We start from the raw sequence: 72,089 nt of genomic DNA on the forward strand, positions 1-72,089 counted from the left end.
AGGTAGTTACAACTTTTGGGCAATGTTAGTAATTGAGCCCTAAGTTGCAAGTACAGACAGGAATGATTAGGTTTGTGAACCTGTTTTGTAGTGGGAGTCCTCGAGCTAGCAGAAGTTGAGTAGTCAGTTGAGAGATAAGCAGGTTGGTTTCATCGATAATGATTCAGTATGAGTGGTCTCTCAGGGATTCAGACCATATCGAGACAGCAGATTTCAGACATAACAGATGTGATCTTGTTGCGAGGAATTCATTTATCTGGGGATTATAGAACCCTGCCAGGGTTGGTCACAGTTACCCAAGAAAGGCTAGGGTGTGCCTAGGATGGTGACCATGTTGCTAGAGCGGTTTAGCGTGAAAGGAATAGTAAGGAGCGATTTCGAGGGCGAAATCTAATTTAAGTAGGGGAGAGTTGTAAAGCCCTGTTTCTAGCTAGCTAATACAAATTAAGGGTTATAAAATAATCCGGATAATGAATTCATTCAAGGATAATTTCTGGGATGAGATAGTTGAGTTATTGCATAAAACGCATTTGCGGGTGAAGTGGACGAATTAGATTAAATTAAATGAGAGTTTTAAGTGAATTATCGATTAAGCTCATTGGGAAGGTTAATAATAATAATAATTATTGGAATGTATTAGTGCAAGGGCCAAACAGTAATTTCCAGGAATTAAATTCGTAAGACAATCAAACTTAGGGTTTTAATCATCAAGCTTCACAAACCCCAGGGACCAAACTTATCAACTTCAGCATCATGTTTCACTCTTCCTGATTCGTCAATGGCATGCTGTTGCTTTCCCTATCGTGGTCCTGCAATTGCCGATGCCAGTGAAGGGAGTTGGTCCCATTCCTTTACACATTCCATTTGCCATTTAAATCAATTGTGACTCTCCAATATGATGGGAGCCCTTGTCTTCAATCTGTAATTCCAAAGATAGTGAGAGAAAGAGAATTATAGCACAGAGAGGGATGTAGAGTGTGGGTGTATGAGCTCCGATTGTCTCTCGAACCCCGGTGTTGTTCGTCATCTCTTCCGACGAGTGTAGACGGGGTCCTTCGGCAATAGAATGGTGAGGGATGAGAAGTCTTTAAGGGTAATTCCCTTGTCATCGCCCAAGCGAGAGATCTGATCAATGGAAGGAGGAACATCAAGGGAGTGCTTGATCTAGGTGAGCTCGATTTCAGGGATGCCTAAGACGTCAGGCTCGCAGTGGCATACTCTCTTGAGCCACTTGTGAGTATTGAACCAGAATGAGGACGAGAGCGAAAGGTGTAGACTCTTGTTTTCTTCTTTCAGTAGCTTAATATCAGGTGTAAGTGGGTTTAGATCCTGTTGATTCATCCTTTCAATCTTGGTTTGCCCTCCATCTCCATGGCTACACCCGAGAGGCGCTTCAGATGGAGAGAATTGGGATTTGTGGATGGCATCTGTCAATCAAGGAAAGGGAGACGTCGGGATGAGGTGAGTTCAAGCATTGGTGAAGGAACTGTTTCAATTCCATTGGAGCGTGGGAGGAGTTAGTGGCGTAGTGCTAGGTTCGACATACGAGCCATTGGCTAGCAGATTGGGGTCGTCGCCGCCGGAATTGGATGTTTCGCTGAAGCTGGTTGTGTCGGCTCTCCGAAGACGCAAATGGCGAACAAGCTCAAGCAGGGAGATGGAGTACTGTGACCTAATCGGCATGATATTTTAAAGGTATTGGGCTTTATTCCGTTGGGCTAATATTATATGGGTTCAATTAGTATATTGTGGGCTGAATGGCATTGGGTTAAGTTCAAGATAAATATTATATAAGGTAAAGCCTTGTTAATTAGTAATTGGGCTTAAAATTAATTAATTAATTTATGGGCGTTTGTTGTATCTAATGGGCTGCAAATACGGGTGAGAATATAGTTCGGTTTCATCGATTAAAAGGAAATTAATTTAATAAGAATTAGATGTACTAATAAAGTTGTATGGATTTAGATGCCCAAATTTATTATATCGTATGATTTATTCAATAGAGAGATGGACTTAATGGATTAAGTCCTTAATGGGTTAAGTAGGAAACTTAACCCTAATTGTCATTTTATGTGAAACCCTAATGCCATAGATAGGCCACAGTTGGGCCTTGGTCCATTATTAGACTCTTGGGCCTTTGGATTAGGCCTTGGGCTGGGATCAAGCTAAGCCAGGGGTAAAATAGTCATTTTACCCTCAATATAGTTACCAGTATTTGATTGAGTGTGTTTATGGGATTTGTAGCCGGGAGAGACCGGAGCAGCAACATCAGACAGTTCCCGAGTAGATTTTCAGCAGCCAGCTTTCGAGGTGAGTTTCCTTCCAGTAGGAACGGGTCTACGGCCACAATGCCGGCCCGTTTAGTTAGCAGTAGTTCCGGACTTTAGTCCGATGCAGTAGTTCAGTATGTTTGGTGTCTTTGTGATACAGACAGGGTATGAGTTATGTGTTCCGGACTATGGTCCGATGCAGTATGCGGTATATGTGTTTAGATTATATGCTATGATTATGTTATGCTATGTTCAGTTAGTTTTGGACCTCGGTCCGATGCAGTAGTTAGAGTGCTTGATGTCTTTGTGATTCAAGCATGTTTTGTGTTATGTGTTCCGGATTCTGTTCCGATGTAGTATGCAGTATATGTATTCATGCTAGTTGATATGTTTATGCTATGTTATGATCAGTCAGTTCCAGACTTCGGTCCGATGCAGGGGACAAGGTCCCAATCAGTTCCGGACTTCGGTCCGATGCAGTTAGTTCCGGACTTCGGTCCGATGCAGAGGGCAAGGCCCTGGTTAGTTCCGGACTCCGGTCCGATGCAGTTTCCGGACTTCGGTCCGATGCAGAGGGCAAGGCCCTGGTTGGTTCCGGACTCCGGTCCGATGCAGTTTCCGGACTTCGGTTCGATGCAGAGGGCAAGGCCCTGGTTAGTTTCCGGACTTCGGTCTGATGCAGTGGGCAAGGCCCAGTAGATGCTTTATATGTTATTGTATGGTATGTGGTAGTTTGGGGGAGCTCACTAAGCTTCGTGCTTACGGTTTTCAGTTTTGGTTTCAGGTGCTCAGTTTTTAAAAGAGGAGCTCGGGAAGATTGCAGTGCACACACCATTTGTTTAGCCTGGGATGTTTATACTCTGATATATTTGACAATTGTTAAGATATTTTGAGATACATTCTTTATGATTCTTATATGACGATTGATGAACAGGGTTTTATTACTATTTTAAAACGAAATTTTCAGACTGTATTTTGGGATGTTACAAACTCTCTCTAGGGCCATGAACCCCTCCCTATAAGTATACTTTCCCCTTCATTTTTCATTCATTTCTTCAAACTTCCAGCCAAGAACTCAAGTTCTCTCTCAAGTATCAGCCTACAAGAACCCCTATATGTTCTCTCAAAAGGTTAGTAACACATCTATTCTTGTCTATGCTTGAAACCCCCTTTGATTTCACCTTAGATTCGTCACTTTCATTACCATATTCATGAGCTTGAAGTGTTTACGTTCGTGAACCCTTCATGGGCCGTGAACCCTTCATAAGTTCATGCATGGCCGTGAACACATCATGTGTTCTATGGCCGTGAACCCCCTTTAGTCGTGAACCCTTCATGGTTTGGCCATGAACTCCCATAAATCAATCACATGTAATTGTAACACTTCATTTCAAGTGTTTCCTAGTCCAAGGGTTGTTTATCCTAGCATGTTAGCTTTTATATACACTAATATCATGCTTATATGTATCATTGTATGATGTTTAGGATCTGTTTATGCTACAGGACTTAATTCGTGTGTATAACACTCTTATTCAGGTCTTCAAACAAACCATCCACATGAGATGAGTTCATACCCCTACAACCAAACTTTTAACTATTTTAAATGCTTTTTAGGGGGAATACAAGTTGAACATCATTGAAATTGTGTTAGTATAAACATTTAAATACTTGCTAAACATCTTGTTTCAGACCGTTTTCAAACACATTATCAAACTACTTTTAAAACATTGTTAGACTTCTTTTTAAAACCCTTTTCAAACTACTTTTAAACTCTTTTCAACTCTTTTACTTTCAAAATCATATTCCTTTATGTATTAGAGTATAAATATGATTTAATGGACTTAGGACTATTGTTAATAACCTTGACTTATGTTCCTTGTTTGGTTGTGGGCTTAGGGTAGCATATACTAGTCCGACTGTTGATAAACTCATAATTATGCCTACTAAATACATATAAGATTATTAAATCTTACCTTTAAAGTTATACATAACTCAATCATTCAAGTTGAGGAATTGTGTATTTTCTTCAAATCAGATACAAAACAAAGCATACTAGTAAACTATAAAAGGTATAGTTTAGAGAACTTATACATATACGTATACACATACAAGTACAAGAAGAATACTATACATAAACATTTACAAAAGTAACATATACATTTACAAAAAGGGACATATACATTTACAAAAGGAACATATACAATTTCAAAAGGAACATTTATAATATAACAAGAACAAGATAACAATAATGTGAGATCCTACTTCATGGCACATCAATACACTTGTTGTGTCACGTTTTTGTAACCAAAAGTATCCTAGAGGGAGAGCAGGCATTGTGTGTATAGATATATATGGGACAGGCACTCCTACACCCCGACTTTTAGCTACACTCCCAGCCGACAAGGCTAAAGGGTGACAAAATGTCACATCGTTTCGACGTCGGATGATCGTCGTGTTTACAGCAGTCAATCAGCATGGTTACAGCCTTATCACATTTTACCTTATTTTAACTAATTGGTCTTAAGGTAGTCAGTACTTCAGTAGGGTATTTTAAACAAAAATTACTGTACATCTCCATTTTTCCCATTACTTTTGGTTAGTGATATTCGCACATCGAGTAATGCAAACTATTTCTAGTAAAGATAGCCAACATATGGAAAAACATACTTTTATACAAATATGAAATATAAACATATTGTCTATACTAATTCAAGTACAAACTCAGTTATTAAATTTTTACACAAGAACAAACACACAAGTAGAAGGGTCTTGGTAAAAGACTACTTTCCATTTTAATAGAAAATATAGAGTTCTCCAGAAAGTATACAAACATTTATATCAAAACACTTGCTAACATTTTCATAAAGCAAAACAACCATAACTAAATTCTTATGAAATCACCAACTTAAATGTTGATCCTCTCTTTCAAAATAACTTGTATTCTCATGGAATCCAGTAGACAGGTACACAATCGGAGCTTTTGAGGACACCGTTTAGTGTCGTGCCACATCTTTTTTCTTTTACTAGACCTACTTTAAATGTTGAATAGCTAAATGTTGAACTTATATAAAAACTTATACATTACAAATGCAATGGTTGTTGTACTTTGATTTCTATAATGCATGTGTTGTGATACTTGACATGACGTCCTCCGCCCCCGGATGTTTCCGCCAATTCGGTTTCGGGGATGTACAAGTTTCGATTCCTTTTTGGAATTCAACGGTTCACTATTCCTCTTGAGGTTATGGCACCACCATCGAATACCTGTAGGTTTCCTTCTGCACTTTTATACTCATCGGAGGACATTACCTATATTTGGGGAAAAAGCCATATGAAAAAGTTTGTCTTGCTATGACGGAGGCGTTGATTTTATCAAAGGCGACGAACAAATATCGGAGAGAAGGTGATCGGTGGCGAAGAAGCGAGAATCAGTAAACTTTTAGAATAGAGGCAAAGACTAAAGTTGTCAATATTCAAAACTCCTATGGCAAAGGCAAATACCTAAAGTAAACAAAAGTCACTATTCCCCAAGGTTTTAAATAACGTAAGGCGTGGCTTGGCGGCAAGGTAAAGTTAAGCCACGACAAGCCTTGGCGAGCTATGACGTTTTTCATGACGTGACTATATTATATACATTAAAAGATATAAATCATATAAACATTGAATTTTATCAAATATATGATATTTTTAGAAGTGATATATTAATATCTAATAGAAAAAAGTTAAATAAAACTCATTTATTTTAGGCCCGATAAAAAAAAAAAACAAAAAAACCTGCGCCTTGAAAAAACTCGCAACATAACCCGATAAGGCGCACCTTGACACCTTATTTGGGCGACATGTTTCACAAACCTGCATTGGACGTTTTCGTTACGGCTACACCACGCCTCGCACCATGGCATGCTTTGAAGCGCTCCATGACGCGTTTTTTAGAACCATGCTATTCCGTAAGATTATGAGAAATATATATATATATATATATATATATATATATATATATATATATATATATATATATATATATATATATTAATTTAGAAAAATATTTTATAACTTTGTTTTTCTATTCTTCTAAATTTAATTATTAAATTTCTTCTTATTTTTTTTATAATTTTATTTTTTCTAAATTTGTTTTTATAAACTTATTTTAATTTAACAAAATTAATTTACTCTTATATTTTAGTTTTAGGTATATTTAAAAAAAAATGCTTTCACAAATTAATTGTCATAAATTCGTCTACCAAATTGTTTTACATATTTGTTTTTAGCATATGGTTGTAAAAACAGAAAAAGCGCCTTTTACAGATTGAATTTACAAAACGGATATAAATTCTTATATATAATTAAAGATATTAATTCTAATGTAAATTATATGTTTTCACTTTTTGTATACACGAATTTTCAAAAGGCTTAAACTACCTCTACTCAGAACTTAGAAATTTTGACAAGCCCGATGCGGTGGCCGGCGCGCGGATGAGAATAGGTATTGGAAGAAACTTAAACGAAATTACCATCAAAACGCTCTGTATTTAAAGAAACACACAATTGTTCTTCGACAGAAACAATAACGATGGTCATCAGAAGATTGTTTGCAGTAGAAGTTTGATGCATTTAATTGCTTAGTAAGTTCATAATCTCCATTTTCTTCTATTATTTTCATTATCATATCCTTATCTGGTGTATACTCGATGTTCAAACAAGTGAAAACAATTGCGAGGGTTTTTTATCTTTTTTCATTTTTTACGGATGAAAATGAGATTGTGTGCCTGGGTTTTTTGTAATATGATATGTTTGGTACATTGTTTTTTTTTTTAATGATCATCATTATTCTACCCATGTTGTGACGAATCAAGAGAGTTTATGTTTCTCTTTAGGAATACTTGGATAGTGTTGAGAATGTATGTATTCTACTATTTTGACTGTAGATACAACTTGTTTTTGGAAAGGGCCGGATGATGAATTATTCCCGTATCTTTATAAGATTGAAACTGTTTTCCATATCTATAGTACTCTAATTAAAAAAACTTCTCTGGTCATTTGTTGATTCTTTTTCTCTTGAGGATATTGTATTATGTATATAATGCTGAATATGTGTTCCATCAGATATAGTTTGGAGTGAGCTTGAGCTCTGTTATAAGAAGTATTTGAAGAAATACTGGCTTTCAAGTGACAAGGATTTGGAAGGTATTATGGTAAGTGAAGCAGTCCCTCCATCTCTTGTTGAGATTCAGCCGATTCTTCGTGTTGCCAATGAAATTCAGTTGAAGAATCCAAGGGTTGCCTATCTTTGTAAGTCCCCAGTTTGTATTAACAGCGTGAAGTTTACACACACACATGTTTTTTGAAACTATTGAGATGCACATGCTCCTTGATAGTAGTGAGCCTCGAACAGCATCCAAGTAGTTTTCTTTTACATTATAACATGGATACATTTATTTCTAAATTAGATTCTAATAAAGATTCTATGGATGAAGTCTCAAAGAGACAAGGCTTATACAATAATGTAATTTCTGTAGAGAAAATGCCTAAGTTTCTTACACCCTAGCTAGCTGATTATTCTTTGGTAACCAGTGCAAATCTACCAAAAGTGGAATTCATAGTTTCTCAAATGTATATCTCACAACATAAAAGAGTGGATCAAGAGACCTTTTTGTATGCATACTACTCGAGCATACCTTTGAGTATACTTTTTCAGAAGGGCATGTGACTATTAATATTCTTAGCTGTTTCAGTGTGGATGAAGAAACCTTTTTGTATGCATGATCAGGTCGGTTGCATGCCTTTGGGGAAGCACACAAACTAGATCCCGCATCACGTGGTTATGGTGTTCGTCAATTCAAGAATGCTCTGCTTCATCGTCTAGATAGGGTAAACATTCTTTTTTTGTTTCATATCTTATCAGTTAATGAGCATTGTAAAACAAAGAAACACTCTAATGGTGGCAAAATGTTTTTTTAAGACAACAATGAGAATTAAGAGGTCATGGAGTTCTTAAAATGCAAACCAACAAAAATTCCCTTGGCCACTAACAAATGTGGTAACTCCATTTACAATTACATTCACAGGATACTTGGACACCGGAATTCGAAATATATAACTGACAAGTTAGAGTGATAACGAAAAAAAGGGAATCAACTAATAAATGCAAGTTTAGCAACTGTGGAAAACATAGTATGGGTGATCTCTTGCATACCAGAGCTTAGCCCTTTTCTACCAACTGAATTTTCAATTACTTTCATTTACTCTCGGCATATGATGAGGTTTGCTTGTAGTTTAATCCTCTTTCTGCTAATCCAAAGCTGCTTCTAGTGGCATGAACTAAAGCTAAGTACTCATTCATAAGCATCAACTTGTACAACTTCCAGTCATAAGTAAACAAACGGACAACGAATTAACTAATTTATGCAAGTTTAGGAGGTAAATGTATTGTAAGTAGCCTATTGGCACTAGAGCTTATCTGCTTTCAACCAACTTGACTTTCAACTATGCCAAATATTTGTAGAAACTTTATACACCCTACCTAACAGAAAGTATAATAACCCTCTTGTTAAAACTTTCAACCATCGTTTTTGTATATGTTTTTGAAAATGTATCTGCTTTCATTTTATTGAATAACTATTACATACGCTCTCTGTCCATATATTTTTGAAAATTTTAATCAAGGCACTCCAAGAATATCAAAACATATAAAAGTCTTTATTTTCATCATCAATGCATGTTAGACTCTTAATTTATGGAATGTTAATCTCGTTCCACTTCTAGTTTCCTTTCTAAGATTGAGCAAGTACATCAATGGCCATCTTTATTTCAGTGCCAGTGTATCATTTTTTACTTCAATCCTAAGGCTATGAACTCCATCTGTGTATTCTACTCAGGAAGACGCAGCAACGTTAGGAGGACAAAGAAACCGTGATTCTCATGAAATGCAGGCCTTCTATGTGCATTATTATGCAAACTACATTCAGGGCTTTCAAAATGCTGATACTGCTGATGTGTAATTAATCGTGTTCTTGAGTTTTTGTCTTGTTTTTATTTTTATGTATCTTGATTTCAGAAATTTTCTTCTAATGTTAGTACGCGTCTTACAAAAGCTTGTCAGACAGCTTCTGTTCTTTTTGAGGTTTTGAAGGTTTTCTGTTCCTTTGAATCTGTGGAGGTGGCAGAAGAGGTAAAGGCTGAATACTTCTCTTTATCCAAGAAAACCTTTAATTATTTTTTTTATATGGTGATGCAATTTTGGTGAAATAGTACTTTATATGAGTGCATAGATATTGAAAGCACATGAAGAGGTTGTAGAGAAGGCAGAAATGTATTCTCGTAATGTACTTCCACTTGACCCTGAAAGTTCAGATCAAGCACTACAAAGACATCCACAGGTTAGTTCAAGAAATCGTCTATATATGTTGTCTGATTGCTTCACTATTAATTAGTCCAGATCATATCCCAGATGAAGCAGCAAGACCACCTCAAAATTCCTCTCCACGCCATAAAAAATTGTACCCAAGACTTCGACGAAAGAAATTTCATTGGGAAGGGTGGATATGGAAGTGTCTACACAGGAGTCCTCACATGGGCAGATCATGTAAACCAACTAGTTGCTGTAAAACGGCTAGATGCCGCTGGGTTTCAAGGTAGAAAGGAGTTCCACACTGAGCTCGCAATGCTTTCACAGTATCAACATGAAAATATTGTAAGCCTTCTAGGGTTTTGCGATGATAACAACGAGATGATCCTCATCTATGAATACGCGAGCCATGGTAGCCTCGACACGTATTTACGTAACACTCCTGTTTCGGGTGGACCATCATGGCCTCAACTCCTCAATATATGCATTGGTGTTGCTTCGGCGATCAATTATCTTCATAATCATGTGGCAGAAAAACACAGAATAATCCACCGTGATATAAAAAGCGCGAATATTTTGGTAGATGAGAATTGGAATGCAAAACTTGCGGACTTTGGGTTGGCTAGGATAGGACTAGCAAATCAACAAAACACTTTTGTGATAACTAATCTTGCCGGGACACATGGGTATTGTGATCCACAATACGAACGAACAGGGTTTTTAACAAAAGAGTCAGATGTCTTTTCGTTTGGTGTGGTTTTGTTTGAAGTTTTATGCCGAAGGTTGGCATGTGTTTACGATTACCATGATGAGCGGCGATTCCTCTATCATTTGGCTCGAACGTGCTACAAAAATGGAGAGCTACACAAGATTATTGATCATAGAATAAGGAAAGATATCAAACCAACAACGTTGCTCAAGTATTCGGCTATAGCCTATCAATGCTTGCAAGAAAATCGAGAAGACCGACCTACAATTACTGAGGTTGTGTACCAGCTGAAGGAGGCTTTGAAAATTCAAGTAAGTTTGAATATTTTTTGTCAATTCCGTCGATATTGACATGTTTTTAACTAGAGGGGTAAAAATAAGATGGTTTACATCAAAATTAACCTGATCATTTGTTTTCATTCTTGTCACCAGGTAGAAGATGAGATCGTCCCATATGGATTAGCAGATGATATGCTCCAACATGGTTTAGAAGATGAGATCCTCCAAGATGGATTACACTCAGGTGGCGACAAAGAGCAAATTATACAAGGGAGACTTGAACGATTAAAAGCTAAGTTGAAATATATATTTCGTTGCTTGTTAAAGAAACAATGATAAGACAAGTATTATATATTTTGGGACAAATTATAAAGTTATATAAATAACGTTATCATTGAATATGAAGCTAACATGAATTACTATTTAAAATTATTGATAGACAGAAAGTAGATAAATTGTAATTAGTGTTTATAAGGACTCTTGTAATACTTTCCATGGTATAATCCATTAACTCTTACGACTCATCAATTATGAAATCAAACAATAATTTGTTTCACTATCTAACTATATTGTTTTTTGGTAATATTCTTGTTGGAGATAGTTTGTGAAAGTATTTCACTATTCTTTAAATTATTGTTCAGCTTTTGCTTATAATTCTCACTATCCCTATTGCGTCTGAGAATCTCATCCTCTTATCTTCATTTTATGAGAGCTTTGAAACACCTTAAAGGTTCCAGAACTGTCACACCCCCTAACCAGACGGCGGAAACGTCCGAGGGTTTGTGCGTGACTTCATCTTGTAATATCATCACAATATATATAATTAAAGCAAGAAAACATCATCATCATACATATCATAATACAACCAACATTGTTTACATCAAGTATAGTATTATAAGTTACATGCCAAAATATTCAATGTATGATAATAACAAAATTCAACAAATTCCACATGTTCTTGTAGACCTTTCTGCTTAACGATTTCCTGAGAATACAAGTTATTTTGAAAACGTCAACATATATAATGTTGGTGAGCTCATAATCATGTTCGAATGAAAAGTTTTGTATTGTTAGTAAAACACCATAAAATCCGATATTTTCTGAAAAAAAAAAATATTTTGAACGTGATGTGTCAAAACCAAGTATTAATGCATGTGTGTTTTCTGCTTTTGGAATGTATATAAAGATGTCGTCCCGTTAAAATCCTGTATTTTATGTTGTAAGTAAAAGGTATTGTTTAACTGCGTATTTCCCCAGAAAATCCTATATTTTCTATTTATAAAAGTGTTGTGGTCTCAACCCTAAGACCGAATATCAGTGTATGCATGTTTTCGTATCAACAGTATAGGTGTTCCATAAAATTATGTTGGAGAGGATCTCTAAGTGAGTCGTTTTAACCATACTTGATTATGACGAATTAGCATGTCGTGGCGATTTCAGGCGTCGGCTTCATAAAGGTAAGGTTTGTCACCTTAGACTGGCCTAGTCGAACTGTAGCGAACAGCTCAGGTGTGGGGTGTCACCCCGTATATATCTATACACAAACTCTCTCTCTCCCTCCAAGAGACTCTGGTTATAACTACACGCTACGATCGTACACTCTAGATGTGTCGACCAACATGTCTCACTACATCATTAACTGTGTTTACGCGAATATGGTATCATGTTATGCATAATCACTACAAATAAAATGACATATAGTGGCACACATTTTTAATGGCATATGGTTAATGTGCCACTATATCATGGTTTTTAGTGGCACTTATCATATGCCACTAAAAATTAATACATTTAATGGCACTTAATCTTTTGTGTCACTAAATTTCATAGTTATTAGTGGCATAATGACTTGATATACCACTAAAACTTTTTTTTATTAAAAATACCGTATAAATAATTTTATAATAACTAAAAAATTTAATTATAATATCAACAATTTATTTTATATTTACATATTTATGGAAATTTATTATGTTAATACTTTTAAATTTTGATTTTGTTGTATTAATTTTGAAAAAGAAAATTTTTACTTGGATTAATTTATAATGTTTCCATTAATTTCTCTATTTTCTTGTTTAAAAAAAATTCTAATATAACAATTTCATGCTGACTAATTAGATTTAAGAATTAAAGGAAAATTAATTATCAATTATAACTGATCAATACCCATATAACGATTTTAGCAAATCCATGTATTCAATTTTACATAGAATTTTTATTTAATTAAAATATCAAAAGAAAAAAATCAGTGAATCCCCACTTATTGGATTACTCAAGCGTAGACCCACTTGTACATCCCATCTTAACAGCACCACCATTTTCTTTTCTCGATTTCTCGTTCAATAACTCCCGATAAATTAAAATCTCGTGATAAAATTAAAAACTAGTACATAAAACATAAGCCACAATTAAAATTAAAAAAATGATACGTGCAACAATCAAATCTTACGCTCCCACTCCTGACGATGATCTGAACGCACTATCACCACCCTCTATTTGTCGACGCCGGACGCTGTCGTCGGCTTGTGGGTTCTTCCGTGATCGTCATTGCTTCCGGTCGTCGCCGCTCCCTCGATCCTCGCCGCTGCTTCCTCGATCGTCGCCGCTGCATCCTCAATCGCCGCTGCTTCCTCTATCGCCAAAACTTCCTCGATCGCTGTCGCTTCCTCGATAGCCGCCACTTCCTGGATCGTCGCCGTTGCATCCTCAATCTCACTGTTAGGTATTTTTGCTGCTCAAATAAGCATATTTACAAATTTCATTTGCTGGTAAATTTGAAGTTGTATACTGCTCGATTTGTTGCAAAATCATTGCCCAAACTTCTAGGGTTTATCAATTTTATGAGAGTTGCTAACCTTTAAAAGTCCAATAGTTTTTGATTATTAGAAATGATGATTGCATTTTGTCTTTCTCAAATAAGCGTATTTACAAATTCCATCTTCATTTCTTTGTCACAATCTGGTGACACCATTAGATCATCTAAGAATGATTATGACTTGTTATTTGAGAGGTCCCTGGTCCATTAATAACATACCAACAATTGTTACAGTTTAAAAATTCAATAAATTTTACAATTCTACATATGTTAGAAATATGAGTAAATAAGAGAATTTATGACTATCACTAACAGCCACTCATAGATCAGAAAGATGAACATCTTTAGTTTTAGGTTCACATAAGCAATTCAAATCAATGTGCATAAGCAATTAAATATAAATATTATGAAAAGAGGCATATGAATAATTGACAACATCTTTAGACATTATTTGACTCAGTTGATGATCAACTATTTGTTTCCTGTTAGCAGCATTGTCCTGCATTATTGAATTCAACCATATCTTCACATGATAAGCTATGAATAAGAATAACTCACAAAGGCACATATAGTCAAGAACTCATATGATTGATGATAGTTGTCTCACAATTATAGATGTTAGAGTCTCTCCAAGTTCATAAGAATAATTACAAAATTTTCCATAAATACTCTCCTAAGGGAATAATCCTCAAAATAGGGACCATTGAGACCACAACCCAGCTGGAACAATCCCCACGATTACAGCAGCACAATAAAATTAGTGCTAAGGTCATAACCACCTAAAGGAATAACAAAAATAGAAGGATAAAGCAAAAAGGGTAAAACAGACAATTCACCACACTCCATAGCTGCTTTATTATTTATTGACCTTTCTACCCCTCTTGCTGTAAACTAGAAGTTCTTGAGGCTTATCATCACACTACAATAAGCTTATAAATTTATAGGAAATAATAATAATATTTTGTATCAAAGGAAATAAATGAAATCCCAAAAGATTAGTGGCCTCGTTTGTAATTAAAAATTTGATCTTTTACGATATGACACTCAAATATTTTGTGGTTAAAAATTGTAATATATGATGATTATCTCATAAGATTTTTTATACTCTATAATACGTTTGTGATAAATATTTTTGGGGGACAAACTGAAGCATACATCATCAAATTTTTGATACTTTGTTTCTTTTTCGTTTACATCTTTTTCTATCACTTCATTTCATTTGTATTTATCATGTACTTATTGAGTTTAGAATCAAAACCATCTCAGATAGATAACAAACTTTTAAGAAGATAAAATTTTGTATCAAAACCAAACATCGGTGGAGGAAGATCCCTATACAGAAGAAAGAAGATATGTATTCTATGGTTAAGGTGTGTATCTATTAACCAAAATTATGGTGTATTTATATTTACATGTAAGCTTTATTTGTAGGCCAAGTTTGTTATTCATCCGGTTGAAACAAGTGAAATCAAGAAATGGATCCTTTTTAGCATGGGGAAAAAGTGGAGGACTTGGAAAGGTTCACTAAAAGCACGTGCATATGATTCAAGTCTTACAATCGATCAAATTGTGGCACAACAAACTGAGAAAGATAACAGGTTGAACCCAACTCAGTTTAAAAAACTTGTTACTCATTGGTTTACTCCAGAATATCAGGTGATATATTTAGTTTCTTACATAAACTAAGGAATTTATCCTTTTACTCATTAGTTACCCTTAATGGCTAAGCATGCTTTTATTTCATTAAATCCCTACTTTCACCTTTTAGTTAAAACAATTTTACACTAAAAATAGAAAGTACATTTCTATTGTAGGTAAAAGATAATGTAAATTTATGGAAAATAATAAAAAAGTTAGTTACCCTTAATGGACTAGCATGTTTTTTATTCATTGAATCCCTACTTTTACTTTTTAGTTAAAACAATTACACTAAAAAATAGAAAGTACATTGCTATTGTGGGTAAAAGATAAAGTAAATTTATGGAAAATAATTTTGTAGAGCATGTGTGATTTGAGGAGAAAGAGCCGTGCAAAGATGGAAGAGCCCCATGTTTCTGGGACAAAATCATTTGCTCGACTTGCTCACGAAGAGGTATTATTATATTTTATTATTTTGACTTATATTATCGTCTTTTTTTTAAAATTATTTATTTTCATCAAACATAACTACATCTTGTTATAGGCATTGAAAAATGGTGTATACCCAACACGAGGACAAATATATGTAAAAACCCGCACTCGTAAAAATGGAAATATCGTGAATGAAAAAGTCGCTCAAGTTATGGTAATGTTTTTAATCATATCAAGTCATATACTATTTGTTTCGTTTTAAACCTTGTAATTTGTCCCACTTTCAAAGTAGGTTGCTATATTATGTTGCTATTAATTTGAAAGTGGGACAATAACAGTGGGTGAGAAACACTTGTCATGTTTTTTGTATGTTGCTATAATGCAGACTTCCCTACAAGCCATTGCAAGTGATTCCTCAAATACCCAAGGATCAAATACCCTAGGATCTGTAGATGATTTTTCAAATGATGACTACTCTAAAGTTAAAGGTCCTGAAAAAAGAGGGTATATCAGATGTGTTGGAAGGATGCCTACCGTAAAAGAGAAGGTTGTTTCTTGTTCTAATGATCCGAGTGTCGAACAACTAAAAACTATGGTGAACGTTATGGCAAATATCATCCAAGAACATATCCCAAATGCAAACTTGTCTGGAATTCTTAGCAATATGAACATACAGGTACATATGTCATCTATAATTGCATTGTTCCTATTCAATTACCCTATGAACGAAAAAAAACATTCATTAAAATTAGTCCATTATCATATTTCCAATTGGACTCAAGAATGACCACTTTTGCCCTTCTGAATATTCTTCTTGGTGTACATTTGTACAAGACTAGTAGAAGATATCTAGAATTGGACATTAATGTTACATGTTTTCATTAATTTGTTTCAGATGCCAGGCAACACTTCTACAGGTCCACGTAACTCTAATTCAGTTAACCAGAGAGCATCTTCTGAAAGTCATCATAATGATGGTAATCATTTTTATGAGCTTTTGTCTTTCCTTTGTTCTTATAAATATAGTTTATTTGTGTTGAGTGTTATATTATTTATTTTCTAAACTAAGCCTTGTTTCACTGGATTCTGGATTATCTTTGTTTTTTGACAGGGAATTGCTAGCATTTATTCTAGAGTATGAGATAACACAATTTATTCAACCTATCATGTCTTTGTTTTTTTGTTTTATTTTATTTTTATATGTATGTTTGAACTTTTTCTCATTACTTTATGTTTAGCATTTACTTAAACATCGTTGATATTCCCCTAGATATTTGATTCAAAAAGTTAAAAAAATATTGATGAAAAACAATAAAATTTTGATTATTTGTAATGTGCTACAATTTAATTATTCATTTTATTTTATATTATAGATGAAATTGTATTGTGGAAAATAAAATTGTCACTAAAATCTTAAAATATCTAATTATACGTAGCATGAATTTTTTAAATCACATGAGCTTTTAACGGCACAAAATATATGCCACAAAAAATTTTCTTCTACTGTGACACATAAAAAATGCCACTATTTTTTTATTGTGGTAAATAAATAAGTGCCACTAAAATTTTAAAATGTGTAACTAAAAACAACACAAATTATTAAATCAAATCAGATTTAGTGGCACAAAATATGTGTCACAAAAGAAATTTGTTTTACTGTGACAAATAAAAAAGTGCCACTGAAAGCCTAAAAACTGCAGCAGCAAAAACAAAAAGTGCCACTAAAAGGTTTTAGTGGGAGCGTTTCTAGTGGCATTTATTAAGTGTGTCGCTGATTCTTTGAGAAGCCTTTAGTGGCATTTTTTTGGACTTATAGTGGCACTTTTTGTGTGCCACTAAATGACATATTTTTTGTAGTGAATGTTTTTCCGAGTATGTTTTATATTTGAAAAAGACCAACAAGTATGTATATGAATGTACGAGGCCCGACGGACATGTAGGAGGACCACTAAGGCCCAATAAACATTTAATGCCTAGTATAGGCCCAATAAACATGTAATGCCTAGTATAGGCCCAATAAACTTGTATATGGGCCACAAAGGCCCAATAAGCATGTGTTGTCCATTCTGGACCCAATGAGCATGTAAATAGACCCTTAAGGCCCAATAAACATGTAAGGTAAGTATTAGGCCCAATAAGCATGTAAATAGACCCTTAAGGCCCAATAAACATGTAATCAATATATTTAGTCCGTTTGTTATTACGTTGTTTGTTTTTGTTCGATTGTTTACCAAAAATAACACAAAGGCCTAATTTTTTTTTGTAATAGTGATATTTTTGGCCCGCTATTATGAAAATTGACATCTTCGGCCCAATTGTAGATAAGTTGACATTTTTGACCCAAATATACATAAATTGAAGTTTTTGGCCTATTATTATAAAATTTTACATTTTTGGCCTATTTATATATATAATTTACATTTTCAGCCCTTTTTAGATAAAAATGACATTTTCGGCCTATTTCTATTTATTAATATAATTTACATTTTCAGCCCTTCTTAGATAAAAATGACATTTTCAGCCCAAGTTTTAATAAAAATAACATTTTTGGTCAAAATCCAAATAAAGTGACGTTTTCAGCCCATAAAACCGTAAATTTACATTTTTGGATGAAATTCGTGTTAAATGACAATTTGATGCATAAAAATCATAAATTTACAATTTACGAAACCATGAAGGCCCACATTAAGGCCCATTATACGAAATTTTAACACTTTTGGCTCTTTTAAAACTATGATTATCATAAAGAACCATTTTTATGTATATATGACTCCTTTAGTCCATGTAAAACCGTAAGTTTCATAAAACTCCATTCCCTTTTGTTTAGTTGTCAAATATGGTCCCTTTACAAGATTTTTGTAGTTTTTCAATATCCTTAACATGTTTAACACTTTCATCTTTATGGTAAGTTGCATAAAAGTAAATTTAATGAAACAAATATGTCGTGCTCAAACTTTGAACATTGTGATTTTTTAGTCAATAATACTTGAGATATCAACTAATCGTTTAACAATTTAATCAAATCTAATAAGATGTTAAAAAAACAAATACTTAAAGATCTTAGTTTATAAGTTGAATCTCATACTAGAATCAAAAAAGAGTTTAATATATAGACTAGATTTATTACTACTCATTGTTTTAGATGGAAGATTTGTTAATTAAAACTATATAAATAAGCCAAAATCGAAAGACAAAGAAAAGTATACATCAATGCATTTTGATGAAATAATAACAACCAAAGTCAGCCATTTAAATTACTTGATATCAATGTATATGCATGTATTTTGTATTTACCAAAAAAAACTCACGTCTTAAATCTAGAAAACATAGAAAACCATTACATATTATGAACATAATAACATGTGAAGTTCCAAAAGACATTCATAAATATACTCGTCTTCTTGCACCTACTCGTTCTTCTTGCACCTTCACTTCCTCATTTTGCTCAATTCTATATAAAAAAAAAAAAGTCAAATAATGTTAGTATTAAAAGGAAAAGATATAAAATTTACAATAATTAAAATAATCAAAGATGAACAGTTACCTTTGTCAATTTGTTGATTTTCTTCCCAATCTTTTTCATAATCGATTATGTCACTTATGCTACCCAAAATCTAATATTGTGTACAAATTAAACATTCAACAATCTTAGGACTCAAAGAACTCCTAGACGGATCCAAAACCCTCCCACCAGAGCTAAAAACATATTACCAAGCCACGGTTGAGATGGGAATGGCGAACACATCTCTTGCCATCAATGATAGAATCGAGAATCTTGGACTATTCACCTTCCACTAATCTAGAATACTAAACATTTCTGAGTCGTCTTCAACACTTTCTTCAAAATACTTTTCTAACTCCCCAATTGATTCAACTATGTTCGTCTTCATCTTTTCTCTTAGTTTATTTCTCAATGAGGGATTAGGTGCCATAAAATTTGGGTTTTGGCGTTTCCCTAGTATTGATGATGAAGTGGTAGACTCGACAGTACTTGAAGTACAACTTGAAGAATGAATTCTAATATAATCATTATATAATTCATACATAGAATCCATGATATATTTCTTTTTGGCATCCACCCCTTTTATCCATAACGATCCTCAAGTAGTATAACCAAATATTTTACTTTGTTCCTTGGATCAAGAATCAAACCAAAGTAGAGCAATAAATTAATTTTTTATATGTCGCCAAAATACATATCAAACTTTATTTTAATGGCCAATGCAATATCACAAAGACTAGAATTGGAAATAGCGTCATCCAAGAGCGTACAAATGGAATATATATCTTCAATGCATGTGTTTGATGTTGCATAAAGTGTTCTGGAAATCCTCAAAATAACATAATGAAAAGTTGTTAAAAAATGACATACATTCCTAACCCTTTCCCAATCACTTGATGAAGGTATCGACAAACCCGCATTTTCAATTTCGTACCAAAAATCAAATTCCTCAAGATCATATCTCTCAAGAGTTTTTTTCGTAAGCTTGGGCAATTTCCAACATATGGTAAGTAGAGTTCCATCTTGTTGGCACATCACTCTTCAAGTGTTTTGTTATACCGGGATTAGCAACCTTAGCACACTCAGTACACTTATGAATTCTAGAAGGCGATTGCCTAATCCATTTAACCGCCCATCGAACTATCTCAACCGTCTTATCAACTTTTTTATTCCATATTGCACCACTAAATTTAAAATGTGGGCAACACATCGAATGTGCATCCATTTCCCACTTAGAAGGCACTTGATGGAGTTTTGAAAACGTTTTTTCAAGAAGTCAATTGCCACTTCATTCGTACTTGCATTTTCAACATAAATTGTGAAAACATTTTCTATTTCCCACTCCATTTAACATTTCTCAACCATTTTTGTCCAATATCAACCCCACAGTAACTCTCTTGAAAAGAAAAACACAACACTTTTTTTTTCAATTTCCATTTGTTATCAATAAAGTGGGAGGTGAGAGACATATAACATGATTGTTGTTTAGAAGTCCATGTATCGGTGGTGAAAGATATTCTACCAACATTTTTTTTAATAAAGTTACAAATTTTTTTTTTCTTCTACAAACAATTGGTAGGCATCCGTTGTGCTTGTACTTCTACATGGAATTTTAAACAACGGTTCAGTAAAACTATTGTAGTACTTAAAGCCTACACCTTCTACAAAGCTAAAAGGAAGTTTGCCAACTACCAACATGTGGGCTAGAACTTTCTAACTCTCATTTTGATCAAATTTCCATGTTGATAATTTGTTTTCATCACCATATTGGAAAACTAGTTGTTTTTTCCCACCACTAAGTTTAGCCAAGTAAGCTTTACATTTCGTTAAATGATAACCTAGATTTTTGGTCCCATAACCACCTGATTCGCACTTGTAATTCCCGCCACCACAATGCTTACATTTACATCTTTGAGCACCCTTTTCATCATTATACCTTTCAAATTCTTTCCAAACATTCGATCTTGGGTTGAATTCTCTAGTTTTTTTTTCTCTTTTTCTTGTGGAACTTGATCATTGATTTGAGTTGTCAACTTCAATCGTCTCATCTTCCACTTCGATATAATCATCCGTTTTTGACATCTAAAAAAACAGAAAAACTGTTAAAAAACATAAAAATCAGGGGGGGAAATATGGGGAAAAAAAAAGATAAACAAGAAAAAAACAGACATATAGGCTAGAAACATATTTTCTTTTCCTTAAAACTTAAAAGTATTATTAATGAACTCATAACAAGTAGGTTGAAATCTCTTTCTCTTTTTGGGACTGTGTTTTGCTTCCCTTAAATGTGGAACCAATCGATCTAATTCCAGTGAGCCTAACAAAGGTTTAATGAACCCATAACAAGAAGGCATGCATGATGGTTGGCAAATAAAATTATCAGAAATAACAAAAATATAAAAAGAAAAGGATCAAGAAACTCACCACCATGACTTATTAATTAACCAATACACACATATTTCATATTTCAACAAAACTACAGACATGCAACATATGATCCAAAGCGCAAAACTGGTCATAATCACAAAAATGAAAGCTAAAACCAAATATACACATGAAAAAAACTAAAAAATGGACACACCACGAACAATGGAAAACAGACCATAAGCACGAGCCAACGAGTCATGATGCATCTCATCATTTGGCCAAGTTGAAATCTCATGGAATTCTCGTGAAGGCCATGAATTTTCTTGTTTTTCAGGTTATTTGGTTTTAAGTTTAAATTCCTTGCTTATACGTTAATTAAGTATGACACAAGACTCTTTCATGGTTAAAGTGAACATGTATTGTGTTAATAGGCTTCAAGTTAAGGTACTTCAAATGCAGGGTGATGTTAGATTTGAAATGAGTATTGCTCCTATGTTTAATTACCTATTTTTTTTCAGATATCTTTAAAAAAGGAACACTTTTGTGGCAATTATTTAACATAGAAAACGATATTGAGAAGGCCAATCAGGAGGAGATTCAAGCTGAATGTAGTAGACTTCAGGAAGTTGAGAATGAACTGGGTGGTTATGAGAACGAATCATGCAGAAAAGAAAAGGAACAAACTAAATATAGAAAAGAAATTGATAAACAAGAAAAGAAGCTTGCAAAGAAGAAAAATAAAATTGATAAATATGTTAGTTATCTTTCTATTGCTTTGTATCCTTATGAATTGCTTACTATAAATGATATTCTTGTTCATCAGCAATAGGAGCTTCTGAAGCCAAAGGAGGAGATGTTTCAGTTTATTGCAATACTTGAAAACATTGAGAAAGAGCTTGAGAAAAGGATAGATGAGAAGAAGAAACACAACTAACTCAATAACTTACAAACAATAATTCAATTTAAAAAAAAGGGAAGCAACAACTTCACTTAACTGATCATCAGTTGGAGGCGTATAATCGCATGTAAGTACTTAAGTACTTATTTGTTGCAAATTAATTATAAATGTGTTTTGTTGTAGTAAAGGGGAAGTTGGTATGAAGACTATCAAGTTAAGGGACGAAATTTAACAGTGTATTCAAGAATGAATCGTTTCCCAAATTTAACATACATAGGGCCATGCCGCCATGCTAAGCATATTCAAAAATGAATCCCAACAAAGTTTAAACTGTCAAATAAAAGCAATTGGTTTTTATCACTTACTTTCAAGTTTGAAGTCTAAATCTGTGATTTTTTCCTGGAGGTGACGAGCTGATGACTGCGACGCTGCGACAAGCCGACGACCACCTGATGACCGGCGAGGCGGCGATGAGCTGACGACCAGCTGACTGGCAAGGAGGTAGGGATGACTAGCTGAAGTTGATTGATCGGTGATGAACGAAGTCACGAATGAAGAATGGACACGGGTTTTTTTTTACGTGGAGAAATAGAACGAGGGAAATTGCTAGGATTTGGGAATCGATCGCGGAGAAACTCATAAAAGATATTGGGTCATTCATTATTTGTTAAATATATTTCGGGTAATGGGGTATACCTGAAACCTTAAAAACTTACCCTTTACCCAACCTAAAAAAATCAGGTTACCCAAATACCCGAAAAATTAGCCCGATACCCGATTAACCCGACCCGATTTACCCGATACCTAAAAAAAATCGGGTGGGTAATTCGGATAACGAATATTTTCGACGGTTTAGTCAGGAATACCGAATCATTAATTAATTAAGTTGGAAGTAAATGCTCCGATAATGTCGTTGCCCAAGCTTTATTTATCTTTATAGATATGTAATCAGACACACATACTATAATCAACCTAGCCACATACATGATTTAAGCTTAAATTAATTTTGAAAATAATATTGGAGTCTGAACGTTCACACTTAGAAACCTTTTAACTCCAAACAAATGAATGTCATTCAAATTTACTCGTCAATAATTCTTGTTAGTGTTGTGTTTTGTAATGATAATCAATAAAATCCGACGTCAATCACTTTCTAGAGTTGGGTTATTTTTGTGAAGACGTGTATTCACTTACTATGTTGTTATTTCTAGAGTGACAAACAATACGTGTATAAAGGTAGTAATCATGAAAAACGAATGGAACTTATCAAACACAGCTAACGTTGTATATAAGGAAGTACTTGAAAGCTAATCCATATTCTAATTCTAATAAATGAATAGTTTTAATCTCTTTTTGTCAAATGTCACTCTAATACTATCCATCATTAATATTATGTCATGTGTCATGTAGATATATTAGGCACCTTATTTCAAAATTCAAATTTACATTTTCTAATTATATGTTAAATTTGAAGTTATAATAACTTTAAAATTTTGATATATCTCTTAAATAATAATTTATTTAAAATGATTTATTTAGAATAATTGATTGATAATTATAAATTTTTATTATGAAAGTTTAATTAATTTTATAACCCGTAGTTCCCACGGGCTATAAACTATTGTTGTGTATAAGGAAGTACTTGAAAGTATATAAATACTACCCTGGCCATCAAGATTGGATTAATGATGTTTGAGTATAATTCACAATATATGGCACACAAATTATGTTGTAAGATACTAGTGATTGCCATTTGTTTGATTGTATAATGTTTTAATATATATATATATATATATATATATATATATATATATATATATATATATATATATATATATATATATATATATATGTCTCCTGTGGAGTACCGAACTATTCTTCGATACCGCCTCATGATTCCCATACTCCCAATTGACGAGATATGTCCAGTTTGTCGCAAGGCATGTTTGTGTACCTTTGGGGAACACACGGTTCATTGTAGAGAGCTCCATGGTTTCAAGTATAGACATGATGTGGTTCGAGATGTTCTCTTTGATGCTTGTCGGCGTGCTAGTATTTCTGTGAAGAAAGAAGCGTCAGTGAACTTTTTGACGGACCCACATGATGGCAGGTCCACACTTAGACCGTCTGACATTTTGGTCTTTGGATGGATAGGAGGGAAACATGTGTGCGTGGATCTTACTGGTGTCTCACCTCTCGTTGGTTTCGGGAGCGGAGGTTTCGCAGCTGGGCATGCCGCTTTGAAAGCCGCTGCGTGCAAAATGATAAAGCGCGAGAATGCATGCAGAGAAAATCAACATGTGTTTGTTCCTTTTACATTCGATACATTTGGTTTTCTCGCACCAGAGGCGGTAGAGCTCCTTAATAGATTCCAACGGGTCATGCATTCTAATGTCATATCTCCTAGATCCACAAATGTTGTTTTCAAAAGAATTGGTTTTGCCATCCAGAAAGGGCTAGCGGTGCAGTTTGTTGCCCGTTTGTCTTCTATCGATATGTATTGAACTTTATTATTGTGTATAAAAATTTTAGAAATTAAATATATATATATATATATATATATATATATATATATATATATATATATATATATATATATATATATATATATATTAATGAATATTATATTTTGTTTATCAAAAAAACTAAAAAGTATGAATTTTGATAAATACTATACTTTTATTTTTTAAAATTTATTATCCAAATAAATAGTTACTGAAATTAAATAAAAAAGGAAGTAAGAAATAGGCCACTAATGGGTTGTCATAAATGGACCGTTGGGTCCTGATTATAAATAGTTGGACGACTTGATTGAGAGAACTGTCTTTTCTTTTTCTTTTTAAAAGTTTTATTACTTTATACGATACATACAATCAGTTAGTCAAACAGATTAATAAATACGGTCTAATGATAACAATTCCTCCTCCAAATTCCGATTCCAGCTAACAAGCGGTCCACCACCCATTAGTTTTTGTCTTTCAATAAGACCAAAGGAGTACCAAACACGAAACTGGTCGTGGTCTAAGATGCAAAGTCTTTAAAAATTACGACCAAGCAGAGACAGATCTAAGTGTTTCTTTGGAGTTCTTGGGCATAACTTTTTTTTTCTATTAAGATGCAACGTCTTTAAAAATTAGTGTCACTATTATTTTTGGTTGTAAATATTTTTAATGTCACTGTTATGAAAGTTTTTGCGTTTGTCACTATGACTAAGAACACCATCCAGATACTTCATTGTTACTAGTGGTCTAGGTCAATTGTGGTGGGGAGCATGAACTATCCTATCCAATAAATTTCTTTTTCAGTCTCTCTCTACATTTGATGTAATTAAAAGGTGGTGCTTTTAAGAGATCTCATAGACATTTTTATTTAAAGTCAACTTATGTCGCAATACAATTTAAACCCATAAAAATACCTTAAATCACAATGCAATTTAAACCCATAAAAATACCTTAAAAATATATAAGATGTTTAAATGATAAAATAGAGTGTTTTTTAGACGACCTTAATTAAAATATAGATACTTTTTATTTAAATAATAAAAAACAAATAGGCTATTTAGTGGTTGTGTTTGGTGATGAGAGGACACTGCCAATGATTAGTTCTTGTTACTCCGGATGACCTACGTGTTGAGGAAAAAACCCTGATGGAACTTATAACACTGAGCATTTACAATCAGCTAGGGAAAAAGGAACCGAAGTTAAATCTCTTTAGCGTTCAAGAAAAAAAAAAACACCTCGAGCAAACAGGTACATTTTGCCTGTGGTTTTGATCTTTGAGCGCTTGCTGTGATTTTGATTTTTGATCTCTTAAATTTCTAACATCACTTGTGAATGATAACACTTTTGATGATTATTACTGTTTGTATGTACGTGCATAGATATTGAAAGCAAGCTGAGATGGCATAAACGGATGCTCATAATGTGATTCCACATGACCCTACAAGTTCAAATCAAGCTCTAGCAAGACATTCAGAGGTTAGTTCATATACATCATGTATCTTGTTTTCGACCAGTTCAGTTTTTATTGATCCAGATCCTCTATCCCAGATGGAGCAGCTAATCCACCTCAAAATCCCTCTCCAGATAATAAAAAATTGTACACAAGATTTCAATGAAACAAATTTCATTGGGAAGGGTGGATATGGTAGAGTATACAAAGGAACCCTCACCTGGGGGGATCATGAGAACCATCTAGTTGCTGTAAAACGGCTAGATGTCACTGGGTTTCAAGGTAACAAGGAGTTCCTCACCGAGGTCACAATGCTTTCACAATATCAACACGAAAACATTGTAACCCTTATAGGGTTTTGTGATGATAACAAGGAGATGATTTTGGTTTATGAATATACAAGTCATGGTAGCCTAGACACATATCTACATGACACTACCTTGTCGCAAGGACTATCATGGCCACAAATCCTCAAAATATGCATCGGTATTGCTTCGGCATTGGACTATCTTCATAATCAAGTGGCAGAAAAACACAGAATAATACATCGTGATATAAAAAGCGCGAATGTTTTGTTAGATGAGAATTGGAATGCAAAACTTTCTGATTTTGGGTTGGCTACGATAGGTCTAGCGAATCAACAAAACACATTTGTCATCACTAACCATGCTGGAACACATGGTTATTGTGACCCACAATATGAGAGAACGGGTTTTTTAACAAAAGAATCCGATATCTACTCATTTGGTGTCGTTATGTTTGAAGTTTTGTGTGGAAGGCCAGTGTGTGCTTTGATGTTCCATGATGAACGGAGATTCCTTAATCATTTAGCCCGATCTTGCTACATAAAAGGAGAGCTAGACAAGATTATTGATCAGAGAATAAGGAAAGATATTGAACCACAAACGTTGCAAATGTTTTCAGCTATCGCGTATCAATGCTTGGAAGAAACTCGGGAAAAACGACCTAAGATTGCTGAGGTTGCATCCCAACTTAAGGAGGCTGCAAGGATGATTCAAGTAAGTTTTTTAAAATTCATTTTTATGTCTAGAGTAGTGGTGGAGTCTTATGGTTGCAAGAAATATTTGGATGGGTTTCCCTATTCATATATACACGACACATAATTTTATTTTCTTGCATTTTACATAGCAATATGGACGTAATTTAGGAGTAAAAGATAAGATTAATTATTTAAACACAAGTACATGACCTGGTAAAGTCAAAGGTTATGAAATTGTTTGTACTTTGTAGTAATGTCAAAATCCTAGAACATGATGGCTCTTTTGATTTTGTACATGGAAATTGTAGGTTCTTGACCCTGTTGAGAATATTGAGCTTCTAGTGGATGAAAGAGAGGATCTTCAGTCTAAGGTTAGTGATTTTGAATGGTTTGAGCACGAAAGACATTTTTTTCTTTTATTCAATAAGTGTTGCATGTCTCAGTAAACGATGTTTAAAAAGAATATAATAACAAATGGAAAAAGATAAACTAGGGAAAATTTGTGAAATGTTCGACTTAATAGGAAAGCTTCATTTTCTAATGATTTTCAAAGTTAAGGAGTTATTCTTGCATGTAGCATTAAATAAACAGAAATCATACGTGACATAAAAAATCCAATTTATCTCACTTGACTCGCATTTTATAGTATGTGATGGTGGAACATGGGTGCAGACAAATAATTTTTTGACACAAGATACCCAAACGAGGAGGAAGATATGTTTGCAGAGCAAGAAGGTAATGCTGCTCATAGTTCTAGCAATCATTGCGCTTGTTTTATTCATAGTTTTAAGTGCTTGTGGTGGTTTTAATTGTGGCAAGTGAAGTATATATAGAGTTTATGATGTTGTCATCGTTTTCACTGTCGTTTTCTGCTAAGATGTCCATTTTTATTCTCAGAAATTTATTTACTGCGGGAATTTTCTGTATATACGCAGGAAAAAGATAACTGCTATATAAGATTAAAGTTAACTATACAAAAAAGTACAATCATAGTTCGTTATATTCATCTTGTAAATATAAAAGTACTTTAATTTAATATGGTCCCTAAAATATCTGCTGAAAGCGTGAAGCAGTACTACGGCAAATGTGTAACAATTTCCATAATGCAGCTGGGCCAGGGAAATTAATGGGTGGGCCTACACTCGGGGCAGCTGTCTCCGAAAAAAAAAAATTAAAATTAAAATTAAAAAAATACTATACATTTTTGTCATATATATATATATATATATATATATATATATATATATATATATATATATATATATATATATATATATATATATACTAGCCGTTTACCCGCGCCAAGCGACGGGTGCCAATAAATTTTTCCAAAAATTAATTTCTATAGTCAATTAGTTCTTTTATCTCAATAGTTTACTACATCTAAACAATTATCAATAACAATCATGCTAGTAGAAATGAAATCAATAAAAATTAAAATGAAAAGTTTGGATTGTTTACAAATATACATGAACATATGATTGATTTTATATTATTAATTGTATAAACTTCATTACCTTCGAATTTTCCGTCCAACATCACTAATATTAAGTATTTCCACATAGATCTTTCTAGATAATGTCACATAAAGTAGACTATAAGAGAAAACTGGTTATAGAAGATAAATACCAACATTTGAAATTATTAGTCCGTAAACTTTATTGATTGTTATAGTGAAACATTATCGAATATGTTTGTTTTCTCATCAAATAATTTTTAGACGGACATAGAGGAACTTTGGAAAAATATCCTCTTAGCAAATGGTGAATAAAATCAAACACAAATGGTTAACGAATCTAACCAACCATGTTGGTTTGATTTAGTTTTATAATTGTCGCCACAAACAATTTACATGTAAAATCAAATTTTATGATTTTTTTTACGTTGAGAATTGACAATTTTTAAGATGCATCAAGATTTGAGCAGCTAAATCGGTAATAGAAGGTCATAGTAATAGAAGATCATAGTGGTTGTGATGGAATTTTTCTACGTCCACTCTAATTAGAAATAAAAATTTTGTTTTAACCGAAAAAATGATAAATATTTGGTGGTTTACTATTTTTTTTTTTTTTTTTTTTTTGTATTTCTCCCGCATTTGTTTATTTAGCATTTATACATTACTATATAATATTAATTTATTTATTATACCTTTTTGATTATTTACATTTTATACTATAAGTTATACATACTTAATTAGAAATATATTGCTTACCGTTTGTATTCATATCAAATTAGTTATTTTTACAAATCAACATCAATATCATTTATATTTGGGGTTTGGTATTTGAGGTTTATGTTAAAGATTTAAGATTGTAGAGTGGGTAAAAATGACCATGGGGATGAAATTACATTTAACCGATCATATATATAGGGGTTACCTATCTATTGTATTTTTCTTGTTATATGGCTTCAATATGCCGCAATATCTCCATTTTTAATTGTTTAATTGTTATTGGAAGTGGATTTAATGTAAGTAAATAACCAATAAATTTGTTTTTACGCATCACTTTGAAGTTGTTTTTTTTTTTTTTTTTTTCTGAAATTGTTATGGGATTGGCAGGGTATTATTGTCTAGAATGGTGGGGGTAACATCTTGTTTTGATGAGTATGATGAAGGGAATTCATCAATGGTCCACCATTTGACACATATTATATGTTCGATCTCTCCTCCATCAGTGCATCTTTCAAAGCTATGGAAACTGAAATACGAAAAGGAACATGTTTAAACTTTAAAGTCCAAAACATCGATCAGAAGAAAAAAAAGTAGATATATTTGAAAAACAAATCATACATAACCACTAAATTCCTATGTATTTGGTTGGTGTACTTTACATGTAGGTGTCAAGTACTTGATTAGTCCACAAAAATGCCCACTAACACCAGATTTATGCCAAAAGGATAAAGTTTAGAGGTCAATTGTGATGATCAAAACCTTTTGTAAATGTGGTCAATGATATGTCTTCTTCCATACATTAGCAAACATATCACCAACCGCAACCAATGTGTAAAATGACACATCAAAATCAAACTAAAAATATACTTATTAAGGAAATATTTGAAAATTGAAAATCACCATTTGTTTGGTAAATTATTTAAACATCCAAAATCAAAATTGAGAAAAAAAACCATTGCTATTGCCAATTCAGCACTTGAGATAACACGTGTATCAAATATAAGCAATGCATATTGTCATACATGTTGCTACCATAGTCTATGCTTATAAAGACTACAATAAGAGGAAAAAGAGGTTGATTAGGATATTAAATATAATTAGACTACCTTTTTGATCTACGTGGTCATGATTCAACTAAAGTAAGAGACTTGTGGTTTCTCTTTAGAGAGGCTCTCGCGAATTTCTTTATACAAGTGTTGTTACCATCGATTTCAGGGCGGGTGGTGGTGGAGAGAAACCTAAATAGCAAGACGATTTTGACTTTTGAATTTGATTTTATGGTGCATATGGATCATTGGTTGATCAATTTAACTTTCCAAAGAAAAAAAGGGAATTGAACCGATATATGGGGAAGAGATGCAGCCGGAATCTCAGGATTCAACATAGACACCAGTGTGTGCTCTCTCCACCCCTGTCTCTCCCGATCGAAAATCAAACAAAAAAATGCAACTTTTCATCTTACAGAAACAATACCTGTCAATTTTTTCTCTTTGGAGTTCGACCTATGATATAGATTTGATCGATATGGAGAAAGTATGAAGGAGAAGAAACGAAAGGATGATGTTTTCTAGAGATAAAAGCAGAAAGTAACCTGGAATATGACCTTTTGGGCAATAAATTAGCATTTCTTTGCACAGGAAGTCTAGAGCTAAACAAAACCCGAATCTTTACCGGTAAGAAAATGCGCGAGTATGGATGAGGGCGGTATATATATATATATATATATATATATATATATATATATATATATATATATATATATATATATATATAACAAAAAAGAATTGACCCACTTCAAAATAATATACTTTGAATTCTTAGAACTCTTGTTTACAAACGCAGAGGGAAAATTTTATGTAAAGTGAGGAAGTGGATGAACGGTAAAAGAAAAAAAGTGATAAAGAATATATATATATATATATATATATATATATATATATATATATATATATATATATATATATATATATATATATATATATATATATATATATATATATATAGGTTCAGGTTCATTTGAGACCATTCTAATTTTGTGAGACCGTGAGACCAAATCTAAAAATAATTTTAAAATGCAAAATAAATGGAAAAATCCAAAAATTCTTTTTTTAAATGTTATTTTCGGAACTTGAATTAACTAAAAAAAATATTAAAAAAATATAAAAAAAATAAAAAAAAAATAAAAAAAAATCCGTTTTTTTTTTTAAAATACGTGAAATATTCTAAATAGAATATTTCACTGACATATTCTAAAAAATAATTTTAAAATGCAAAATAAATGGAAAAATCTAAAAATTCTTTTTTTAAATATTATTTTCGGAACTTGAATTAACTAAAAAAAAAAAAATTAAAAAAAATTCTATTTTTTTTGAAAAATACGTGAAATATTCTAAATAGAATATTACACTGTACATATTCTAAAAATAATTTTAAAATGCAAAATAAATGGAAAAATCAAAAAATTCTTTTTTTAAATATTATTTTCGGAACATGAATTAACTAAAAAAAAATAAAAAAAAAATAAAAAAAAATAAACAAATGCGTCTCACGGTCTCACAAAATATAAGTGGTCTCAAATGAACCTAACCCTATATATATATATATATATATATATATATATATATATATATATATATATATATATATATATATATATATATATATAACAAAATAAAGTAGGATGCTATAATAAGCAAGAATATTGTTATTTTTTTAGTATAACCAAAATATGAAAATGTGATCTTTCTAGTTGCTTTGATGTTTCGTTAATCATGTACGTACAATAAGCAAATAATGTGGCGTGCTATAATATGAAAATAAAGTGAAGTACGTTGCTATTTTTTGCGTTTTACAAAAATAGGAATATATAATTTATTTTTTTCTGGTGGCTTTGATGCATCTATGTTAATGTAGGATGTTATATGATATTTTTCGGTGCCCTCGATACATCCATAATCATGTAAGATATTGTAATAAGCAATTAAGGCAAGTATGTTGCCATCTTTTTAATTTGTTTGAATTTCGATCACCGAAACAGTACAATCTTTGGTTTTTCAGTTGTATTTTTTCGTAATAGATGGTTAAATGGAAAAATGGAAAACTATATTATTATATTTGATATCATGATGTTTATGTTTGCACTTTAGTCTGAATATTTAAATTATACTTGTTTAAAAATGTCATTATCTAGTTACAGCCCTTTACACACTACAAAACTATCGACCTTTAATGGTGACGTCTATCTTCAGTAAAGCAATTGACACATTCATTATTCAGGTAATTTATATTGTTCACCCTAATTATGAAATTTATTTGCAAATTGGTAACTTCGGCTCATTAAATGAAACGTGTTGGGCTTGTTAAGTACGTTGGGCATACTCAGTGTATGTTGGGATGTAACGCCCGGGATTTATCAGGTATTATATTGCTTTTATTCAAATTTAATTATTAAGTATTGGGATTTTTGGGACAAAGCATACGCTGGGCATATAAGGTGTACGCACGGCCTACACATATGAGGCGTAGATCGGGGGAGCCCCATGCGTATGCTAGGCGTACCCAAGCGTACGATGGGTGTAGAGTGGCCAGATGTAAACCCTAAAATTTTAGGGTTTGCACCCTATTTAAACAACTTATGATCTTCAAATCCATTATCCTCTCAGCCTCCCTTTCCCTTTTAATGCCCAACTCGAACCCTAATCCACTTGTTTGTATTTTGGAGCCTACTTTGAGTTTTTGGTGTACCTTTGGTGATTTTGAAGAAAAAGCAGTTTGAAGAAGGAGCAAGAGCTTGGAAAGGGATTGTAGATCCAGAAGTTTGGCATCATTTCTGATCCATTGGAGGTATAAAGCTTTCTACTTGGCTAATGCATGCTTATATTTCATTTTAGGGTGTTTTATGTCACTTTTGGACTCCATTTTTTAGGTTTCTTGTGTCTTGGTAGTCCTCGACTATAGGAGTTGTCCTTTTAAGCTCTTGGAAGCATTTAGAGTCATAAAAATCGGACGTTGATGGTTAAGCTACAATCATGTAAGTGTTTGATGGTCACAAAGTTTGTTTAAGGACTTAATTCACGTTTTAACCTTCATCTATGCATGCAAAGACATAAAGTTTGTAACTGTAACACCCCATTCCCGGTACATATTTAATTCATTAAATGTCCATTTTATACAAGCTACTCGACGAGTTGGTAGCCTTAACTCGTCGAGTAGAGGCCAGTTAAAGCGTGGGTTTTAATGAGGCTACTCGACGAGTCGAATCCTAGACTCGGCGAGTAGGCCGAGCTAGATGAAACCCTAATATTTAGGATTTGCACCCTATTTAAGAAACATTATGGGCCTTTATTCCAGCCTCCATCACCTCCAGAGCATTAATCCCGAAACCCTAATCCTTCGTAAGTAAACTTGAGCTTTCTTGGTTATTTTGAGTGTTATTTGGTGTATCTTGAAGCTACTGGAAGAAGTGGAAGATTGAAGAATCAAGGGAGAAGGAGTAGATCTAGGAACTACATCCCATTTGCCATCTTTTATGGTAATCAAGCTTCCAACTTGGTCTTCTTTCTCTTAGATCTATTAGTCCCCATATTAAGAAGGTTTTGGCTCAAAAAACGTTGGTCCTTGGTGTTGGGACGTCCCAAGTGGTTCATATCTCAGATCTAGGTTCTAGGGAGGGTTACATGGTATAAAGATGCAAACCTTATGGCCATGGTAGCCCCATGCATCTTGTAGACCTCATCTTAGGGTCTTTTGAGCTTAGGGACCCATGCATGAACGTAAAGTTCTTAACTTTACATGTTATATTAACCCTAAGAGCCCAGATCAACCCTTTGGATAAGATGAGCTCCACAGAAATCAAGTTTTTGGACAAGGATTTTAGGAGACTCGGCGAGTCGTTCTTGGGACTCGGCGAGTCGGGGATTAGTTCCCCAACTTTTGCTATTCTAAGGAATCTATTTGAGTCTAGAGGGGGACTCAACAAAATAGACGTGACTAAGGACCTGGAAATCATGGGGCTCGGCAAGTGTATGAGCAGACTTGGCGAGTCCAAGGCAACCTCCCAACCCATGAATATGGACTCGACGAGTTATTCATATAACTCGGCGAGTCATAGACTGGACACATTCATATGATGAAGATGGACTTGGCGAGTTCAAGAAGGAACTCTACGAGTCAAATGTAGATAGTCCCTATGTAATGATTGAAAGAGAGCTTGTCGAGTTCATGCTAGACTCAACGAGTAGAGTCGGGGGTTGTATCATTTGAAAGACTAGGGACTCGACGAGTTGGTGGTCCAACTCGGCGATTCAAGTCAACTGGAGGTTGATTTTGACCGGGATGTTGACTTTGGCCAGGGCTAAAATGGTCATTTTACCCTAAGAATAGTTATTAGTTTTTGACTAAGTGTCCTTATGGAAATTATAGTCGGAGAGTCGCCGGAGCAGTAGCCAGAGATTTCTCACTCAGAGTTTTAGCAGTCAGTCACACGAGGTGAGTTTTCCTTGAGTAGGAACGGGTGCAAGGCACCACTGCCGGCTCGTTTAAGTAGTATAGTATGTCGGGGTAAGCCCGATGTCGAGGATAGCCGATGCAGTTTATATGTTTTCGGACTGTGGTCCGATGCCGGGGTGGTCCCGAGAAGTAGCTATGTATGCTTGATGTCTTTGTGATTTATGCATGTTATTGTTGTGTGTTATGTGTTTCGGGATTGGGCCCAATGTCAGGGTAAGCCCGATGTATGTTAGTTTATAGATTGTACGTTCTATCTTACGGGCTTCGGTCCGATGCTAGGGAAAGCCTGATGCAGTTTATGTGTTTATGTTATACGTTTTGTTATATGCTATGCTATGTATGTCTTGGGGTAAACCCGATGTCGGGGCAAGCCTGATGCTCGATGCGGTCGGATGCCAGGGTGAGCCCAATGTCGGGCAGGAGTCCGCTACCGTGTAAGCCGATGTCAGGATTCATCCCGATGCAGTTGGGAGTAGTCCCAGAGTTATATGATTTACATATGCTATGTGTATGGTATGTGGTAGTTTTGGGGAGCTCACTAAGCTTCGTGCTTACGATTTTCAGTTTTGGTTTAAGGTACTTTAGCAAGTAAAGGGAAGGGCTCAGGTTGATAGCATGGCACACACCACAGGTTTTGGCCTGGGAGATCACTCTGGTATTTTTATTATATGTTTTGAGTACATTATTTTACTTGGTGTTTTTAGATATGCGGTTCATGTTTTATGGTTTTTATGTTATGGCGATGAGTTTTATGTTTCGATTATGAACTTAAAAATAAAATTTTTGGTCCATATTTTTAGGATGTTTCAAGTTGGTATCAGAGCCTTGGTTTGAGAGATTCGGGCATACCTTCGGGTGTGACTATACTCAAACTAAGGAAATGGTATAAAGATTTTGAAAAGGCAAATGAACATTGAAAAAGAAAGAGTTTTGAAAAGAGAAAAAGGGTGTGGTGTGTGCAATTAGCCAAGCTCAAGTAAGTACTCCCAAATTACCCATACAAGTTTATGCTATATTATGACTATCAACTTTATTAGAACAACATGCTAGATTAGGATTAAGGATCTAGGAAGGATGTCTTACATGCCTGTTATATGTGTTTCAGCTTTATGAGAACTACATGCTAGTACAGATTTGTCAGTATGATATCCAGAGTAGTATATGCTTGATTATGTGTATTCGATGCTCCAATGCTGGTTGCTCTGCGCTTTTAGGAGTCTTAGTTATCTTTTACTAACTAGTAAATGAATATGTACGTTACATATTGCGAGGATTAAATAATTTCAAAAGGTTAGGTCTAGCTCTATTGTGCAGCTCTTGTCTAAGTCCAACCATTGTAGGGTAGGATCTCTCATTTGAAGAATTATCTAGTCTTAGTGATTCGTAATAGTATCCATGAGCTAGTTAGGACGAGGTAGCAGAGACTTCTTATGCAACTGATAGCGGAGAGTGGGTTAGTGATTACCCTAGGGCAAGCCTAGGAAGACTTTAGTATAAGATCAACAGTAGTAGTTGAAGGGTCCAATTAATGGTTTGGTCTAGGCTTTCGTTCTAATAGGTTCTTTTGTGTCGGTATGCAGTTTTGGTAGTGTTGATAGTAGTTTACGGCCATGTTATGAGTTTACGGCCATGTTATGAGTTTACGGCCGTAAGCCTGTATACGGCCGTAAACCCAAAGGCGGCCCAAGTCCACTATATATAGATGCTAGCTAGGTCATTTAATGGTTGTCAATGCCACAGAATTCACGGTTGCCGTAGACAAGTAGTACCAGACGTTTTTCATTAATAGAAGCATGTGCAAGCTTGTTCTGATTTCTTTTTCTACTTCATTCTTATTATTATTGATTGTTTTGCTTGTTTGATCACTGGTAAGATCCGTTTCAGGACCTTACAATTGGTATCAGAGCAGAACCAGTGTCAAAGCATCCTACAATCGAGTTTTTGGCCATATTCCTCATTGTTTGCGACTGGAGTTGGTGTTTGTTGCGAAGGGGAATCAAGTTTAATCCAAAATTCCTGATTTCTTAAAGTTCTGAGAGTTTACTGCCTAGAGTTTACAGCAACAAACTCATTTTACGGCGGCAAGCGCAAGTAATTTCTTGGGCCATAAACTCCGTTCTTAGACCGTGAATCAAGCATCTTCAATAACCGCAAGATTAGATTCATAAACCGTATTTAGAAACCGTAAACTCTCAACCGCAAACTCACGATCGTAAACTCTCGACCGTAATCAGAGTTTACGGCCGTAAACACACCCTTGACCGTAAACGCTTGTTTTGACCGGAAACTCAATTTTTTAAAAAAAGAAATAATTTAATTTTTATTTAAATTAATATTCAATGGATTCACAAAGTCAAACACATCACCATGAGATGGACTCTGTCATTGGCATAACTACTCGCATTCCAAGACTCTTGTTTGCAGATGGTTTTCCTGAGTGGAAATACCGAATTGAGAAGTACATTAAAATGAACGACTTCAAAATTTAGAGAAGCATCATCAAGAATCCCATTAGAATAACCACAACTATTGCAGGGCAAGTGGTTGACAAAGCGATTGAGAATTACACTGATGAAGATTTTGAGAAGGTTGAGGAGAAAGAACGGGCTTTGGCCACTCTGACCATGGCCCTGTCTCCAGATATAGCTCAAGGTTTTAGGGAGCATTCAAGGTGCTGGGCTTATAGTGTTGCGTCATGGGCTCAGTCCTTAGCCTAGTTTTGGATGCCGGTTTGGGCCTGTCCAACTGTGCATGTTTTATTCTAGGGTTTAGTATTTAAGCTGCATGCATGTAGCCTTTGTAATTAACGCTTTTATTATTTTTCTCATTGAGGTTTTGTAAACCCTAGCTCGCCTCTACAGTGGAAGTTCTTTATCGAGCTCTGCTGAGGCGTGACTACATTTGAATCATAAGCATAAAGTTGATTCTGTTATGTGTTCATAATATTATTGTGTTTGCTTTGTTTGATCTTCATCTTTTACATGTGAAAGATCTAATCGATCTGAGTTTAATACTCATCAATTGGTATCAGCACAAGAGTCTGTGTAATTCATACACATCTCTTCTGTCGAAGAAGTTATTAGGGTTTTATTCCGCATTTATTGATATTAATTGAGCCGTCATTCCATATTGACGTATCTCATTAATCATCGATCTTACTCTAATTGATAAAATTACAAGTCTGGTCTTTAAACAGGTAATCGATCATACGTTATCACAATGTCCATGGATGATTCTCAAACAAATCCAATCAACATCTCGAACAGCATTGGTTCAACAACAAGGATTCTGATCTTGTATACTCAAGATTATGAAGTTTGGACGCATCATTTTGAAGATTATGTGATTGGATCGGAAGATAATGGGTACTTGATCTGGGAAGCGATCACTATTGGCCCATTCGCTCACTCAAGCACCTTAAAGATTGTTAAAACTCAGAAGGAGTACAATCAGCTTGTGAATGATGTAAAAGATATTCCTCAAGACGAGAAGGAAAAGTTTTAATGCAACATCAAGGCCTTGAGGATGATTAGGTTTGCTTTGTAGTCAGATACGTTCCGTTTGGTGAGTTCTTGCGCTACTACTAAAGAGATATGGGACAGGCTAAATGAATTGTATTCCACTGATGAAGATCTGGAACATTCGATTCAAACTCTTTTGCTTTCTGAATTTGGTGATTTCAAACAGAAGCCAGAAGAGAAACTGGTTTAGGCTTTTGATCGCTTTAATCATCTCTTAAGTAAGATGATAAAGCATGGGATCGAAAGGAAGGTCATTGAACAGAAGGTTATATTCATGAACGGTCTAAGAACTGAATGGATGGCTGTCGTATCCACTGTTAAAGCACATGAACAGTTTAAATCATATTCTCTGGCAAAACTGGTGGGAATTTTGAAATCCCATGAAAGTGCTCTGTCTAAGGAAACGAATGTGGTTTCTAGCTTGGGTTTGTTAGCCCTTGTTTCTAAAGGGAAAAGTTCTGCTGAAGAAGATGAGGAATTAGATCTTGCTGACTACGATCTAACCGGTGAAGAGTATGCCCTGATGGTGTCCAATCCTAGAAAGTTCATTAAAAGAAAGTTCCCAACCAACAAGAACCGAAACTGGCAGGGAAGTTACAACACTAAAAAGGTTAAGGATGAACTGAAGGTAGGGTCGAAGTCAGAAGAGTCCAAGAAAGAAGTGAAAATTGGTGGATTTGATTGCCATTACTGTGGAGGCAAGAATCACTTCGCCAAAGACTGTATGCTGAAGAAAAGACAGATGAGGATGATGAGGAAGCGAGCTTCCTGAGATGACTGGAGGAAATCAAGAAAAGAAAGTCAACTGCTAACAATAAAACTATGAATGCTTTGATTGTACAGGATACATGCAACTGTGATGACTGGCGTGGAAGTATGGTCCACGGATTCAGAGGATGAAGAAGTAAGAAAACCTACTCATGGCAAGGCGATGCTGGTGAAAGAAGAACCTGCTGCAGGAAGGTGTTTGATGGTGACCAAAGGTGTATCTCTGATGAGAGGATATACAATTGATGGTGGGATTGAAGGCGAGAAGGAGCGAGAGGAGAGGTGTTTTGCTGCAAAACCTGTTAGTGCACAGATCAATGAATGGGATGAGTTGATCAAGAAGGTACAAAATATTCTTGCTTCTCTAAATATACCTGTTACTAACTATGAAAAGGAAATGAATAGCTTAAAATATAAATTTTCAAGTATAAGTAGCAGTCTCACCCAAACCCATGTCACAAATTCTAACCTGACTGATCAAATTAGCAGGATATCGTCGAAGAGTGTGGAAAGGAGGATGTGGATTGAGCAGAAGGAGAAAGAGTTGATTAGGTCTAAAGATGAATCGATTTATTTGCAGAGAGACAATCTTAAACTTTTAAAACAAAGAAATGTGTTTTGTTTGATTGCTAAACGACTTTATTTTAATATCACTCAGTTGCATCTCGATTGTGAAATAGGAAAGAAGATACATCGCATGATTTTACCCTTCCTTGAGTTAAAGGAGGATTAAATTGATGTTGAAGCTTACAACTGTGAAAGTGTTGTATCTTCTGATGAGGTCTCACCGGCATACAAAATTGGTCTTGACAAAATTGAATCCTACATAAAGTCCAAAGACCATAAGGACATGCTCAAAAATATGTTAGATGAGAATGATAGATTGAAGTTAAGACTGAAACTGTACAGAAATTTGACTCATTGAATGCCAAATTAAGTTCAGAAAATAAAATTGATGTTGAAAATGAATCTGAACTCAATGAGGATGATGATCTGAGTGAAATCTTTGTAGAGGATTTGGTGGACTGTTCAGAATTTCTCAAAAGCGAACCTGAAACATGCAAAAATTTGATTTCTGAAAATTCTGTTGAGTTCGCTCGCTCATCAACAGACAAGACCAAAATTCTGAAAGCAAAAGTTGTTGTGTATCAAAAAGTACAAACCACTCCAAATCAAGTCTACACAGTTCCAGGAGTCACTCCACAACAAACAGCAGAGCTGACAGGAATGGTGGAAGAAGATAATGCAGCTGGATGTGATGAGTTCTTCTGGTCACCACCAATAGACAACGCTGTCACACCCCAAAACCTGAACGGCGGAATCGTTCGGGAGCGGAGGACGTTATGTACAGTATCACAACAATGAATAATAGTAAACAAGCAAAAACATCATCCATTGCATTAATAATATAATTTCATACATGTGTGTTCTGTTAAAGTTATAGACACCAAAATATACATATCAAAATAAAAGACGAGTCTTGAACGAACTCCATCTTCTGAAAAGCCTGGCACCTGTACCTATCTATTTGTGGGAAGCCCTAATTGAGGTATATGAAGGGAATTAATATATGAAGGAGAGTCGCCAGGACATGCTGCGCCAAAAACTCAACATGTTCAATTACGTTCCTGGTGAGACCCTGGAGGCACAACTACAAAGATTCACAACTCTCACCACTGAGATGAGCATAGCTGGAATCTTCTTGACAAAGTCTGAAATAAACAAGAAGCTAGTAAATACACCTCTAAAGTCATGGGACGTGAATGTAGCTGTTATCAAGAAGACCAAAGACCTAAATCGCCTTACTCTTGCTGAAGTGATGGCAATCATCAAGGCTTGTGACGTTGATGATAAACAACGGGAGATAAACCATGTGAATTTGTATTCAGCTACAAATCTTGGAATTTCATCTAACAATGCTCTTTCATCTCTCACTTTTCCCTCTACAGTTCAACCTTATGCCGCTCAGCAAGTTCAGACTCAATCCTTTTCCACTTCATCATGAAGGAGAGTCGCCAAGACATGCTGGGCCAAAAACTCAACATGTTCAATTACGTTCCTGGTGAGACCCTGGAGGCACAACTACAAAGATTCACAACTCTCACCACTGAGATGAGCATAGCTGGAATCTTCTTGACAAAGTCTGAAATAAACAAGAAGCTAGTAAATACACCTCTAAAGTCATGGGACGTGAATGTAGCTGTTATCAAGAAGACCAAAGACCTAAATCGCCTTACTCTTGCTGAAGTGATGGCAATCATCAAGGCTTGTGACGTTGATGATAAACAACGGGAGATAAACCATGTGAATTTGTATTCAGCTACAAATCTTGGAATTTCATCTAACAATGCTCTTTCATCTCTCACTTTTCCCTCTACAGTTCAACCTTATGCCGCTCAGCAAGTTCAGACTCAATCCTTTTCCACTTCATCACGCACTTCACTTCCTATTGCATCATCCATGCCTCTTCATCAGAACCCATCATTTGCTGCTTCTCAAGTTGCTTATTCATCTAGTGGGGCTTCTTCCTCAAGTACTAAGGAGTGCGATGAAAATCTTGCTCTCGCCACAGGACTTGTTAACTGCTACAATCCTCTTGTAGCTGGAGATCTTCCACCACAATTGTCGTTTTGGTGATCTGGATCAGATTCATCCAGAAGATGTGGAAGAAATGGAGATTACATGGCAAAGTGACATGGCAGTATTCATGGTGTTGGGCTTATAGTGTTGCGTCATGGGCTCGGTCCTTAGCCCAGTTTTGGATGCCGGTTTGGGCCTGTCGAACTGTGAATGTTTTATTCTAGGGTCTAGTATTTAAGCTGCATGCATGCAGTGTTTGTAATTAACGCTTTTATTATTTTTCTCATTGAGGTTTTGTAAACCCTAGCTCGCCTCTACAGTGGAAGTTCTTTATCGAGCTCTGCTGAGACGTGACTACATTTGAATCATAAGCATAAAGTTGATTCTATTATGTGTTCATAATATTATTGTGTTTGTTTTGTTTGATCTTCATCTTTTACCTGTGAAAGATCTAATCGATATGAGTTTAATACTCATCAATTGGTATCAGAGCAGGAGACTGTGTAATTCATACACATCTCATCTGTCGAAGAAGTTATTAGGGTTTTATTCCGCATTTATTGATATTAATTGAGCCGTCATTCCATATTGACGTATCTCATTAATCATTGATCTTACTCTAATTGATAAAATTACAAGTCTGGTCTTTAAACATGTAATTGATCAAACGTTATCACAATGTCCATGGATGATTCTCAAACAAATCCAATCAACATCTTGAACAACATTGGTTCAACAACAAGGATTCTGATCTTGTACACTCAAGATTATGAAGTTTGGACGCATCATTTTGAAGATTATGTGATTGGATCGGAAGATAATGGGTACATGATCTGGGAAGCGATCACTGTTGGCCCATTCGCTCACTTAAGCACCTCAAAGATTGTTAAAACTCAGGAGTACAATCAGCTTGTGAATGATGTAAAAGATATTCCTCAAGACGAGAAGGAAAAGTTTTAATGCAACATCAAGGACTTGAGGATGATTAGGTTTGCTTTGTAGTTAGATACGTTCCGTTTGGTGAGTTCTTGCGCTACTACTAAAGAGATATGGGACAGGCTAAATGAATTGTATTCCACTGATGAAGATCTGGAACATTCGATTCAAACTATTTTGCTTTCTGAATTTGGTGATTTCAAACAGAAGCCAGAAGAGAAACTGGTTCAGGCTTTTGATCGCTTTAATCATCTCTTAAGTAAGATGATAAAGCATGGGATCGAAAGGAAGGTCATTGAACAAAAGGTTACATTCATGAACGGTCTAAGAACTGAATGGATGGCTGTCGTATCCACTGTTAAAGCACATGAACAGTTTAAATCATATTCTCTGGCAAAACTGGTGGGAATTTTGAAATCCCATGAAAGTGCTCTGTCTAAGGAAACGAATGTGGTTTCTAGTTTGGGTTTGTTAGCCCTTGTTTCTAAAGGGAAGAGTTCTTCTGAAGAAGATGAGGAATTAGATCTTGCTGACTACGATCTAACCGGTGAAGAGTATGCCCTGATGGTGTCCAATCCTAGAAAGTTCATTAAAAGAAAGTTCCCAACCAACAAGAACCGAAACTGGCAGGGAAGTTACAACACTAAAAAGGTTAAGGAGGAACCGAAGGTAGGGTCGAAGTCAGAAGAGTCCAAGAAAGAAGTGAAAATTGGTGGAGACTCAGGATTTGATTGCCATTGCTGTAGAGGCAAGAATCACTTCGTCAAAGACTGTATGCTGCAAAAGAGGGTAGAAAAGACAGATGAGGATGATGAGGAAGCGAGCTTCCTGAGACGACTGGAGGAAATCAAGAAAAGAAAGTCAGTTGCTAACAATAAAACGATGAATGATTTGATTGTACAGGATACATGCAACTGTGATGAATTCGGTGGCGTGGAAGTATGGTCCACGGATTCAGAGGATGAAGAAGTAAGAAAACCTACTCATGGCAAGGCGATGCTGGTGAAAGAAGAACCTGCTGCAGGAAGGTGTTTGATGGTGACCGAAGGTGTATCTCTGATGAGAGGATATACAATTGATGGTAGGATTGAAGGCGAGAAGGAGCGAGAGGACAGGTGTTTTGCTGCGAAACCTGTTAGTGCACAGATCAACGAATGTGATGAGTTGATCAAAAAGGTACAAAATATTCTTGCTTCTCTAAATATACCTGTTACTAACTATGAAAAGGAAATGAATAGCTTAAAATATAAATTTTCAAGTATAAGTAGCAGTCTCACCCAAACCCGTGTCACAAATTCTAACCTGACTGATCAAATTAGCAGGATATCGTCGAAGAGTGTGGAAAGGAGGATGTGGATTGAGCAGAAGGAGAAATAGTTGATTAGGTCTACGGATGAATCGATTTATTTGCAGAGAGACAATCTTAAACTTTTTAAAACAACGAAATGTGTTTTGTTTGATTAAGTTCAGAAAATAAAATTGATGTTGAAAATGCATCTGAACTAAATGAGGATGATGATCTGAGTGAAATCTCTGTAGAGGATTTGGTGGACTGTTCAGAATTTTTCAAAAGCGAACCTGAAACATGCAAAAATCCGATTTCTGAAAATTCTGTTGAGTCCGCTCGCTCATCAACAGACAAGACCAAAATTCTCAAAGCAAAAGCTGTTGTGTATCAAAAAGTACAAACCACTCCAAATCAAGTCTACGCAGTTCCAGGAGTCACTCCACAACAAACAGCAGAGCTGACAACAATGGTGGAAGAAGATAATGCAGCTGGATGTGATGAGTTCTTTGGGTCACCACCAATAGACAACGCTGTCACACCCCAAAACCTGAACGGCGGAATCGTTCGGGGGTGGAGGACGTCATGTACAGTATCACAGCAATGAATAATAGTAAACAAGAAACAACATCATCCATTGCATTAATAATATAATTTCATACATGTGTGTTCTGTTAAAGTTATAGACACCAAAATATACATATCAAAATAAAAGACGAGTCTTGAACGAACTCCATCTTCTCAAAAGCCTGGCATCTGTACCTGTCTATTGGTGACCTGAGAATACAAGTTATTTGAAATCTTGTATCAGCTTAATGCTGGTGAGATCATAAGTATATTAATGTCTGTGTTTGTATGAAAACGTTTGTAAGATGTTTCTGTAAGATGTTTTGTATAATGTGTTGTATAATGTTTTGTATAATGTTTGAGCTCTCCTAGAAAACCCTATGTTTCCTACTAACTGTAGCCTTCTACCAAGGTATCTAGTGTCCGTGTGTATGTCTCTTGTTAGAGTGTGTGTTTTCCCAATTCTAACTATCATTAACCAAAAATATAGTTTCTACATTACTGTGCAACGTGTGAATATTCACGAAGTGAATGTAATGGGAAAATATTATAGTACTGTAGTATTTGTAATAAGTGACTACCATTGTACTAACTACCTTAAAACAAAAGGTGTTCAAAGTTAACATGTGATCAACCTGTATCCTGCTACCGACTCTAGTAAAACGACGATGTAAGACACCGCAAGAAACGGCACCTATAGACTTGCAAGTCCCACTGTAGCGAGCAACAAGGTGTAGGATAGTCAATCCAGTATAGATCTATACGTAAACTCATATGCTCCCCAATTAAGGATATTCGGGATACAAAAGCAAGTATGGCAGGAAGTGCCATGACCCGCTCAATGGTTCACATAACTGCATGAATGTATATGTACTGAATGTGCTAACTGAAAGTGTACTCTTTCTCTGTCTAGCCTGTATGTACTGAAATGTTCTGCGTGTGCTAGCTGTAATGTATGTTCTCTCTCTATCTAGCATGTATAGTAATGTACTGAATCATGAATGAACTGACTCATTATATGTTTCATTGTTCTAGTAATAGTATTAGTATCCTCCTGTGCTAGCCCTATGGTAACTTACTAGTGATGTAACTGGTACGTATGAACATGGAAGTATACCCTTGATACCAAAGGGTATTGAATGGACTGGAAGAACCTTTATGACTATATATGTACACATGATATATAACTAATATTTAAACGACCTTCGGACGGATACCCGATACCCCACCAAACCACATCTCAACGACGAAAAGGAAATAAGGCGGTCTGGCCTTCCTAAGCCTTTTAAACATTTCTTATATAACTATACATACATAGGCCTGCATTTGATAATAAGTATAACAGAGCTTAAGTTAATGTATTTGATAAGTAAGATAGCTTGTAAAACAGTTTGAAGCAAAACAGTTTGAACAGTAAGAAAAACCACTGGTTTTGTAGTTAGTAATCACATGTGATTGATATAATAACTATAATTATTCAACTTGTATCCCCCCATTTAAAGCATTTAAAAACATTTAAATCATTGATTAAGGGGTATGAACTCACCTGTAGTGAGTGGTACGGATGTACTGAAGATGTAGGATTGCTAGGTGTCAAGTGAAGTCCCGAACACAATCTATGATCCTAGTTAACATATAATCAAACATATATGTACCCAATTAGTTTTAAACTAGTAACTGATAATGATAAGACCTCCTAGAACATGCTAAACACCTTACAAAAGTGTTATTAGCCCTAAGGATGGCATCTAAGTTGTTGTAGGTCAAGACTAGGGGGTTTAGGATTCCAAAGGACCCCATTCTTGAGTTTACTCTCTGAGAACCAACACACAAGGAGTTTACGGTCGTAAACTCTGGAGTTTACGGCCGTAAGCTCCTAAGCATTAGGTTATTTGGTGTTTTGAAGCCTTACATGTTCCCTAGAAGCATTTCTACTTGATGGTTTAATCCTTGAAAGGGTTTAGGGCATTAATACACTCTTTTGAGGAGTTTACGGCCCCGAGGCCATTTCCTTTTGGGTTTACTGCCGTAAACCCATATGGAAAGGGGTATTTTTATGTTTTCTAGTCCCATGCTCATCTAGGATAGATTTTAGACAATTATCTAAAGCTAATGAAGGCCTTAGGCACACTTTGGTACCCTTATTTGATGTTCACGGCCCAAGAACCAAAACCCTTAGAGATTACGGCCGTAATCTCTCATGGGTATGGTGTTTATGGTGTTTTCAAGTTCTACACAGATTAGGGTACAAGCCTAGCATAGTTTCATTGCAAAAGGAAGGGACTTAGGCACTCATTTGGCCCTTAAAGAAGGGTTTACGGTCCAAGATGTTCTTGGGCTGTAAAATCTTTAATCTTGTTGTTTTGATATGATTTCTAGGTTATTAAGCACATAATAATCTCTATAATACAACTAGATTGAAGTACTCACGTTTTGGGACGAAAGTCCGAAGATCCGTGAGAGAGAATTAGACTTTTCTCTAGTTGGAAATGGAACTAATGATTAAATATGGCTCAGAATCATATATATACTCCTGGGTTTTTTGGCGGAAAATATTTTATTCACGCAATGAACTCTAATATCATAGAGTTTTGAAATAACAAAGTTGCACAAAACCCTAGTGCATCCTCTCTCCTAATATCTCTTTGAGAGTAAATCCTGAAATACTCAAACTTATACTAAAAAGTCTAAAAATTTACTACAACTGTTCTGACTTCTATTGACTTGATATTGTTTGTACAAAATAGAAATTCCGGGTTGTCATTAACGCTGATGAGACGAAAGGCCTATCTCAGTAGACCTCTTGGAGAGTGAAAGGTAGATACGTGCCAGAACCACTAAATGAGCCTACAAGATATGATGTGCCAAGCACAAGTGGTTATTTGGTGTTTTGAAGCCTTACATGTTCCCTAGAAGCATTTCTACTTGATGGTTTAATCCTTGAAAGGGTTTAGGGCATTAATACACTCTTTTGAGGAGTTTACGGCCCCGAGGCCATTTCCTTTTGGGTTTACTGCCGTAAACCCATATGGAAAGGGGTATTTTTATGTTTTCTAGTCCCATGCTCATCTAGGATAGATTTTAGACAATTATCTAAAGCTAATGAAGGCCTTAGGCACACTTTGGTACCCTTATTTGATGTTCACGGCCCAAGAACCAAAACCCTTAGAGATTACGGCCGTAATCTCTCATGGGTATGGTGTTTATGGTGTTTTCAAGTTCTACACAGATTAGGGTACAAGCCTAGCATAGTTTCATTGCAAAAGGAAGGGACTTAGGCACTCATTTGGCCCTTAAAGAAGGGTTTACGGTCCAAGATGTTCTTGGGCTGTAAAATCTTTAATCTTGTTGTTTTGATATGATTTCTAGGTTATTAAGCACATAATAATCTCTATAATACAACTAGATTGAAGTACTCACGTTTTGGGACGAAAGTCCGAAGATCCGTGAGAGAGAATTAGACTTTTCTCTAGTTGGAAATGGAACTAATGATTAAATATGGCTCAGAATCATATATATACTCCTGGGTTTTTTGGCGGAAAATATTTTATTCACGCAATGAACTCTAATATCATAGAGTTTTGAAATAACAAAGTTGCACAAAACCCTAGTGCATCCTCTCTCCTAATATCTCTTTGAGAGTAAATCCTGAAATACTCAAACTTATACTAAAAAGTCTAAAAATTTACTACAACTGTTCTGACTTCTATTGACTTGATATTGTTTGTACAAAATAGAAATTCCGGGTTGTCATTAACGCTGATGAGACGAAAGGCCTATCTCAGTAGACCTCTTGGAGAGTGAAAGGTAGATACGTGCCAGAACCACTAAATGAGCCTACAAGATATGATGTGCCAAGCACAAGTGGAACCAAAACCTCATTGGGCGAATCGGTACAAACTACCAGTGAAACATCTTCAACAAAGAGCGAAAACTATGCTCGTGCTTCAAAGAAAAAGGCTAACATCCACAAAAATCCAAAACAGGTGCCAGATCGAAAACACCAACGAAATCTGAGATACAAAAAGAATATCTAAGAAAGGAAACAGTTTTGGAGATCAAGAAATCCTCACTATGTCAGGAACGAAAGGAAGCAAAAAGTCCCAAGAGGAATCAAGGAAACAAAAGGGTAGTTTCGGTCCCTCGACTGAAAGGAACCGAAAGGGTAGTTTCGGTCCCTCGACTGAAAGGAACCGAAAGGGTAGTTTCGGTCCCACGACTGAAAGGAATCGAAAGGAGAGTTTCGGTCCTCAACCCAATATCAACCGAAAGAGCCGTTTCGGTCTTCAACCCAATATCAACCGAAAGAGCGGTTTCGGTCCTCAACCCAATATCAACCGATAGAGCGGTTTCGGTCCTCAACCCAATAACAACCGAAAAAGCAGATTTGGTCCTCAACCCTACAAGTTCAATCAGACGAACAGAAGATCCAATGTCACTTCTAAACCCAACTCTTCTCATTCTAATTCTTATTCTTCAAAAGATTTCAAGGGAAAAGGAAAGCTCTATCCAGAAGATGACAGACGTCCAAAATAGATCCAAAAGAATGCTGACGTCAAAATCTCAAAACTTACGTCTAATGAACCTAAACCAACCAAAATTAAAGTTTTCACTATAAAAAGAAGAGATGAAACAACTTTGATTAAACGCACTAATTTGGTTGATATCTCTCTTACTATTCCCTGTCCTGTAAAAGGCTCACAAGGACCCAACAAACTTTGGGTTCCTAAATCTGCTTAAAATTTTGTAGGTTATTCGTGATGAGCAGTTTGACAAAGAATGGTATATTGATAGTGGCTGCTCGCGTCACATGACAGGAAGGAAGGAAGAACTAAGGGAGTTTCGGTCTCTCAAGGATGGTGGTATTGTGAAGTACGGCAACAACTCTTATGGAATTATCAAAGGCTATGGAATGATTACGAATGGTGATTTCTCGATAAGAAAGGTAGCATATGTTGAAGGGCTCCAACACAATCTTATCAGCATATCACAACTGGTAGTTGGAACTAGATTGAAGGTATCATTTGATGATGAAGGCTCAGAAATAGTAGAGAAGAAGTCCAATAACATTCTGCTGAAATCGAAGCGAAAGGGGGAAATGTACCCTTTAAACCTTAACCCAATTCAAGGTAAACCAGCAGTTTGCTTACTCACGAAGGCTCACTCAGATGGAAGTTGGTTATGGCATCGAAGACTCTCTCATCTTAATTTCAAGGATATCAACAAGCTGGTTTTAGGAGATCGTGTTCGAGGTCTTACAGTTATCAAATTCGACAAAGAACATCTATGTGCAGCCTGTGAAATGGGAAAGCAGAGTAGACAAAGTCATCCCTCAATTATTAATACAAAGGTGATAGAACCATTGGAGCTATTGCACATTGATCTTTGTGGTCCCTCATCCATTCAAAGCATTGGTGGAAACAAGTACATTCTGGTCATAGTGGACGATTTCTCTCGATTCACATGGGTGTTCTTCTTGAAGCAAAAATCTGAGGCTACTCCAAAGCTCAATCTCTTCATTAAACAGGTAGAAATTCAACTGAGGAAAGTTGTTCGTAATGTAAGAAGCGACAACAGCTTGGAATTCAAGAACAAATATTTTGAAGATTTTCTTGCTGAGAAGGGAACGACTCATAATTCCTCAGCCCCGTATACTCCACAGCAGAATGGTATCGTTGAAAGGCAAAACCAATCTTTGTGTGAAGCAGCTCGAACGATGTTGTGCTTCGCATCCTTGCCTTTATACTTCTAGGATGATGCAATTGCTGCTACTTGTTATACTCAAAACAAATCATATCTAAACAAGCGATTCTCTATCGCTCCTTACGAGATCTTGAACAATCGCAAACCGAATGTGAAATTCTTCCGTGTGTTCGGTTCAAGATGTGTCGTCTTCAACTCTAAAGAGAATCGAAACAATTTTGATGCTAATGCTGATGAAGGAATATTCTTAGGTTACTCCCTGAATTCAAAGGCATATAGAGTTCTAAACAAGCGCTCTAAGAAGATTGAAGAAACATACTATGTCAATTTTGATGATAGCTATGTGAAGAAGATGAAGACAACCGAAGGTGCGATGCAGGAAATCTTTCCAAAGACTAGTCAGGTTACAACCTCTATTTCAAATCTTTTCGAGCAATATATGCTTCTTTTGGATGAGCCTCAAACGACAATGGATTCTGAATCAATGGCGAAAGACAACAATGTTGACAATCTAAAGCAAATCATCGATGATGCTGCTCAAAAGATGTCTACTGATCAACCTAAAGCAATCGAGAGGCCAGACGTAAGTGAACCTTCGAATGATCGTCCTAATGTCCAGGGGAGGGCCCGACTCTACAACACGATCAAGGCTCTTCATTCCAGGGGGTGAACTTAACGTCACAATCATCAAGCTCTACTGAAAGTCCAAACGAAGGAGAAGATACTAATCCAGATTCTGAACAGGCATCATCCTTCGAGGGGGAGAACACCAATGTCAATGACGATGACACTCTATCAGAATTGGAATGCAAACTTGGATCCCTCGTGTGATCTAAATTACCCACCGCTTATTAAATGGACCAAAGATCATCCACAAAGTCAAATTATTGGGGAATCTTTAGAAAAGGTGTTAACTCAATCTCAGATCAAAGTGAAACAAGCTGCACTCTTTTATCAAGTAGAGTTTTGCATGTTCAACTCCTTTGTTTCCAAAGTTGAACTGAAGACTGTTAATTCAACACTTGATCATTCTGATTGGACTCAAGCGATGCAAGATGAGTTGAATGAGTTTGAAAGAAACAAAGTATGGCGTCTTATTCCAACTCCAAAGGATGCTTTGGTTGTCGGTCTTAAATGGGTATTCAGAAACAAGATGGATAAGGAGGGGAACGTGATTCATAAGAAAGCTCGGTTGGTGGTGAAAGGCTACTGTCAAGAAGAAGGTATCGATTATGAAGAGACCTTCACTCCTGTTACAAGATAAGATTCTGTTCGTATCTTTCTTGGCTATGCTGCACACAAAAACTTTGAAGTCTATCAGATGGACGTCAAGTGTGCCTTTCTCAACGGTGAACTTGAAGAAAATGTGTACGTTGAGCAACCGCCAGGCTTCGTGAATGAGAAGTATCCAGATCACTGCTACATACTTGACAAAGCGGTATATGGCCTAAAGCAGGCTCCCAGAGCATGGTATGAAACTCTAACTCGATTCTTAAAAATGCCTAAATTCAAACAAGGTTCGGTTGACCCAACCTTCTTTCGAAAGAGAGAGGGTAACCACCTTATGATAGTCCAAATTTATGTTGATGACATCATCTTCGGCTCCATGAATCCCAGCTTAGCAACTGAATTCAGGAAGTTGATGGATACTAAATTTGAGATGAGCTCAATGGGTCCAATTAACTTTTTCCTTGGCTTAAACATCAGACAGAGACGCGAAGGCATTTTTATCAATCAGGAGGCATACACCAAGACACTGTTAGCTAAGTTTGGTATGATGGGAGACTCCAAAGTTAAAGTTCCAATGGCTTTTAGGACAAAGCTTACACCCTCATTGGAGAAGCCAGCTGCTGACATGACGCTCTATCGTCAAATGATTGGGTCTCTAATGTATCTCATAGCTAGTAGACCTGACATTATGTTTTAAGTCTGTTACTGTGCTAGATTCCAAGCTAACCCACGCGAACCTCATTTGCAAGATGTGAAAAACATCTTTTGCTATCTGAAGCGAAACTCCTCTCTCGGTCTGTGGTATCCAGCTAACTCAGGATTCTTTGTCCAAGCATTCTCAAACGCTGACTTAGGTGGCTGTGGATTAGATCGTAAAAGCACCATTGGAGGATGCCAATTTCTCGACGGTAAATTATTTAGCTGGCAATCAAAGAAGCAAACTTTTGTTTCTCTCTCCACTGCAGAAGCTGAATACATCGTTGCAGCATCATGCATATCTCAAGTTGTATGGATACAAATTCAGCTTAGAGATTACGGGCTGAACATGAAGAAAATCCCACTATATTGCGACTCTGAAAGTGCAATTAGGATTTGTCACAACCCTGTGCAACACTCATAGACTAAAAATATAGCACTGAGGTATCACTTTATCAAGGATCACGTGGAAGATGGCAACGTGGAAATTCATTTTGTAAGGACGACTGATCAACTGGCAGATATATTCACTAAGGCTTTACCTGAAGCAAGCTTCAACAAGATTTTGCAAGGCCTAGGAATGGTGGAAGCAGAATCAGTACCAAAATCTCCTTCGCTTCAATAAAGGTAAGAAGCGAAATAGATCGAACCGAAATGAACCGAACGTTCGGTCTATTTCGGGTGAAGCTCGACCTTGAACCGAGCGTTCGGTCTATTTCGCGTTCGGTCCTTCTGAACTTGTTCGCTTCTTTTTCTTATCAAGACATTCTGATTGTATGTACACTCTTTTAAATACTTCCTTTTACATTCATAAAACCTAAAAATATTTTTCTTTTTCGTTCAAATAAATAATTTTCACAAAATACAAAAATATTTTTCGTTTTTGATCTAATGATTTCTTTTGCATAATTGTTACTGTTGATGATGAAGATCCAGAGGGTATAATCTCTTTTCTATACACTTTCTACGTGTCCCTAGAAGCATGCTGTTGCATGTTGACTAAAGCCTCGACAAATTTTGTGTGAAGCCTTAATAACATGATACATACAAATCATGTTTTCCCAAGCTAGGCTGCTATATTCACTCTAATCATGAGCTACCTTACTCTACTCACATTGAGCTTAGACTTTTCTGCTTAGTCCTTCTTTTATAGCAGAGGTACATTTGTTTCTTATACCACCTTCATCATTTTTCTCCATTATACTTCATCTCACCAATATAACCCTTGAGACTCTCAGCATTTAACATTGAGGTTTATGGTTATACAAAATATGTGTTAATGATCTTAGTTTCGTGTCACTATGTACTAAGTGAAACCCACCATTCAATACCTTTAATGAATTGACGGTACGTGAACCATATGTTACAAATGAAATCTCTTTTTATTTTGAGTGATTCTTCTGAAAATGTCTATTACCAAGAATTTTTCTTCCCCAAGGATCCAATTATTTTTTCTCACCTATTCAACAGTCAATAAATATTTTCCCTACCTACTTGTTCAACAGATCACATTGATCTCACAAGTACTTCGTTCTTTTTTGATCTTGTATCAAGTATCGAAATCATGAATTGAAGCGAAAGCCACCCTTTATAAGCTTTAATTTAAAAGATGCCTTTCAATACTTCTTAACAAGTACTTGATCGTTATTTAATGGAAAGCCACACAAGCACTTTAAAGTCTCTCTTGACTTTGAAGGAAGAGATTCGTGCCCAAAATCAGTTGCTTTATGTCCTTTTAAGACATCACAAATTATCACAAAAAGTTTGCTTTATTTCTTTATCTTTTACACTCTTTGCATGAAAGTTTTTGATTTTCCAAAATCTAGTTCTATTAATGATGCTCTAACTGTTCTAGCTTCGTTTCTCCAAGTATTACAATGCTCGATAAAGTTAAAAGGCGATTCATCTTACTGTTCATCTTCTTCTCCAAGTTTCAACAATGGGAGACTCTTCTTCAGTTCACGATACCTCTGTTCACCAAACCCTCCTCACCATCAAACCTCAACAAAACCTGATCATCGATCTCACTCCCTTCATCTATGAACCCTACATGCTGTATGTTGTCGAGTGTCTCAAATACTCGCTTCTTGTCGACGCTCTGTCTAAGGTCGAAGTCGTTCCCATGTCCTGCCTCTTACTCATTTACTCCACTGCTTACTACGACAAAGCTGCTGAGAGGATTCACTTTGAAATCCACAACGAGAAGACTTCCATCTTCAAGAACCACTTATATTCCCTAATTGGTCTCTCTCAAGAACCCACTTTGGTAAACCTTGAATCGATCACTACTGGTCAACTATTCTCAATGTTTTATCAAATGGGGTACACTGAAACCCTCACCACCATCACCAAGTTCAAGAAGTCATGCCTTCCTCCTCAATGGAATGGCCTATTCACTCTACTGTTCAAAGGACTCTTTGAGCGAAGCGCCGGCTCAGATGGAGCAAGCAAGTCATTCATGACTGTGCTTTATGGACTCTATCACGGGATCACTTTGGATTATGGATCCATCTTTTGGCAACAACTGGTCCAAAGCTTGTACTCTTCCTCAAGACACTCAAAAATCTTATGTCGAAGGTACTGGTCCATCATCACTAAGTGGGCAATGGATCGTCTTCACATTCCAATCATGGCGGACTCTCTTCTCTCCTCCATCGCCACCTTTCACACAACGAAGATAATCGTCACGGATCCCACCAAGTACTCCTTTATTGGATCCATTCCTGACACCATGCTTGCCTGCGTGTCTACAGCAAGCAATGTTTTGCTACAATACAGGAAGATTCCTTCTTCGGGTCCAAAGGAGCTCACACCAGCCATGGTTCACTCCATTGAAGAGGCTGACAAGCCAGCAAAGATGGGAAGGAAAGCTGAGACTCAGAAGGAGACGAAGGTTACTAAACCAACCAAGGGGCAAACCCCTAAGAAGCGAAAGTCTGACAAGGATGCTCCGTCACAGCCTCAACAAAAGAAGCAGAAGAAGCCCACTCGGAGGCTCATACTCCAATCTTCAAGCGATTCAGACTCAAAGTATGTTCCTCCCAAACAAAAATCTGCTCCTTCTTCAGAATTTGAAAGTGAAAGCTCTGACGATGAGGCTTCGGGTCGTGGTGATACCCTTCATGTCTCGCCTACCCCAGAAATTCCAGTTCGCTCTCAACCCCCTTCACCTCCACCTGTTTCGGTACCAATATCCATCCCTCTAATATTTCCTATCCCTACCTCTCAACCATCAACCACTATTCCCATCCCTACTCCAATCTTCACAGACACTACCACTACCACTAGTACTACATTGGCTCATTCTACAGCTTCCACCCCACCTGTTAAAACCGAACTACCTTTTACAACCGAACCACCAGTAACAACCGAACCTCCTACCATTACCAAACCCTTATCACCTATCCCATCTACTGACACCACCCCAGTTCTAGGAGGTGAGGAGTTGGAATTTGATTACACTTATTTCAGTCCTTATCGTGTACAAAGTGATGAAGACAACGATAAACCTGTTACCAAGCATCATCTCAAAGCAGTCAACGATAAAATCGATCAACTGCTCCCCTCCTCTTCATCTGGGGCTTATTCTGATGCTGCTTTAAAGGCTTTGTTCTCCTCTGTAGTCCAACAACACAATGCCTCCCTTACTGCTGCAGCCAAGACTATAGACGCCTCCACTTCCCAATGCCAAAAAGCCTCCCTTGCAGTTGAGGCTTCCACCAAGGAGTGCAAAGAAGCGACCACAAAAGTCGATAAACTAATTTCTAAAGCTCACTTATCTTTGGACTCTTTGTAGGCGGCAGCTCAGAAAAATTCTCAAACGGTGAACGATTCGGTTGATAACCTTCAGCGTTCTCTTCAAGCTGAACGGTCTAACCTTGAAGCCGCTCGTCAAGCAATCGAAGCAGCCAATTCTACTCTGCACGACAATGTCAATGATCGACTGACTCAATTGGAGGCAGAGTTGGTTGTTGAGAATCACATCATGGATGAACTCAACAAAAGAACTTCTTAGCTGAAGATGCAGAATCTCAAACTTCGTACTGCAACATCTTAACTCAATGACTTGAAGTCTGAGAGGGAGGTTATACAAAGCTCTCTTGGTGATGTTCACTCCATCTTACTTCACCTCCTTGAAGCCCATGATCCCATCATAACCATTTCCATCCGCAGGGATTTGCCTGAGAAACTCAGGCCTGCATTGGACATCCTTAGTCGTATTGATGGTGTTCCAGTGACTGGTGTCCAACCGAAACAAGGGGAGAGAAGGCAGCGAAGACTCAACCTCATCCTGAACCGAAGGTTAATGAAGCTTCGCTCAGTAATAGAGACAAGAAGAAGAAGAAAATTGGGGAGGATGACACTGATAATGAAGACGATGTTGATGAAAAGGATCTTGAAAAGCCTTTTCAGAAAACAAAATCTTCTGATAAAGAGCTTGAAGAAAATTTTAAGCAACACATGGCTGAGCTTGAGCAGAAGCAAAAGGAAAAGGAGCTGCTGGAAAAGAAGAAGTCTGTTTTTCCTGAGTGGACTCTTGATTCGCTCCAAAGGTGTGATGTCGATGAACCAAGTACACTTTGGCTTGAGCCTGTGATGTCGTTCGAGCTTGACAACACCAAGGATGCACAGTTTGACATGTCGATCACACAAAAGGCATTCATATTTCACTGCTTCAACTAGATTGTTTCCATCCCATCTCCAGACCCGAAAGTGGATCGGGATCTATTGGAATTCTACCTGGAGTTCGCTCAAACCTAGTACTTGACCTGGAGTTCGCTAAAGATCACAACTGTCAAAGTTCTGACGCCCTACTCAGTAGGGAAATTTGTTAACGTGAAATTCAAAGTGACTAGAGGGTCTGAAGGCTCGGTTCACAATTTCACTCTTCCTGATCTACCGAACCTCAATCCCCACGACTGGATACTCCTCAACAACATCTTACTGTCAAATCCTCAAGAGTATCAGCCGGTCATTGACCATGTCAAGGGAATGCTTGTATGCTACATTCGCGAAGTAGCGAAGATGGACCAAGAGATCGCCTCTGCCATTCACAAGCGAACCACGATCAAAACTATGGGCAGAGCTGGCAATGTCAATACAATGGTCAAGGGCAAGATTGATTTGAAGTACCACATTGTGATGTTCATCAGGGGCGAAGGTCAGAAATGCCTGTTCTCTCTTGTTGACAAACACCTCTTCTCAACTGCTTCCTTGGAGCACATTTTGGAGATTATTTAGAGGTCTAATCAGAACATTGCAGCCGATAAGAAGTTGTTTACTGATATGCTGAGATGGTACATTCAATTTCGGCAGACACTTCTTGCTATCATCCCTTGGCTGTTCAAGGTGGTAAAGACTGTGAAGCCAACTCAGAAGAAATAATCTCTCGCCTCATTTGACGCAAAGGGGGAGATTGTTGGGCTTATAGTGTTGCGTCATGGGCTCGGTCCTTAGCCCAATTTTGGATGCCGATTTGGTCCTGTCCAACCGTGCATGTTTTATTTTAGGGTTTAATATTTAAGCTGCATGCATGTAGTCTTTGTAATTAACGCTTTTATTATTTTTCGCATTGAGGTTTTGTAAACCCTAACTCGCCTCTACAATGGAAGTTCTTTATCGAGCTCTGCGGAGGCGTGACTACATTTGAATCATAAGCATAAAGTTGATTCTATCCTGTGTTCATAATATTATTGTGTATGTTTTGTTTGATCTTCATCTTTTACCTGTGAAAGATCTAATCGATCTGAGTTTAATACTCATCACAGGGTGAAGCAGTTAGCTAAGAAGACCGGCAAGAACAACTGGGGCATGAGTGCCGATAAGAAGGTAGGGTTCAACAAGGAAAAGCTACGTTGTTTCAATTGTCACGAGCCAGGTCATTTTGCTCATGAGTGCCTGATGTCGGATCGAAGATTAAACAACGATAGGACAATGGTTGCGATAGGAAACAATCGGGGAGGTACTCAGGTCCACAGCGAGAAGGCTATGGTTGCTCAGTCATTTGACTGGGAGGACCAGATGCAGGCCTTGAATATTTCAAAACCTGAAAATGCTCACCTAGCCCAAGTCAAAGATGAAGCTTCTATGGAGAGTGTTGCTCCTGAAGAAAAGATGATGAAGCTTCAGTTTGCGTTGATGGTTTCTTCTACTTCTGAACCATAGAAAAGTGAGGTAAGTTTTCCTTCATTCTCTGAAGCTTGTATTGATTATGTTAAAATTCTTCATGAAGAAATAGAAACATTACATAGAGAAGTAGAGGACCTTGGATATGAGGGTTATCAACTTAGAAAATGACAAAAACCCCTTAAGGCCTAGTTAGAAACTAAAATAAAGGACTTTAGAAGAATTCAGGAAGACTACAGTAATAAATGTGAGAATTATGACTACATAAAGAGACAGAACGTTGAATTAATTACTGAACTTGACACATTAAAGATCAAATTTGAGACTACTGATTTTGATTTTAGAAAATTTGATGTATCAAGTGAAGTAGTTGCCAACGTGATAGACCACTGCATGCAATTTAAACATAATCAGTCAAAGGGTCTAGGGTATGACAAAGTGCGCCCTCCTTTCAACCATTCATATCAGTTTCAACCTTTGTCCAAGGAGGAGATTGCCGATAAACCATTCATGGTTTATGGCAAGCCATCTGGTTTTGTTTCGGGAGGATTTATTAATGTTGAAAGTACTAACATTTGTACTTCTCCTGCAGATCAATCCTTAAATCAGTCAAGGCACGAAGTTGAAAGATCTGTTTTTGAAAATAAAACTGAGATTGAACCTGAAGTTTTAGTTTTAAATAAAGACTTTAATTTTTCTGATGTTGAAAGTGAAAATGTTTTTTGTGATTTTTCTGCATCTTTTGATACTGGTTTGAATGTTTTTAAAGTGTTTGATTATATGGTTGACAATTCTGATGTTTGTGATGATACTAATAAAAAACCACCATTTTCATAAGTTTCTCCATCTGATACACCCTCACTTATCTCACAACCTACTTCTTGTTCATGTTCATGTGAGAAAAGCAAGGGTGTCAGTATGGAAAACAAATATGAAAAGAGCAGTACAGGTTTTAATAATGACAAACAGATTTGTTTCAATTGTGGTATTGGTGGACATATAGCTAGGAATTGTCCTAATAGAATTATTGTACATTATATGTCACAAAGAGGACAGAACGAATTTAGAGGAAGGTCTTTAACTAAAAAGTCCTCTAAAACTCGTTCTCGGAATGATGATTGGAAGGATGATCGTAGTAGAAAACGGGGAGTTTTTAAAAATAATAAAAAGGTATTTCATTGCAAAGTCCCGAACAGTTTGCCAAAACCAAACGTGGCTCAGCTAAGATTAGTTTCGTTAAGGAGCAGCTCTGGGTCTTCCACCAATTCATGTAGAAAAACCCGATGCTCAAGGAAAACTGATAAAAATCCTATTTCAAAACCATCGGTGACTGTTAGAAAACCTAAATATCAATGGCTGCCCAAAATAAGTTCCAATCCATCATCTGTATCCTCTGGAAATCTAGTAAATAATCATAAATCTGAAAAGGCAACGGGTCAACCTAGGAAAGTGATGACTTGGGTTCCCAAATCTGAATGATCCCACACATTTTGTAGGGAAAGTTGCAGGGGAATGTCATCAGACCTTGGTTCGTCGACAGTGGCTGCTCTCGGCATATGACAGGAGATATCTCCCAACTAAACAACATTCAATCTTTTAATGGGGGATATGTTTCCCTTTGCGGGTGGAGAAGGTGGCAAGAAAACTCAGAGAGGAACCGTTACAAAAGATGTGTTAAGCTTCGAGAATGTAAACTTTGCTCCCGAGTTAAAGCATAGTTTGTTTAGTGTGTCTCAATTATGCGACGAAGGCTATTCTACACATTTCACTGACAAGGAATGTATGATTCTCAAGCCAGGCTTTGTCATCCCAGAAGAGTGGATTCTTGTCAAATCTAAAAGGGATGGGAATGCTTACATTATTGATATGAATAGAAATCTTCCAGAACAAGTTACGTGCCTCTTTTCAAAGATCTGAGAACAAAATGCAATGTTGTGCCACCGAAGACTCGGTCATGCTAACGCCAAAAACCCAAATCGTCTTGCAAAGAATGAGATGGTTCATGGTTTACCTGTCAGAGACTTCATAACGTTTAAAAAGTGTGTGTCATGTGCCTAGGGTAAACATCACAGAAAACTACACCTGCCAAAACAGGTTAACTCAATCAATCAGCTGCTCCAATTATTACATATGGACTTGTTCGGTCCAGTCAACGTTCTTATCATCAACAGAAGTTCATATTGTCTGGTTGTGATTAATGATTTCTCTCGTTCTATGTGGGTCTTCTTCTTATCCAACAAAGTTGGGGTTTCAGAATTGATAAAGAAGTTCATAGCGCTAATTGAGAACCAAACCAACAATCGGGTGAAGGCGCTTCGTACCGACAACAGAACATAGTTCAAGAATTCTATTCTTGATCATTTTTGCGCTGAAAAGGGGATTATGCATCAATACAGCTCCGCTCACACACCTCAACAAAACAGTGTTGCTGAAAGCAGAAATAGAACCTTAAAAGACGCTGCAAGGACAATGCTATGTGACTCCAAGTTACCAGTTTTCTTTTGGGCTGAGGTGATCAACACTGTTTGCTACGTTCAAAATCGTGTGTTCATCAACAAAGATCAGATGAAGACTCCGTTTGAGATTCTATATGGTCATAAGCCATCAGTCAGTCATTTCCGTGTATTTGGCTGCCCTTGCACCCTTCTTCACCTAGAGTCAAACCCAAAGTTTAATGCCAAAGTTGATGATTATCACTTCGTAGGGTATGCTGCACGCACCGCATATAGGGTCTACAATAAGAAGACGAAGCAGATTGTGGAATCCTATTATCTGCATTGGTTAGAGGAGAACGAAATGGATGTTGGAGTGGGTCTAGATTAGTTATTTGATTACACATCGCTTTTCAAGACCATAAATGTGTCTTCGGATAGCTCGTCTGGGTCTTTCTCTGGTTCGAAGAATGTTTATGAAGACGAAGAAGTTGTCTACAGACCTCCAACGGTATCCTCTTCACCATCTGAGGGGGAGTCCTTTGCTTTGCCTGAGGAGGAGTCATCTGTACCACCTGATAGTCCAAAATCTCCAGTTCAAAATGATACTGAGGCTACACCACTCACTCCTGTTGAAAGAGAGTTCATGTCTAGAGATGCTTCGACTGTCACTTCAACTTTTATGGATCTACTCTTTCCTAAAGACATTTCAAATGAGTTTGTAGAAGAGTCATCCGGTGTGGAACAATCAGCAAATGAAAGAGGTGTCAATATTCATAATCTTCCCATCTCGCTTAATGATATCAGTCACGAGATACCCTCTAGAATTCAACGTGATCGTCCGATAGAGAACATCATTGGTCAGCTGGACGATGTCGTTAAAACTAGAAGTCAGAGTGGAGATGTCAATACATGTCTTTACTCTTGCTTTATTTCTCAAATAGAGCCCAAAATGTTGAAATGGCTCTGAATGAGCCCAGCTGGGTAGATGCTATGCATGAAGAATTGAATCAGTTTGAAAAACTTGGGGTTTGGAAATTGGTTGAGTTACCAAAGGGCGAAAGTCTCTTGACACACGCTGGGTCTATCGAAACAAGCAGGATGATTCAAGGATTATAGTGCGAAATAAAGCTAGATTGGTGGTTCGCGGGTTTCGACAAGTCGAGGGTCTTGATTATACTGAAGTTTATGCTCCAGTAGCTCGCTTGGAGGCCATTCGTATCTTCCTTGCATATGCTTCTTACATGAACTTCACGGTTTATCAAATGGACGTCAAGACAGTCTTCTTGTATTTAAAGGTGAAGGAAGAAATATATGTTGATCAGCCCCCTAGGTTTGTTAACTCAAAGTTTCCTAATCATGTCTACAAGTTCGACAAGGCATTGTATGGGTTACATCAAGCTCCTTGAGCGTGGTATGCAACTCTAACAAAGCACTTGCTCGAGCATGGATACTCTCGTGGCACTATCGATCAAATTTTTTTTTATCAAGCATTTTGGTAATGATCGGATTCTAGTTCAAATCTACGTTGACGACATTATCTTCGGGTCTGCCAGTCAGCAGCTATGCAAGGAGTTTGAAAGTGTTATGAAAAAGCGGTTCGAGATGAGTTTGTTGGGAGAAATGACCATGTTTCTGGGGCTTTAGGTCAAACAAAATTCAACCGGAATCCTGCTACATCAAGCCAAGTATGTGGAGGATATTCTTGAGAAGTTCGGGTTTCAAGACGCTAAGCCTGCATCGACGCCGATGGCTGAAAGACCTCTTCTAACTCCAGATACTGATGGAGAATCTGTAGATCAGACACACTACAGATCGATGATCAGATCGTTGATGTATCTTACTACAAGCCGACCTAACATCATGTTTGCAGTTTGTCAATGCACGCATTATCAGGCTAATCCTAAACTTTCACATCTTATTGTTGTCAAAAGACTTTTTCGGTATATTAAAGGCAACCCAAAATTGGATCTTTCGTATTCGAAAAATTCTGAATTTGATTTATATGCTTTTGCTTACAGTAATTATGGAGGCTATGAGCTTGACAGGAAATTTACTTCAGGAGGGTGTCAATATCATGGAGATCGGTTGGTGTCATGGCAGTGCAAGAAGCAACACATTGTCTCAACTTCAACAGCTGAAGCGGAATACGTTGTTGCATCTGCCTGTTGCTCTCAAGTCATTTGGATCCAACATCAGCTGTTGGATTACGGTTTGAGTTATCTAGAAACCCCAATCTACTGTGATAATGAGGCTACGATTCAAATTGCTAAAAATCATGTCCATCACTCAAAAACCAAGCACATTGATATCAAAATTCATTTTATCAGAGACTGTTATGAACGTTCACTTATCCAGCTGGAACAGGTTGCCACTACTAATAATGTGGCGGATCTGTTCACCAAGCCTTTTAACAAAGCTCGATTCGATGTGCTTGTGGGATTTTTGAAAATGATTCGTTTTGAGGATTAATTTTATTTTTTTTACCTTTTTACTTAGTTTAAGTTTATTTTATTTTATTTTATTTTTAATTCTTATCTTGTATTTTTTATTTTTTATTTTTATTTTATTTTTTTGTTAGATTAGTTTAAATTTGCGCATTTTCGTGATTTCATTCTCACCCATGCACAAATTTAGGGGGTGAAATAAACAAAAACCAAACAAAAAATTCAAAAATTAAAAATTCAAAAATCCAAAAACAATAAAAAATCAGAAAATTAAAAAGATGTTATCGATAATCTTGCTTGTAGGTGATGTGTTGGGAAGTGATAATATCAAGTTATAACGGGCAATCTGAATCTACGTAACGTACCAGAATTGAATTGTCTACGCTCTGTGCTCGATGCGTCGGTAGGCACAAAAGATTCTAAATGGACTTGACTAGGAAGATTTGAACTTAAGGAATTCAAGGACTTGACAAATATTGAACTAGTTAGATCCGTTTAGCCTGACAATACGATGCTCGGATAGGTTGAGCAGGGAGATATACATGGGAATCTACTGGTCACACTAAAAGAACCCGTATCTAGAACCATGGATTCACTTTTCCTCGATGTGCGGATTCTATCCTTAATTTCGGTATTGATGGGGTGACTGGGGAATTCCGATAAATTAGGTCTGTAGAAAGTTGTTTTCTTTCTTTCTGTCTGTTAGCCATATGTTGCCTCCTCTGCGTGATCGAGAGATCCGACCTGGACTGTAACATATGCAATTCTATCTCTCTGCATCTTCTTTCTATGCAATTCTTTCTATTTGTTAGTCATATATTGTCTCCTCTACGTGACTCACAATCCGACCTGGAACACAGTATATGCATCATTCTTTTTGTCAATCCCTCTAAACCTTCAGTTAGTCATATGTTTCATCCTCTGCGTGATTGGAAGAGATCCGACCTGGGTGTATAGCATATGCATTCTAAATCTATCTTCTCTCTTAATAATTGTCTGCTCACCCGGAGTAAGGAGTATTCTGGAAATTCTTGGTTACAGGAGCATATCAGGAAGCGGGAAACATGTTCAAGTACAATTAAAATTGAACACATACAGATTGTCTGTAGATCTCGCTTCTCAATTTAGGTGGACAACAATATATTTGGTCGTCGTCAGCTAAATGGTCCCTAGGAAATATATCTAAGAATATAGGATCAAAATGTCTTGTCACTCTTAGTTTGTTCAAAATTGTCACAAATTTTTCGTGTTTAAGTGGACCACAATACCGACGATCGATCAGACATAGACATGAAGATAAAGGTACTGATAACTAGACTAAATTTGTCTAACAACTTTGATCCCAAAGTCACAAAATTTATATTCCGTGTTTGTTTAGATAAAGCTTAGTCTATTTTGTCTTAAATTTTATTTTTGTTTTATTTTATTTTATTTTATAATTGTCAAAATTTAAAATTTAAAATTTTGGAAATTGTTTTGTTTTATTTTAAGTTTAAGTTTAATTTTATTTCTATTTTATCTTTGTGTATGTCAAAATTTCAGAAATATTTTAATTTTAGTTTTATTTTTATTTTTTTATTTTTATTTTTTTTCTGTTAAATTTTTATTTTGTTTTATTTTTAGTCTTACTTTAATTTTTAAAATCCTCAAAGTATTATTTTTGAAAAACTTTTAAAAATTGGATTGTGCCTTACACAGTGTGGAAAGTAGGTAAAACGTCAAAGGTATTTATAGGGGGTTTAGAGCCGGAAACCCTTCACTTCTCTGATTTCGGCCGCAAACACCCCTCTATTCTCTCTCAACTTCAAAATTTATTTTGTCTGATTTCGTGAAATTGCTCCGTTCAACTCATAGGTAAGAGGATTCTAACCAAGGATATGTATTTGTTTCATGAAATCAATGAGTTTTGAGGCCAAAATCGATGAAAAACTAACTGTCGGAGTTTACGGCCCAAGCATATGGCCAAGAGTTTACGACCGTAAACTCAGTTTACTGCCGGTATCTTACGACCATGGGTTTACGGCCGCAAACTCAAGTTTGACCGTAAACCCTATGTTGAATGTAAAATTGATTTTGATCAAAATTATTTATTATTTTGGGCTAAATTTGAAATTGATTTAATAAAAAAATATATTATTCATTGCTCAAATGTCTTTCGTTTCTTATTTGGTATGTTTTAGTGTAGATCAAATGACAACTTTAAAGTTCGCAGACATGCACAATCTGGCAATAGTACTGGCAGATCCTCCGGTGGCACATGGAGAATTTAAGTCAATGCTTCATGGACTAAGGGAATGCTGTCTGGCCTCCACCATCACCATGAACACCGTCGTTTATCAGAAGATTATCAGAGAGTTCTGGTAGACTGCCAAAATGAGAAGAGATAGTGATGGAGCAATGACAGTATATGCAGTCGTAAAAGGATGCAAAATTGTGATCGATGAGCCGTTTGTGAGAGAGACATTGCTGATCAATGACCTACCGAGCTTTCCCACTGAAATTGGTATTGAAGATGCTCAGAAAATTTTAAAGAAGAAGGGGGTATGAAGGTGATTCTCCTCCTACAATGAAAAAGCTTCTGCCACCCTATTGGAGATTTTTAGCCCATGTGTTCATGAGATACATCTCCGGCAGGAGGTCTGGTGCGAATGAAATATCCCTGAGAAACACTAAAGCTATTGTTTCTCTTGCTGTAGGGATTGGCTTCAACTTTTCTAAATTTATCCTGGACGAGTTTGTGGTCAACATCAATGCCATCACTCGGGATACCTTCCTGATGTACCCTTGATTCGTTCAGCTCTTCATCAACAAACAATTTCCTAGCATGGTAAAGGAGGGAGAAACGCTTGATATGAAGTCCTTGGGCCCTCACACTATTGGGCTCATTAAACAAAATCGCAAAGTGAAAGTTATCTTTCAAGGATTGTATCCATTGATTAAATTCGGACGATTTGTTGAGCCGAATGAAGTGACCGAGTGCCACGGATCTTCTGATAAGATATCTTCGGAGCCTACTTCATCAGAAAGGGTGATCTAAGAAGGAGATGTGATCACGGTATAAGATCAAGAAAGGGAAGAGACAGTTGCTCCTAATGTATCCGTAGCTGAGGAGCATGACCTGCGATCTGTCCAAGTTGAAGGTGACTACAATGAAGGGTCTTCCAAGAATGCAACTGAGTCTAATCAGTATGAAGACCTTGATCTTACAGGTTTTGATAAAGATGAGATTCCAACCAACTTTGGAATCAATGATGATGTTTTGTGGAATGTCAACCTCGACACATTGCTTGATAATATCAGTGATGTTGCTCGCACGGCAACGGAGATAAGGGATCATGAAGACGTTCTCGAATCGACACCCATGTCTACAGATCAAGTGGTTGATTCTACAACTCCAATGGTGACAGTGTCAGGGATTCCTCCCCTTGACGTTGCCTCACCTACTATTGAATTACTTCAGGGTAATGATACAACAGACCAAACCTTACAGCCTCCATCTAAGAGAAGAAGACATGATCCTAGGTTTGGGCCTTTGGATTTTGACTTGTCTCATGACATGCCGATTACGCCAAATACTACACCTACCATCGTATCAACAGAACCATTTCATGGAGGTACTAGCACCACTTTTGACGTTGGTGGCTCCTCTGCTCCACCAGGATTCTCTTCTCCTAGGATAGATCCTGATCATGCATCTGTGCGGTTAGCCATGCATCTCACTCATAATGAAAGTGTAGATCTTTCTTCTCGTGGCAATGGAATTTTTTTCGATGAAGGTCACCAAGGAGCAGATAAACCGTCAGTTGATGAGCTTCAAAAGAAGATCAATGTACTGGATCAAAAGAACATTGAATTTGATATTCAAGTCAATGAGTTATTGAATGTGAATGCCAAAATGAAATCTCAAGTGTCTGATCTTCAGGATGATCGAGCGATAAAGACAAAGAAAATCTTTGATCTTCAAAACCAATTTAACCTCCTTACCTCCAGTTATTTTGAGTTGAAGAAGAAGCTTGAAGGTGATTTTGGCGACAAATACCAAACATCTGAAGGACGAGTATAGGATCAATCTACATACTCAAGCTTTTCATGTTGCTATGCCAACCGCTCAAACTTCACGGGTTGTAGATCGTTTTGCAGAAGAGCCCGCTTATGCTCCACATGTTGCAGCAATTATACGTGATAGACAAGATAAAGCTGCTGAAAAGGGACAACTCTTGTTCAAGAGGAGTTCTGACAAGAATGCACCTGGAAATCAACCAACAATCACCGTTACGGATCTTGAGGCTGTACGCTTTAGAGATACGTATGGTGATAGGTCTGGGATCATTTCTTGGGGATTTCATGATACTCTTAACATGTCGATTGTACGAAGAAAGAGTGGTAACATTGAGTTGTACAAAGACAGTCATGATTTCAATTCATGTACTAGGGTGGATCTATCAGAGTTATCACAATCTCCTTTTTAAAATCCCTCAGACAATCCACAGGCAACTCAATTCAAACATTTTCTTGAAGACTAGGTGAAAAAGGGTTTTCCTTCGATGAATACTGTTGAGTCTGTTATCAAGAATTATCCTGATGGCATAGATCCCAAGACTGGTCATCCTCTTCAGACTATGATGTGGCATGCAACCAATCATGTTAAACAAATTCCTATCCTTCAAATTTACCCATACAGATCCCTAAGCTCCATGCAGTACTAGGTTTTCGATAAGACTACAACTTCTGCTGTTATCAAGCTTAAAAATGGATGCATCCGTCTTTATGATCGAAGGGATTTGTTCCAATTAAGGAGGTGGGGATATTCATCATCTGAGTCTTCATCAAATTATAGTTGTTGAGGAGATTTTTGAGCAAGCAACGAAAGAGTACACGTCTATGGTTGCTGAAATCATCAATAAACGTATGTGGAACGGGGCAATGGGGAAGGCAGATGTGATGGTGGTCGACAAAGATTAACTTCAAACTAGCACCAAACCAAGGGGGAGATTGAAGGGTCCAATTAATGGTTTCGTCTAGGCTTTCGTTGTAATAGGTTCTTTTGTGTCGATATGCAATTTTGGTAGTATTGATAGTAGTTTACGGCCAAGTCCACTATATATAGATGCAAGCTAGGTCATTTAATGGTTGTCGATGCCACAAAATTCACGGTTGCCATAGACAAGTTGTACCAGACGTTTTTCATTAATAGAAGCGTGTGTAAGCTTGTTCTGATTTCTGTTTCTACTTCATTCTTATTATTATTGATTGTTTTGCTTGTTTGATCATTGGTAAGATCCGTTTCAGGAACTTACATTAGTAGAAGGTAATTGGTGGAGTCAAAGAAGTCCTTGAGGAAAGTGCGGATAGATGTGGAAGGTAGTATGGGCCCGTACTACTGAAAGTAAAGGATCCGCACACGAATAAAGGAAGGTTGAGATCATACCAAGGAACTTGTAGCATATTTGATCCCTCGAGTTATGTTAAGTCTTCTAATGTTTTTTATAATGTGTTTTTCAAAATGGTGGTTTTACGCCCTAGACCAGCAGTTAGCAGTTCCGGTGAGGGATCGGGTTCAGGCCCGGGAGCTAAGCTGCTAGATGAGCACACTAGGGAGTTTCTCTCCTCAGATATCACTCGGACTATACTCGAGCAGACTATTTTGATCTTCGGTTCGATCAAGGAGGGTATTTTGGAGCTTATGGATGAGAGATTGAGTGCGTTCTGAGCAGAGGTGGCGGCCATGATGGGATCGCGCACACTGACTAGATGGTTGGTAGATTTCGCCAACGCATTCTGCACCAGTAGATGTCCCGAGGGGGACAAGGTCAAAGTGGCAGCCTGTCTCCTGAAGGATAGGGCGCCCGATTGGGGGGAGGAGGTTGGGAGAACTATTGGTGATGATATTGTGTTAGATGCGATGACTTGGAGTGATTTCACGACCAGGTTCAGGGCTGAGTTCGCACCTATCATTGAGGTGCAGCAACTTGACAGGGAGTTCCAGGATCTCCAGCAAAAGACTAAGACGGTGGCGGAGATTACTGCCAAGTTTAGAGAGAGGGCCCTTCTCGTTCTGCAGTATGCAGCGGACAAGGAGATGAAGAAGGCCAGATACCATGAGATGCTGAGGAGTCACATTAGACAGTTTGTGAGCCGCTCCGTCTGCTAGACGATGGAGGTCATGATTGACAGGGCGAGAGAGAGAGAGAGAGAGAGAGTTGGATTTAGAGATGAAGAGGAAGAGGAAACCAGAGGGAGTTCATTCAAGAGGATCGGGCAACAAGCCCATGGTGTCAGATCATAGATCTCGGAGCCAGCAGAGCCACGATCGTTGAGGCAAATGCGGCAGGATGCACGAGGGGACGTGCAAGGCAGGGAGTTCGGGCTGCTATAAGTGCGGTCGAACTGGTCATATGAGCCAAGATTGCACCGCTACTACAACCACCACACTAGCATCAGACCTGATTTGATTTCAGTGCAATCAGAGGGACACAAGCGGTCCCAGTTCTTGAGCTTAGCAGCAGCAGGGAAGGTGGTAGCACCTTCTCCTGCCACATTGAGGATTACAGATGGCCGTCAGGGCCGGGCTGAGGCGCCTACAGTGTGGAGTAGGGCTTTTCAGCTTACTACAGAGGAGGCACAAGCAGCTCCTGACGTGGTGACTGGTGTGTATCCTTCTCTTACCTCTTTATTAATATTTTTTATTACTCATGACTACTTGTTTTGTTTAGGATCAGTCCTAGTGAATGGTATATCAGCCTTAGTACTGTTCGATTTAGGAGCTACCCGATCATTTGTGTCGCTTGTACTTAGCAAGCGATTCAGTAGAGCTCCGAGGGAGCTGGATTGTCCACTTGATGTCGAGATAGCCGTTGACATGACCGTCAGGGTCACAACAGTTCATAGAGGATGTACATTGTGGTCATTCAATGAGCAGTTCTCGGTGGATTTGGTTCCTATTCCCCTGCGAGGAAATGTCATAGTGGGTATGGATTGGTTGAGCCCCAACGGGGTAGTGATTGATTGCGAGCTGCAGTTAGTGAGGGTTTGCACTCCTAGCGGAGGAGAGTTAGTGATTTAGGGTGAGAGGCCACAACACAGACTGATTATATCTTCAGCAGCGAGAGCGAGGCGCTATTTTTAGCAGGGTTGCGCGGGGTATGTCGCCTATGTTATGGTCACCCGGGACAAGGGTAAGACAACGGTTGATGATGTACCGATGGTGCGAGAGTACCCGGATGTATTCCCGGAGCATTTTCCTAGGATACCTCCTAAGAGACAGGTTGAGTTCTGAATTGACCTGGTCCCTGGTGCGGCTCCGATAGCCAGGGAACCATATCGGTTGTCTCCTCCAGAGATGCAGGAGTTGTCTACGCAGCTGCAAGAGCTGCTAGACAAGGGTTTTATCAGGTCGATCAGTTTGCCATGGGGAGCCTCGATCATGTTTTTGAAGAAGAAGGATGGGTCGCATCGCATGTGTATAGATTACCGGGAGTTGAATAAGGTAACTGTGAAGAACCGTTACCCACTCCCGAGGATAGATGATTTGTTCCACCAACTTCAGGGAGCATCTTGGTTTTCCAAGATTGATCTATGGTCTAGTTATCACCAGATGCGGGTCGAAGATGATGATGTGCAGAAGACCGCTATTAGGACCCGCAATGGTCATTATGAGTTCATGGTGATGCCGTTTGGGCTCACTAATGCTCCAGCCGCATTCATGGACCTCATGAACCGCGTGTGCAGTCCGATGCTGGATCGGTCTATGATAGTATTCATTGATGACATCTTGGTTTATTCCAAGACTGAGGAGTATCACAAGGAGCACCTGAGGGAGGTGCTAGAGACCTTGCGGAGGGAGAGACTTTTCGCAAAGTTCTCCAAGTGCGAGTTTGGTTGCGCGAGGTGTAGTTTCTGGGGCACATTGTCAACCAGAAGGGTATATTAGTTGATCCGGCCAAGATAGAGGTCGTGATGCAGTGGGAGGTCCCAAGGTCTCCATCCGAGATTCGGAGCTTCCTAGGTTTGGCAGGGTATTGCAGGAGATTTATCTAGGACTTCTCCAAGATAGCAGTTCCACTGACCCGACTGGCCAAGAAGTCGGTGGTGTTTCGCTGGGGATTTTGAGCAACAGACAGCCTTCGAGATGCTCAGAAAGCGATTGTACGAAGCATCGATTCTCACCCTTCCAGAGGGAGTAGACGACTTTGTGGTCTACTGCGACGCTTCGATCACAGGTATGGGAGCAGTGTCGATGCAGTGGGGGCATGTGATAGGTTATGCCTCACGACAGTTGAAGCCTCACGAGGCTAGCTATCCGACATATGATTTAGAGCTGGGTTCGGTGGTGTTCGCCCTCAAGATTTGGCGGCATTACCTCTATGGGGTTCGTTGTACTATTTACACGGACCACAAGAGTTTTAGGTACCTCATGAATCAGTCGAATCTGAACATGAGGTAGCGTCGGTGGTTGGACATGGTTAAGGATTACGACTATGAGATCCTTTACCACCCGGCCAAGGCCAACGTAGTGGCCGACGCCCTAAGCCGCAAGTCGGTAGCGGCTCCGATCCGAGATATCTGTCTGAGGATGATAGTGATTACTCCACTGCTAGAGCAGATACGTGAGGCACATGTTGAGGGCTTAAAGGAGGAGCGCAGGAAGTGCAAGACGATTACAGGCCAGGTGGCCTCTTTTGATTATGACAACCGTGGATTGTTGGACCTACATGGTAGGGTCTAGGTACTGGGGTGGAGTACGGCAGATATTGATGGATGAGACCCACAAGTCCAGGTTCTCCATCCATACGGGAGTGACAAGATGTATCGGGATCATCGCCCAGACTACTGGTGGCCCTACATGAAGCGGGACGTTGCGTGGTACATAGAGAGGTGCCTGACCTGCAGGAAGGTAAAGGCGGACCACCAGA

General features: G+C 37.0%; 3 protein-coding genes across 3 annotated transcripts; all 3 read left to right on the plus strand.

The window, feature by feature from the left end:
- The first annotated feature begins 9,226 nt into the window (after window positions 1–9,226).
- On the plus strand, window positions 9,227–10,938 carry LOC145061121 (putative receptor-like protein kinase At5g39000). The gene is made up of 4 exons (XM_079008501.1): window positions 9,227–9,438; window positions 9,539–9,646; window positions 9,718–10,635; window positions 10,756–10,938. The coding sequence occupies exons 2-4, from the start codon at window positions 9,578–9,580 to the stop codon at window positions 10,936–10,938; spliced, it is 1,170 nt and encodes a 389-aa protein (XP_078864627.1). The 5' UTR covers window positions 9,227–9,438; window positions 9,539–9,577.
- Window positions 10,939–14,742: 3,804 nt separating this feature from the next.
- LOC145061128 (uncharacterized) lies at window positions 14,743–16,609 on the plus strand. The gene is made up of 7 exons (XM_079008513.1): window positions 14,743–14,787; window positions 14,849–15,073; window positions 15,417–15,509; window positions 15,600–15,701; window positions 15,873–16,163; window positions 16,383–16,464; window positions 16,599–16,609. The coding sequence occupies exons 1-7, from the start codon at window positions 14,770–14,772 to the stop codon at window positions 16,607–16,609; spliced, it is 822 nt and encodes a 273-aa protein (XP_078864639.1). The 5' UTR covers window positions 14,743–14,769.
- Window positions 16,610–25,875: 9,266 nt separating this feature from the next.
- On the plus strand, window positions 25,876–28,349 carry LOC145070757 (putative receptor-like protein kinase At5g39000). The gene is made up of 5 exons (XM_079017720.1): window positions 25,876–26,003; window positions 26,135–26,231; window positions 26,304–27,224; window positions 27,514–27,576; window positions 27,852–28,349. Exons 3-5 carry the CDS (start codon window positions 26,304–26,306, stop codon window positions 27,891–27,893), a joined length of 1,026 nt encoding a protein of 341 aa, XP_078873846.1. The 5' UTR covers window positions 25,876–26,003; window positions 26,135–26,231; the 3' UTR covers window positions 27,894–28,349.
- The last annotated feature ends 43,740 nt before the right edge of the window (window positions 28,350–72,089 follow it).

This window comes from Lactuca serriola, chromosome 1 (genome assembly GCF_051521515.1).
Source record: "Lactuca serriola cultivar US96UC23 chromosome 1, Lser_US96UC23_V15, whole genome shotgun sequence".
Taxonomy (NCBI): domain Eukaryota; kingdom Viridiplantae; phylum Streptophyta; class Magnoliopsida; order Asterales; family Asteraceae; genus Lactuca; species Lactuca serriola.

Coding starts and splice junctions, on each gene's coding strand:
- LOC145061121 (XM_079008501.1), top strand. CDS start 9,578: ATGTATTCTCGTAATGTACTTCCACTTGACCCTGAAAGTTCAGATCAA. Junction 9,647..9,717: donor CACTACAAAGACATCCACAG/GTTAGTTCAAGA, acceptor ATCATATCCCAG/ATGAAGCAGCAAGACCACCT. Junction 10,636..10,755: donor AGGAGGCTTTGAAAATTCAA/GTAAGTTTGAAT, acceptor TCTTGTCACCAG/GTAGAAGATGAGATCGTCCC.
- LOC145061128 (XM_079008513.1), top strand. Junction 15,510..15,599: donor CTCGACTTGCTCACGAAGAG/GTATTATTATAT, acceptor ATCTTGTTATAG/GCATTGAAAAATGGTGTATA. Junction 16,164..16,382: donor TTAGCAATATGAACATACAG/GTACATATGTCA, acceptor AATTTGTTTCAG/ATGCCAGGCAACACTTCTAC.
- LOC145070757 (XM_079017720.1), top strand. CDS start 26,304: ATGGAGCAGCTAATCCACCTCAAAATCCCTCTCCAGATAATAAAAAAT. Junction 27,225..27,513: donor AGGCTGCAAGGATGATTCAA/GTAAGTTTTTTA, acceptor TGGAAATTGTAG/GTTCTTGACCCTGTTGAGAA. Junction 27,577..27,851: donor GAGAGGATCTTCAGTCTAAG/GTTAGTGATTTT, acceptor CGCATTTTATAG/TATGTGATGGTGGAACATGG.